At 39.7% G+C, this 64938-nt stretch overlaps 1 protein-coding gene across 1 annotated transcript; it reads left to right on the top strand.

Annotated features, from left to right (window-relative positions):
* Positions 1–26317: 26317 nt before the first annotated feature.
* Positions 26318–53751, top strand: ALG8 (ALG8 alpha-1,3-glucosyltransferase). The gene is made up of 13 exons (XM_040489469.1): positions 26318–26466; positions 30146–30224; positions 35778–35971; positions 38936–39045; positions 40757–40824; positions 43086–43212; positions 43470–43573; positions 44271–44391; positions 47487–47626; positions 49207–49346; positions 50658–50755; positions 51072–51144; positions 53118–53751. The coding sequence occupies exons 1-13, from the start codon at positions 26372–26374 to the stop codon at positions 53347–53349; spliced, it is 1581 nt and encodes a 526-aa protein (XP_040345403.1). The 5' UTR covers positions 26318–26371; the 3' UTR covers positions 53350–53751.
* Positions 53752–64938: the final 11187 nt, after the last annotated feature.

The raw sequence follows: 64938 nt of genomic DNA, 5'->3' as shown, positions 1-64938 counted from the left end.
CCTGTCTTTTTCTCCCTCTGACCCTCTTCCCCACTCTCTCTCTCTCTAAAACAAAAACAAAAAACGTTGGAATTAAATATGCCAGTTGCCTCTGGGTAGTATAATTTTTTCCATGTTTCTGTACTTCTAATTTTTTTTTTATTTAAAAAAATTTTTTTTCAACGTTTATTTATTTTTGGGACAGAGAGAGACAGAGCATGAACGGGGGAGGGGCAGAGAGAGAGAGAGACACAGAATCGGAAACAGGCTCCAGGCTCTGAGCCATCAGCCCAGAGCCCGACGCGGGGCTTGAACTCCTGGACCTCGAGATTGTAACCTGGCTGAAGTCGGACACTTAACCGACTGCGCCACCCAGGCGCCCCTGTACTTTTAAATTTTTTACAATGAACATGTAGGATTTTTATAACCAGAAACTAATAAATGAATACTTTTTAAAACAAGGCTCTACATTTTACTTTTATTTTTAATTTTTTTTAAGTTTATTTATTTATTTTGAGAGAGAGAGAGAGAGAGAGAGCGAACAAGCAAGCGGGGGAGGGGCAGAGAGAGAGGGAGAAAGAGAATCCCAAGCAGGCTCACTGCTGTCAGCACAGAGCCTGACATGGGCGTCAAACTCACAAACAATGAGATCATAACCTGAGCAGAAATCAAGGGTCAGACGCTTAACCAACTGAGCCACCCAGGAGCCCCTCCACTTTTTTTTTTTTTTTGAGGACCCTCCTCAGAATGGCACTGGTGGCAGAACTGCAAAGGAGATTACATGCACAACCTCTATAATCTCCTGTGTGGATGCCCAAGTCCCAGTAGAAAAAGAACAGAACACTAATACAGATAGGGACATTTTAGCAGAGAAACCTTAGAACCTGAAACTTTCAGATTCTCCTTAATTCTCTGTTCCAGCAGAAGCAACCCATTCCCTCTTGCCAAAAGAAAGCAGTCTCTCCTCGTCTGGAGATGTTACAAAAGCTGAACAAAGGCAGGTACGTGATAAGATGACACTTGCTCTATTCTGTATCTGACTCATCACCCTCTCAGCTACCAGGCTAATAACCAGAATTGGGTATTGGCCTGGGCTGGAAAAGAAGGATCTCTGTCCTGAGAGGAGATGAGTTCTATACCAAAGGTATTTCAGGCCCTGGCTGATGCATGCTGGAAGGAAGCAAGGGAACATGTGTGGAGATGGATCTTGAAGATATTAGACTTAGGGGGATGGAACACAAGGTTGGATAGGGGAGAAAAGACCTCTCAGGGCTGTTGGATATGGAGTGTAAGCAGACACTGATTATACCAGGAGCCCCAACCACTAGGAGCTTCTGGTTAGAGTGAGGAATATGGAAGTCAAGTAATAAAAGGACTTCTAGCCCTAGCCCATTTCACAATGGTGAAATACATTCATAGACCTACCCTGTAGTTAGTCCCCCAATTTTTGAGAGTACAGATTAGTAGAGATATATTTAGCAGATATAAGAATCTTTGCATTAATTTTTTAACCTGAGGAGTAAGAGCCTTTATAGTAGAAAGGGCCAGCTGGAAACCCTTGATATTACCCAACCAGCCCACTGCTGCATCCAGCCAAGAGGGTAAATGAGAAACACTGCATTTAGCAGGAATTGCAGAGATTACTACCATCATAAAGGCTTAGAAGATACGAGACTATTCATCCCATTATATCCTTATTCATGTCACCTCTCTGGCCTCTGCAAAAACCAAATAGGTCCTGACAGATGATGGTGAACTATCATAAGCCTACAACTTGTAACCTTAATCGTAGCTGCCATGATGAATGTGGTATTCTAACCGTAATGTATCCCCTAGCCCTTGAAAGGTCACTATTGATCTGACAAACATGTTCTTCTCAATACCTATTGCTAAAGAGGATCAAAACCAGTTTATCTGGGGCTCCTGACGGGTTCAGTTGGAAGAACATGTGACTCTTGATCTCAGGGTCATGGGTTTGAGCCCCATGTTGGGCGTAGAGATTACATAAACAAACAAACAAACTTTAAAAAAGGATAGAAGTCCACATTCACTGTGTTGCCCCAAGTCTATGTCAACTCTCTTGCTCTGTCACAGAGTAGCCTATAGACCCCTTGATCATCTTCTCATTCCATAAAACATCCACAATAGTCCCCTAGAATAGTCCCCTACTAGTGGTCCTGGTAGATGGGACAAGAAAGGTACCTTAGATGCCCCAATGAGACTAAGTATTCCAGAGATTGGGGGATAAATCCCCCATGAAGATTCAGGGGCTTGCCATGTTAGAAAAGTTTTTAGTGGTTCAATGGCCTAGGGTATGTAGAATATCCCATCTAAGGTAAAGGATGAGTTTTTTCACTAGCATTCTTATCACTGAGAAAGAGCCATGGTGCTTGGTAGATTTTGGAGGTGGCATATCTTGGGCTACAAGTGCTGCTCTGATCCATTTATCTGCTGACTTGGAAGTCTGCCAGTTCTGTTTGAGCTGAGAGCAAGGGAGGGTTCTGTAGCAGATTCAGTCTGTAGTGTAAGTTACCTTGACACTCGGGCATATGACCCAGAAGATCTATGGGGCATAAGGGTGCTGTACAGCACCTTTTAAAAACTCTATAAGGAGGAGTGCCTGGGTGGCTCAGTTGGTTAAGCGTCTGACTTCAGCTCAGGTCATGATCTCATGGTCCATGGGTTTGAGCCCCGCATCCGACCCTGTGCTGGCAGCTTAGAACCTGGAGCCTGCTTTGGATTCTGTGTCTCCCTCTCTCTCTGCACCTCCCCTGCTCACACTCTGCGTGTGTGTGTCTCTCTCTCTCAAAAACAAATAAACATTTAAAAAAAAAATTTTTTTTAAACTCCATAAGGAGAGTTACAGGCTTAGAGTTTTTGGGGTAAGACTATGCCTTCTGTGGCAGAGAACCATTCATCATTTAAAAACAGATTCCTACAAGGTCCTAGTAGAGAGTAATTGCTTGACCATGGGATATCATGTTTGGTAGGCTGAATAATGGACTCCCCAAAGATATCTATGTCTTAATCCCTGGAACTTGTGAATGCTACCTTACATGGCAAAAAAGGAGTTTGCAGACATAAGTTTGAATCCTGAGTTGGGAGAGATTATTCTAGATTATTCATGTGGGCCCTAAATGCAATCACACATATCCTTATGAGAGGAAAGCAGAAGCAGATTTGACATGCAGAGAGAAAAGATGCAAAGTGACCATAAAGGCAGAGACTGAAGTAATGCATCCACAATCCAAAAAATGCTAGTAGGCACCAGAAGCTGGAAGAGGCAGGGAATAGATTCTCCCCTTAAGCCGCCAGAAGGAGCATAGTCCTGCTGAGACCTTGACTTCAACCCACTAACCTCTCTTCCTTACCTCACACTATGGATCTTATGAGGAAGGAGATCAGCCCACATAACATACTGACAGAGAAGGAAAAAGCTCAAACCTACTTCAGAGATGGGTTGGTGCAATTTGTTGGTACTCGTCAAAAATGGACAGCTGCTGCATGGGTCAGGGGTGACTATAAGAGTTAGTGATTAAGAGAAAATCCTCCCAATGGACAGAGCTACAATCAATACTCTTGATTAACCACTTTGAGAGGACAGAAAAGTGGCCTGAGGTACATTTCTACATGTTCTCCTGATGGTTAGAGACTTGAGTGAAACAATATTGGAAGACTGGACTAAGGAAATCTGGGCAAGAAAAAGGTGGATAGACCTGTGGGAATCAGTATGTATGTCTCTGTATCCCAAGTTAATGCCCACAAGTGAGCATCTACCATAAAGAAGGTGCTCAAAAAACAGAAGAGAGGATGATCCTGCCTATGGTTGTCAGTCAGCCTCTCTCTCAGCTACCTCAGTGTTAGCATAATGGGCCCATTTGTTGAGTGGTTACAATGGCAAACAGGATGGGCTCAACAGGATGGACTCCCTCTTGCTAAAGCTGATATAGTTATGGTTTTTGCTAAATGTCTAAAAAGTCAGTAGCAAAAAACAGACATGATACTATATATAGAAAGCCTTTGGGGTGCCTGGGTGGCTCAGTCGGTTAGCATACAACTTCTGTTCAGGTCATGATCTCATGGTTCATGGGTTTGAGACCCAAGTTGGGCTCTGCACTGACAGCTCAGAGCCTGGAGTCTGCTTCGGATTCTGTGACTCCCTCTCTCTGCCCCTCCCCTACTTGTGCTCGCTCTCTCTCTCTCTCTCTCTCTCTCTCTCAAAAATAAATAAACTTAAAAAAAGAAAGAAAGCCCTAAAGACTCCACTAAAAAACTGCTAGAACTGATAAATGAATTCATTAAAAATCACAGGATATAAGGGGCGCCTGGGTGGCGCAGTCGGTTGGGCGTCCGACTTCAGCCAGGTCACGATCTCGCGGTCCGTGAGTTCGAGCCCCGCGTCAGGCTCTGGGCTGATGGCTCGGGGCCTGGAGCCTGTTTCCGATTCTGTGTCTCCCTCTCTCTCTGCCCCTCCCCCGTTCATGCTCTGTCTCTCTCTGTCCCAAAAATAAATAAAAACGTTGAAAAAAAAATTAAAAAAAAAATCACAGGATATAAAATCAGTGTACAGAAATTTGTTGCATTCCTATACACTATTGTTATAAGAAAACAATCCCATTTATAATTGCATCAAAAACAATAAAACATCTAGAAATAAACTTACTAAAGAGGTGAAAGACCAGGACTCTGAAACTGTAAAACACCAATAAAAGAAATTCAAGATAATGCAAAGAAATCGAAAGACATTCCATCTTCATGGATTGGAAGAATGAATACCATTAAAGTGTCTATACTACCCAGAACAATCTACAGATTTAATGCAATTCCTATCAAAATACCAACAGCATTTTTCACAAAACTAGAACAGTCCAAAAACTTGTATGGAACCACAAAAGACCTCAAATAGCCAAAGAAATCTTGAGAAAAAAAACAAAACTGGAGGAATCACAATTCCAGATTTCAAGTTACATCACAAAGCAGTAGTAATTAAAACAGTACAGAACTAGCCTAAAAATAGACACACAGATCAATCGAATAGAATAGGAAACCCAGAAATAACCCCACAGTTATATGGTCAATTAATCTTCAACAAAGGAGAATGAATATACAATGGCAAAAGGAGTCTCTTCAACAAATGATGTTGGGAAAACTGGACAGCCACATGCAAAAGAAGGAAACTGGACTACTTTCTTCACCATACACAAAAATAAACTCAAAATGGATTAAAGACCTAAATGTGAGACCTGAAACCATAAAAATCCTTGAAGAGAGCTCAAGCAGTAATCTCTCTGACATTGGCTATAGCAACATTTTTCTAGGTATGTCTCCTTGAGACAAAGGATATAAAAGCAAGAATAAACTACTGGGACTACAACAAAATTTAAAACTTCTACACAGAGAAGGAAACAATCAAAACTAAAAGGCAACCAACCTACAGAATGGGAGATCTTTGCAAATGACATATCCAATAAAGGGTTAGTATCGAAGATATATAAAGAACTTATGCAACTTAGCGCATGTGAGTAGCTCAGTTGGCTAAGCGTCCAACTCTTGATTTGATCTCATGCTTGTGGGATTGGGCCTTGCATCTGGTTCTGTGCTGACAGGATACACCCTGCTTGGGATTTTTCTCTCCTGCTCGCTCTGCCCCTCCCCTGCTCACAATCTTTCTCTCAAAATAAATAAAAACTTTTTTAAAAAAAAAAGGAACTTCTACAGGGGCGCCTGGGTGGTTCAGTCAGTTGAGAGTCTGACTTTGGCTCAAGTCATGATCTCACAGTTCGTGGGTTCGAGCCCCATGTCAGGCTCTGTGCTGACAGCTCAGAGCCTGGAACCTGCTTCAGATTCTGTGTCTCCCTCTCTCTCTCTGCCCCTGCCCCGCTCACACTCTGTCTCTCTCTGTGTCAAAAATAAATAAACATTAAAAAAAATTTTTTTAAAGAACTTATACAACTCAATGCCCAAAAAACAAATAACTCAATTAAAAAATGGGCAGAACACATAAACAGACATTTCTCTGAAGAAGACATCCAGATGGCCAGCAGACACATGAAAAGATATTCATCATCACTTACCATCAGGGAAATGCAAATCAAAACTACAATGAGATATCACCTCATACGTGTCAGAATAGCTAAAATCAAGAACACAAGAAACAATAAATGCTGGCGAGGATATGGAGAAAACGCAACACTCCTGCGCTGTTGGTGGGGCTGCAAACTGGGGCAGCCACTGTGGAAAACTGTATGGAGTTTCCTCAAAAAGTTAAAAACAGAACTACCCTATGATCCAGCAATCACATTACCAGTGTTTACCCAAAAAATACAAAAACACTAATTCAAAGGGATACATGCAGCCCTGTGTTTATTGGAGCATTATTTAGGCAATAGCCAAACTATGCAGTCAAACGCTCTGCCCCTAAGCTATACCCCTGGCAATAGCCAAACTATGGAAGCAGCCCAAGTGTCCATCAATTGATAAATAAAGAAGATGTGATGTATGTATGTATATATATACATATATATATATATATACAATGGAATGTTATCCAGCCATTAAAAAATAATGAAATCTTGCCTTTTGCAATGACATGGATAAAGCTAGTGAGTATTATGTTAAATGAAATAAGTCAGAGAAAGACAAATACCATATAATTTCACCCATATGTGTAATTTAAGAAACAAAACAATTAAAGGAAAAAAGAGAGAGAGAGATGAACCAAGAAACAGATTCTTAACTATAGAGAACAAACTGGTAGTTACCAGAGGAGAGGGGAATGGGTAAACAGGTGATGGGGATTAAGGAGTGCACTTGTTATGATGAGCACGGGATGACATATGGAATTGTTGAATCATTTATTGTACACCTGAAACACTGTAACATACTGTACACCTGAAACATATAACACTATATGTTAACTAACTGGAATTAAAATAAAAACCTAAAAACAAATTAATTTAATTTAACTAAAAAAAAGAAGAAGAACTGATACAACTCAATACCCAAAAAACAAATAACCCAATTAAATAATGGGCAGAAGACAAGAACAGACATTTCTCCAGAGAAGACATACAGATGGCCAGCAGACACATGAAAAGATATTCATCATCACTTACCATCAGGGAAATGCAAATCAAAACTATAATGAGACGTCACCTCACACCTGCTAGAATGGCTAAAGCCAACAACATAAGAAACAATAAGTGTTGACCAGGATGTGGAGCAAGAGGAACCCTCATGCACTGTTGGTGGGAATGTAAACTAGTGCACCGACTATGGAAAACAATAAGGAGATTCCTCAAAAAGTTAAAAATAGAACTACCCTACAATCCAGCAATCACACTACCAGTATTTACCCCAAAAATACAAAAACACTAATTCAAAGGAATACACACACCCCTGTTTATTGCAGCATTATTTACAATAGCCAAATTATGGAAGCAGCCCAAGTGTCCATTCATAGATGAATGGATAAAGAAGATGTGGTATAGAGGTGCCTGGGTGGCTCAGTCAGTTAAGCATCTGGCTTAAGCTCAGGTCATGATCTTGTGGTTCATGGGTTGGAGCTCCACATCAGTCTCTGAGGGGCTCTGTGCTGACAGCTCAGAGCCTAGAGCCTGCTTCGTGGATTCTGTGTCTCCCTCTCTCTCTGCCCCTCCCCCACTCATTCTTTTTCTCTCTCTCTCTTTCTCTCTCTCAAAAATAAATAAAACATTAAAAAAATTTTTTAAAAGATGTGGTATATATATTTACAATAGAATATTATTCAGCCATAAAAAATGAAATCTTGTCATTTGCAATGAGATGGATGGAGCTGGAAGTATAATGCCAAGCAAAATAAATCTGTCAGAGAAGGACAAACACCATATGATCTCATTCATATGTGGAACTTAAGAAAGAAAACAAATAAGCAAAGGAAAAAAACAAAGAGAGAGGCAAACCAAGAAACAGATTCTTAACTATAGAGAGAGAACAAACTAATTGTTACCAGAGGGGAAACGGGGATGGGGGAAACAGAAGATGGGGATTAAAGAGTACACTTATTATGGATAGAGCTAGAGAGTATTATGCTAAGTGAAATAAGTCAGTGAGAGAAAGACAAATACCATATGATTTTACTCATATGTGGAATCTGAGAAATGACACAATGAACATAGGGGAGAGAAAAGAGAGAGAGAAACCAGAAAACAGACTCTTAATTGTAGAGAATAAACTGATGGTTACCAGAGGGGAGGTGGTTGGGGGGATTGGTTAAATAGGTGATGGGGATTAAGGAGGGCACTTGTTGTGATGAGAACTGGGTTTATATGTAAGTGATGAATCACTAAATCCTACACCAGAAACCAATATTACACGTATGTTACCTAAATGGAATTTGATAAAAACTTGGAAGAAGAAAAAAGACGAAAAAAAATTTAAAAAAGAACTCCAGTCAATAAAATATATTTGATATGATTCTGCTTAAATAAATAAATTAAGAAAGTAAGTAAGTAAGTGGCGGGGGGGGGGGTGGGTTGGGGGGGGGAAGGCCAATTGATCCAGGTTGTGGCTCTAGCACTGCAGGAAACTGGGTAGAAGAGAATATGGGTCTGTATTGCCTCTAACAACTGCAAGCGCACCTAGTTATTTCAAAATAAAACATTTCATTAAAAAAAAAAAAAGCCAGTAGCAATGACCAATACTGAGCTCTCAGCATAACACCAATCCTTAAGGAAACCAGTCAGCCTCTTTGTGGCAAGTTAATTACATTGAACCTCTTCAGTCCTGGGAAGAGCAGTGAAATTATGCCCACCCTGGATATGATTTTGCCTCCCTTGCCTGTACTAGAACTACCATCTGAAAGCTTCCAAGATTCCTGAGCCCACACAACATTGACTCAGAGCAAGGGACCCACTTTTAGCAAAGGAGATACTGACTATAGAGGTCCACTGATCATACTGTATACTTCATCAGCTAGAAAAACTGTTACCAGAATTGTGGAATTTTCTTTTTTTTTTAAGATTTTCTTTCTTTTTTAATGTTTATTTATTTTTGAGAGAGAGAGAGAGAGCACATGCAGGGGAGGGGCAGAGAGGGAGAGGGAGATAGAGAATCTGAAGCAGGCTCTGTGCTGTCAGCACAAAGCCAGTCATGGGGTTCAACATGGGGCTTGAACCCACGAACCGTGAGATCATGACCTGAGCCAAAGCTGAATGCTCTACTGACTGAGCCATCAGGTGCCTCTGTGGAATTTTGTGTTAAAGCTCAGTTAAGAGGCTCTACCGACTGAGCCAGCCAGGCACCCCACCTGAGCAAGTTTCTTAACCTGTCCAATGCTGTCCTCATAATGTTTACATAAATGAGATGTCTTTGTATTGCATTTAGCTTGATGTTTGGCATAGATAAATGCATGCTAATAATTGAATAATTGTCATTAATTATGTCCTAGTTCACATGGAGCTGGGCACCATCCAAAATTCTAAGGTTCTGTGGGTTATACCTTTTTTGTCTTCTTTTAAGTTACCCCCAAACCCCTAAAGCAAAGATGACAGAAACAGGGGTCCTGGCAGCAGCAAGATACATTATAGGAAAAAAACCCACTGGATACCCTTCAGCACTCAAAAATATAAGTTGCTGGCACAGTGGCTTAGTGACATCAGTGAACTAGAAATAAATGAAAACTGATCATTTAGCTCTCACAAACTCTTGCCTCTGAGGACTCATGACAGGTAGCTCAAGTTGTAAGGCCCCAAACAATGGAGAAGCAGTGATGACAAAAGCCTTACCAAGAACATGACATGGGGTCCTTAATTCCTTCAGAAATCCTACAGAAAGTTTCAGGAAATTCCAGAGACAATAAACCTGGTTAAGGAAGTGGGTGTGTGCACATGCATGCAGGATGTATTCGTGCACATGCGCGCACACACACACACACACACACACACACACACACACACCTGCTTGAGGGCTGGGAATAAAGAGGAAAGGACTGATGGGATTTAATACGTAAAGCTGGTGAGGGATAAAAAGCACCTCCTTCAACATCAGCTTGCTAGGGCATTAGAGGAGGGTGAGAAATGTGCAGGTGGAGAAACCTGGCATCGCTGAATAAGAACCACGGGCTAGAACAATACTAGGTTGGCCTTCTGCTTTGAAATCACTTTGTGTGCAGTAGCAAGTATCGCAGCCAATGAGGTTTATCCAAGAAGAGCTTATCACTAATGAAAACTTTTCCCAGTTCCCCACCCACCCCCCCAGTCCCTCCGCCTTGATGACTTGAAAGCACTTCTTAGCCAGGCAGGTGGGTTTTAATAATAAGCTACCCAGCAGGCTAGCCAGGTTCCCAGTGTGAAGCTTCAGATATCAGGTGGGGATTAGAATGAAGTGTGGTTGGTGGAACACAAAGGAATAATTAGAAGTCACCTTCTCATCTTACAGCCAAGGTGCAGAGAGGAAAAGACACCTGTCCAGGGATACACAGCAAGTTAGAGGCAACACTGGAACTACATTTACAGTTTAGACCCTGGATCAGCCTCTTTCTTTTTGCATTGTAAAGATCCCTGGGAACCACCAGATCAAATTAACATCAACCCCTTCATTCTTTTGTTGTTTTTTTCAGTCAATTATTCTTATCAATTGTCAAATTCATTTACTCAATAACTGTTACTAAGGCCCCTGTGCAGGGAGCTGGGCTAACCAAAATGAATGAAACAAGACCTGACTCAGACTCATGGGTAAAACACTCATAAACATACAGTTAGGTAAAGGAATGGGGAAATAATTATCTCTGCTGCTAGCTCCAGAAATCCTCTTTGGAAAGGACTTGGCTTTGTTTGGGAAAACACTTTGTGAAGCTCTTGGGTAGAAGGAGAGGCCCTGAGGAAAAAGTGCCCTAGAACTGCTCTGCATGAGAAAGGCTCTGGAAGCCCTTTGTTGCTTCTGAGAGTAAGGGAAGATCAGAGAAATGGGGGGACTGGTACTGCCCAAGGAAAGGGAAGAGGAGGAAACACCCTGTGGCCAAGTAGCCAAAGAGGACTGAAGAGGGCCAAGGTGACTCCCAGCGACTTTAAAAGATTTTCTGTGTTACCCCAAGCTCTTCAGGAAAGCCCTCTGCATTCATAAGTACTGTCGTGTGAGCAAATTTTGCCCGGAAACCACTGAAGGAGCAAAATTTCCCATCTGGATTTCAAGGTGAAAATACAGGCTGCAGGTGAGGAAGTAGGAAGTCCAGGAGGAAAGGGGATGTGAAAATGTAAGTCTGAGAATCTGCAGAAGGATGAGGGAGGGCTTCAGCTTCCACAAAGCTGTCAAATTGGGAGGAAATGGTTAGGCAAAGTCAATTTTACCTAGATTTTAAGAATCTCGGAGGCCCTAGCTGCCATTGGGGTTACAATTACAACAGCTACCAGTAAATTCTGTAAAAGAAGCCTGCCTAAAGTGCTTTAGAAAAATTTCAGACTATTTGAGATGGGTCATGAAGGAGTTGTGAGAACTTGTCACACTGGAAGAAGAGGGCATCTTGGAAAACGGAGTGACCCATGCAGAGATTCAGATGTATGAAGAGCACAGTGCGACCAGAGAAGTTCCATGTGGCTAGGATAGGTTTAGTGGAGGACGCGGGATGAAGTGAAGCTGAAGAAGCCAGCAGGGGCCACCACAGGAAGGCCTGAATGACAGCTTCAACTTTTACCTGTAGATAGGAAGACCCACACTGTAGAAGATGACTCTGGAGGTGGTGCAGCACCAGGCTTGTGATTTGGTTATTCTCTCCTTTGTGTACCTTTATGCCTTGCACATACCTCTAATTGCTGCAACCATCACACTCTACCAGCAATTGACCATGTGTTGTGTGCTTTGGAAGATCTTGAGCTCCAGGTAGGCCGGAAACATTCAGGTGGCAGAATAATTAGACAGTCCTGAATGCAAATCCTACCTCCTCAACTTATTGAGTGTTCTTGGGCAAGTTATTTAACTGCCCTGAGCCTCAGTTTCCTCATCTGCAAAGTGGAGACAATCATAGTACTTATCTCAAAGGATGGTAGTGAAGATAAAAAGAACAGAATTGCTCAGCATGATGCCAGCATACATTAGTCCTTAGGCAAAGCAACTCTTGTTCTGATTCACCCTTGAAATGCATAGCCTAGCATACAGCCTGCACATTTTCGGCAGAAACGTACATGAGGGGGACAACTTTTGATAAGGAGGACAAACCAGACATGTCAATGAAGGGCCCTCCTACAAGAGTCTGGGTTGTTGGTTTTGTTTTGTTTTGTTTTGTTTTTTTTCATCTAGATATAATCATTTTCCCAATATCATAAGAACGTGGCTGAGGCATCTATGCTAGTTTTAAAACAGGTCAATAAATTCTTTGATATTCCTTCAAGAGGTGGAGTCTAACTGCCCTCTGCTAGAGTGTGGGCTGGATTTAGTAGATAGCTTCTAACAAATAGAATAAAGCAGAAGTGACAATGTACAGCTTCAGTGACTGGGTTACAAAAGGCATTGTGACTCGCTCCTTACTGGTTCTTGGATCACTTGCTCTAGTAGCAGCTAGTCGCCGTGTCCTGAGGACATTCACACAGCCTAAGGAAAGGTCCATGTGGGGAGGAACTAAGGCCTGCTGACCGTGGAAGTGTATCCTCCAGCTCCAGTCAAGTCTTCAGTCGACCTCAGCCTCTAATTGCATCCCGACTACAACCTCATGAAAGACCCTAAGCCAGAACCACCCAACAGAGCCACTCTTGAATTCCTGACCACATAAGCAATGAGATAATAAATGTTTCTTGTGTTAAGCCATCAAGTTTTGAGGTAACTGGTTATGTATCAATAGAGAACTAATACAATATCTAAATGCAATGCTTGGAATTTGATTCTTTCTTTCTGATTTTAATTATAGCCTTCAAGTGACATGTACAATCATCCTGAGGCATAAAAATATATAATTTATTAAATTAATCATCATCTTTGTTTTCGGTTCCAAAAAACATAAGAATTAAAAACAGGGGCTCCTGGGTGGCTCAGTCGGTTAAGCGGCCGACTTCGGCTCAGGTCATGATCTCGCGGTCCGTGAGTTCAAGCCCCACGTCGGGCTCTGTGCTGACAGCTCAGAGCCTGGAGCCTGTTTCGGATTCTGTGTCTCCCTCTCTCTGACCCTCCCCCGTTCATGCTCTGTCTCTCTCTGTCTCAAAAATAAATAAACATTAAAAAAAAAAGAATTAAAAACAAAAACAAGAGGTCAGTTGGGAAGACGGTCGAGTAGGAGGGCCTTAAGCTCACCTCGACCTACAGATACAACTAGGTAACACCCTTATCATCGTAAATAACCCAGAAAATGAACAAAAGCCTGGAAGAACAAACTCCACAACTAAAGGCAGGTAAGAGGCCACAATGAAAAAGGTAGGAAGGGCAAAGACACAATCTGGGAGTGAAAAGACTATGGCTATCAGCAGTGGGGAGGGAGCCTCACACTTCTCACACCTCAGAGCCCAAGAACAGGAAGGAGGAATCTCAGTAATATTTGCCTTTGAAAATGAGAGGGGACTGAATTTCATGAATTCTTAAAACCAGTATGACTCAAAGCCTGGAATTTTAAAAATCAGCTCTGGGAGAGCCCAGAAGGCATTAGAAAGCAGAGTCCCCTCCCTTAAAGAGACAGCACTACAAACAGCAGATAGGATACAGAACCAGCAGTTTGAAAAATGCCAGGGGCAGATGGGAAGGAGAGTGATTTGCTCATCTCAAAGCACAGCCCAGAGGGACAGGGGTCACTGGGAAACCCCTCCAGAAACAAAGGAGCTGGCAGGTGCCATTCCCCACCCCACCCCCATCCCCCAGCATAAACTGCCACCTGCAGGAACCAGAGGAGAGATGCCCACACTCCTTACTAAACCCTGCCCCCCCCACCCCCACACTTCACAGGATCTGCCTTTCTCAGGCAAGCTAGCCTAAGTCTTGGTGCTGTGGGCCTCTCCCCCAGAAGACCAGTGTAAATCCTGCCAACACCACATCTCCTGACCCACGCGTTTTGCAGGACCTCAGTTCTGGTGGCAGCAGGAACACATCTCCTTTTGCAAGCAGACCACTGCACACTTTGCTGCCCACAATAGGCAAAGAGAGCCTCTGCAGACAACTGGAGTGAAAGAAAAAGAGACTAAGACTTAACAGCAGATCGCATGCAAAACACAGAGGAAACACTCCCTGAAGTGTCAGGTGCTAGGGTACAGGGGACATTGCACTGCAGGGCACTACAGGACCTCTTCTTCATAAGGCTGTTATCTTTAACAGCAAGAGAAGTAGTTGACTTTCCTAACACACTGAAACAGACACAGAAACTCAGACAAAATGGGGAGACAGAGAAATGTGTGCCAAATTAAAGAACAGGACCAAACCACAGTAAGGGACCTAAGCGAGATAGATATAATATGCCTAATAGAGAACTTAAAGAAATGTTCATAAAGATACTCACTGGACTTGAGAAAAGAGGGGGGAGGGACATCAGTGAGACCCTTAATACAGAAATAAAAAAGAATCAGAGCTCAAGAAGACAATAAATGAAATCAAAAATATAGTTGATGGGAAAAATAGCAGGTTATGAAGCAGAGGAACAAATTGACCTGGAAGACAGAGTAATGGAAAGTAATCAAGCTCAGCAAAGGAGAGAAAAGGAAATTATGCAAATAGAGAATAGTCTGATGGAACTCAGGGACTCCATCAAGTTTAATAACAAATATCTGCATTTTGTAGGTCAAGGCAGTGACATGATATAGTAAAAGTGCTAAAAGAGAAAAATCTGCAGTCAAAAATACTCCGTTCAATAAGGCTATCATTCAGAATAGAAGGAGAAATAAAGAGTTTCTCAGACAAACAAAACTGAAGGAGTTGATGACCACTAAACCAGCCCTACAAGAAATGTTAAAGAGGACTTTTTGAGTGGAAAGGAAAGAACATGAAAAGAGAGTATGAAAAGTGAATCGCTTCTCGGCCTTTTGGCTAAGACAAGAGGAGGGTATGAAAAGTGAAAAACACAAAAGCAGTAAAAAGTATTTCTGTAAAAATCAGTCAAGGGATTCATACAATAAAATGATATAAAATATGACACCACATACCTAAACATGGGAAAGAAAGGAGTAAAGAATGGGTTTAAACGTAAGCGACCATCAACCTAACATAGATGGCCATATACACAAGATGTTACATACAAATCTCATGGTAACCACAAATCAAAAACCAGTAATAGATATGCAAATAATAAAGAGAAAGAAATCCAAATATGCCACTAAAGAAAGCCAACAAACCATGAAAGAGAGGAAGGGAAGAAAGGATCAGAGAAAATCTATAGAAACAACCACAAAACAAGTAACAAAATGGCAATAAATACATATCTATCAATAATTACTTTGAAGGTAAATGGACTAAATGCTCCAATAAAAAGACATTAGGGTGACAGGGTGGATTAAAAAAACAAGATGCATTTATATGCTGCATACAAGAGACTCATTTCAGACCAAAAGACACCTGCAGATTAAAAGTGAGGATGTGAAGAAACATTTATCATACAAATGGATGCTCAAAGAAAGCTGGAGCACCAATACTTATATCAGATAAAATAAACCTTAAATATTTTTAAAGTTTATTTATTTATTTATTTATTTATTTATTTATTTATTTTTACTTTCACAAATATTTTATTGCCCTCACATTCTTACTGCTATTACTGCTGGGATTCATTTCAAATTTTTATTTTATTTCATTTATTTATTTACTTATTTATTTTTTTAATTTAATTTTTTTAATTTACATCCAAGTTAGTTAGCATATAGTGCAACAATGATTACAGGAGTAGATTCCTTAATGCCCCTTACCCATTTAGCCCATCCTCCCTCCCACAACCCCTCCAGTAACCCTCTGTTCTCCATATTTAAGAGTCTCTTACGTTTTGTCCCCTTCCTTGTTTTTATATTGTTTTTGCTTCCCTTCCCTTGTCTTAAAGTTCTCATATGAGTGAAGTCATATGATACTTGTCTTTCTCTGACTAATTTCGCTTAGCATTAATACCCTCCACTTTCATCCACATAGTTGTGAATGGCAAGATTTCATTCTTTTTGATTGCCAAGTAATACTCCAGTGTGAGTGTGTGTGTGTGTGTGTGTGTGTGTGTGTGTGTGTGTGTGTACCACATCTTTATCCATTCATCCGTTGATGGACATTTGGGCTCTTTCCATACTTTGGCTATTGTTGATAGTGCTGCTGTAAACATTGGGGTGCATGTGGCCCTTCGAAACAGCATACCTGTATCCCTTGGATAAATACCTGGTACTGCAATTACTGGGTCATAGGGTAGTTCTATTTTTAATTCTTTGAGGAACCTCCATACTGTTTTCCAGAGTGGCTGCACCAGTTTGCAGTCCCACCAGCAGTGCAAAAGAGTTCCTCTTTCTCTGCATCCTCACCATCTGCTGTTGCCTGAGTTGTTAATGTTAGCCATTCTGACAGGTGTGAGGTGGTATCTCATTGTGGTTTTGATTTGTATTTCCCTGATGATGAGTGATGTGGAACATTTTCTCATGTGTTGGTTGGCCATCTGGATGTCTTCTTTGGAGAAGTGTCTATTCATGTCTTTTGCCCATTTCTTCACTGGCTTATTTGTTTTTTGGGTGTTGAGTTTGATAAGTGCTTTATAGATTTTGGATACTAACCCTTTATCAGATATCATTTGCAAATATCTTCTCCCATTCCATTGGTTGCCTTTTAGTTTTGCTGACTGTTTCCTTCACTGTGCAGAAGTTTTTTTATCTTGATGAGGTCCCAATAGGTCATTTTTACTTTTGTTTCCCTTGCCTCTGGAGATGTGTTGAGTAAGAAGTTTCTGTGGCCAAGATCAGAGGTTTTTGCCTGCTTTCTCCTCGAGGATTCTGATGGCTTCCTGTCTTACATTTAGGTCTTTCATCCATTTTGAGTTTATTTTTGTGTATGGTGTAAGAAAATGGTCCAGGTTCATTTTTCTGCATGTTGCTGTCCAGTTTTCCCAGCACCACTTGCTGAAGAGACTGTCTTTATTCCACTGGATATTCTTTCCTGCTTTGTCAAAGATTAGTTGGCCATAAGTTTATTTATTTTGAAAGAGAGAGAGAGAGGGGCGCCTGGGTGAATCAGTCAGTTGGGCGGCCGACTTCGGCTCAGGTCATGATCTCGCGGTCCGTGAGTTCAAGCCCCGCGTCAGGCTCTGTGCTGACAGCTCAGAGCCTGGAGCCTGTTTCGGATTCTGTGTCTCCCTCTCTCTGTCCCTCCCCCGTTCATGCTCTGTCTCTCTCTGTCTCAAAAATAAATAAACATTAAAAATTAAAAAAAAAAAAAAAAGAGAGAGAGAGAGAGAAAGAGAAAGAGCATGCAGCAAGCAGGGGAGGGGCAGAGAGAGAGAATCCCAAGCAGACTCTATACCCAGCACCAAGCCCCATGAGGGGCTCAATCTCAAATAAACAACCTAAACTTATACCTAAAGGAGCTAGAAAGAGAACAAACAAAACCCAAACCAGCAAATGGAAAGAAATAATAAAAATCAGATCAGAAATAGATGACATACAAACAAACAAAAAAACCACACAATTGAACAGATCAATGAAACAAGGAGCTAATTCTTTTAATCGATCAACAAAATTGATAAACCTCTAGCAAGACATTTTATTTTATTTTTTCTTTTAATTTTTTTTAATGTTTACTTATTTTTGAAAGAGAGAGTGAGACAGAGCATGAGCAGGGGAGGGCCAGAGAGAGGGGAGAGAAAGAATTGGAAGCAGGTTCCAGGCTCGGAGCTGTCAGCACAGAGCTGGACGAGGGGCTAGAACCACAAACCGTGAGATCATGACCTGAGCCAAAGTCAGACACTTAACCGACTGAGCCATCCAGGCACCCTACTAGCAAGACTAATTTTAAAAAGAGAGAGATAGGACCCAAATAAACAAAATTACTAATGAAAGAGGAAAAATAACAATCAACATCACAGAAATACAAGTAATTATAACAAGATATTATGAAAACCTATATGCCAACAAATTGGACAACTTAGAAGAACTGAATAAACTCATAGAAATATATTGTCTACCAAAACCAAAGCAGGAAGAAATATAAAATTGAGCAGACCAATGACCAGGAATGAAATTGAATCAGTAATAAAAAAAAAAACTCCCAAAAAACAAAAGCCCAGGACTAGAGAGCTTCACAGGTGGATTCTACCAAACATTTAAAGAAGACTTAATACCAAAAAAAAGGGGAGTTAATACCCATTCTTCTTAAACTATTCAAAAAAATACAAGATGAAGGAAAACTTCCAAATTCATTCTATGAGGCCAGTATCACCCCGATACCAAAGCCAGATAAAGACACCACAAAAAAAGAGAACTGCATACCAATAATTCTAATGAATATAGATGAAAAATCCTCAACAAAATCTTAGCAAATTGAATCTAACAATATATTAAAAAAACCAAACACCATGTTCAAATTGGATTTATTCCCAGAATGTAAGGTTAGTTTCATATTTGCAAAACAATAATGTGATATGTCACATCAATAAGAGAAAGGATAAAAACTATATGATCATTTCAATGGATGCAGAAATAGCATTTCAAAGTGTATCCATTCATGATAACCCCCCTCCCCCGGCAAAGTAGGTCTAGAGGGAACATATCTCAACATAATAAAGACCTCATATGAAAAACCTACAGCCAACATCATATTCAATGGTGGAAAACTGAGGGTTTTCCCCCTCTAAGGTAGGAACACAACAAAGGTGTCCACTTTCACCACTTTTTTCACATTTTTTAAGTTTATCTATTTATTTTGAGAGGGAGGGAGGAGGCAGAGAGAAAGAAAAAGAATCCCAAGCAGGTCCTGTGATCAGCACAGAGCCCAACAGGGGACTTGATCCCACTACTGTGACATCATGATCTAAGCCGAAATAAAGAATCAGATGCACAACCAATTGAGCCACCCAGGTGCCCCCACTTCCACCACTTTTATTTAACATAGCACTGGAAGTCATAGCCACAGCAATTAGACAACATAAAGAAATAAAAGGGCATCCAAACTGGTAAGGAAGAAGTAAAACTCTCACTGTTTGCAGATGACATGATGCTATATATAGAAAACCCTAAAAATTCCACCAAAAAACTGCTAGAACTGATAAATGAATTTATTAAAGTCACAGGATACAAAATCAATGTACAGAAATCTGTTGCATTCCTATACACTATTATTATAAGAAAAGAATCCCATTTATTGACAGCACCAAAAACAATAGAACATCTAGGAATAAACTTACTAAAGAGATGAAAGACCAGGACTCTGAAAACTAAAAAACACTGATGAAAGAAATTCAACATGACGCAAAAAAATAGAAAGACATTTCACGCTCATGTTGGAAGAACAGGTATTATTAAAGTGTCTATACTACCCAGAGCAATCTACAGATTTAATGCAATCTCTATCAAACTACCAACAGCATTTTGCACAGAGCTAGAACAATCATAAAATTTGTATGGAACCACAAAAGACCTGAAGTAGCCAAACCAATCTCAAGAAAGAAAAACAAAACTGGAGGAATCACAATTACAGATTTCAAGTTATATTACAAAGCAGGAGTAATTAAAATAGTATGGAACTGGCATAAAAATAGACACATAGATCAATAGAATAGGAAACCCAGAAATAACCCCATAATTATATGGTCAATTAATCTTCAACAAAGGAGGAATGAATATACAATGGCAAAAAGAGTCTCTTCAACAAAAGGTGCTGGGAAAACTGGGCAGCCACAAGCAAACAAAGGAAAATGGATCACTTTCTTCATCATACACAAACATAAACTCAAAATGGATTAAAGATCTAATGTGAGACCATAAAATCTGAAACTATAAAAAACCTTCAAGAGAGCATAGGCAGCAATCTCTCTAACATCAGCTATCACAACATTTTTCTAGATGTGTCTCCTGAGGCAAGGGAAATAAAAGCAAAACTAAACTATTGACTACATCAAGATAAAAAGCTTCTGCAGAATAAAGGAATCAACAAAACTAAAAGGCAACCTAAAGAACGGGAGAAGATATTTGCAAACAACATATCCAATAAAGGGTTAGTATCCAAGATATATAAAGAACTGATACAACTCGGGGCACCTGGGTGGCTCAGTTGGTTGAGTGTCCGACTTCAGCTCAGGTCACGATCTCGCGGTCCGTGAGTTCGAGCCCCGCGTCGGGCTCTGGGCTGATGGCTCAGAGCCTGGAGCCTGCTTCCGATTCTGTGTCTCCCTCTCTCTCTGCCCCTCCCCTGTTCATGCTCTGTCTCTCTCTGTCTCAAAAATAAATAAACGTTAAAAAAATTTTTAAATAAAAAAAAGAACTGATACAACTCAATACCCAAAAAACAAATAACCCAATTTAAAAAATGAACAATAGACATGAAAAGACATGTCTCCAAAGAAGACATCCAGATGGCCAGCAGACACATGAAGAGATGCTCAATACCACTCATCATCAGAGAAATGCAAATCAAAATTACAATGAGATATCACTTCTTCACACCTGTCAGAATGGCTAAAATCAACAGCCCAATAAACAATAAGTGTTGACCAGGATGTGGAGCAAAAGGAACCCTCATGCATTGTTGGTGGGATTTAAATTAGTGCACCTACTATGGAAAACAGTATGGAGGTTCCTCAAAAAGTTAAAAATAGAACTATCCTACAATCCAGCAATCACACTACCAGTATTTACCCAAAAAAATACAAGAACACTAATTCAAAGGGATACGTGCACCCCTATGTTTATTGCAGCATTATGTACAATAGCCAAACTATGCAAGCAGCCCAAGTGTCCATTGATAGATAAATAGATAGAGAAGATGTGGTATATATAAAATGGAATGTTATTCAGCCATAAAAAAGAATGAAATTTTGCCATTTGCAACAACATGGCTAGAGCTAGGGAATATAATTCTGAACAAAATAAAGAGAGAAAAACAAATACCATATGCTCTCACTCATATGTAGAATTTAAGAAACACATGAGCAGGGGCGCCTTGGTGGCTCAGTCAGTTAAGCAATAGACTTCGGCTCAGGTCATGATCTCATGGTTCGTGGTTTCAAGCCCCACATTGGTCTCTCTGCTGTCAATGCAGAGCCTGCTTCAGATCCCCTGTGTCCCTCTTTATGCCCCTCCTCTCCCCTGCTCACTGGCTCTCTCTTTTTATGTCGAAAGAAAAAGAAAGAAAGAAAGAAAGAAAGAAAGAAAGAAAGAAAGAAAGAAAGAAAGAAAGAAAGAAAGAAAGACAAATGAGCAAAGGGATAAAGAGAGAGAGAGAGAAACCAAGAAACAGACACTTAAACTCTTAACTATAGAGAACAAACTTAGGGTTACCAGGGGGAAATGGGTTTGGGGGTGGGGAATAAAGAGTACACTTACCAGCAGGCCTGGATGGCTCCATTGGTTGGGTGTCCCACTCTTGATTCAGCTAAGGTCATGATCCCAGGGCCATGAGATCGAGTCCTGCATTGGGCTCCGCACTGAGCATGGAACATTTTTAAGATTCTCTATCTCCCTCTGCCCCTCTCCTCCACTTGTATGCTCTCTCTTTCTAAAATAAAAAAACTTAAAAGAACATCTAAAAAAAGAGTACACTTATCATGATGAAAATAAATAAAATATTTTTAAAAATAAAAAAATGAAAATAAGTCTCTAGGCATTCAGAATCCACAGAGCTGCTACACAGTTTGTGGGATAACCAAAAATCTGAGCATCCTCTGAGAAAGAAGCTTGTTACAGTGGTCGGGAGAATTTTCAGACACCAGCAATGCACCCAGAACTGAGAGCAGAATGAATTAACTCCTCAGAAAGGAGAGGCCAGATCATGTGGTTTATCAAAACCTTCTTCACCAAGTTGTGTATTGTTCTACCTGCTCAGGTTTTCAAGCTGGAAGACGCTTAGAAACAGAGATTGGCCCTTTCCAGCAATTTCTAAGTCCCAGATCTATTCATTCTGGGTGGTGCACCAAAGAAAAAGGAAGGACTCAGGGGTAGGAGAGACTGAAGCTAGAATCCTGTCTCAGATACTCACACCATTCAACAAATAAATACTAAGTCCACAGATTGTACCAGCTGCTGCTGCTACTATGGTGAGTAAAAACAGACAAGCTCCTTGCCCCTATGGAGTGAATTCCTAGTAGGAGAATTTTTTTTAATTTAATTTTTTAATTTACATCCAAATTATTTAGTATATAGTGCAACAATGATTTCAGGAGTAGATGCCTTAGTGCCTTACCCATTTAGCCCATCCCCCCTCCCACAACCCCTCCAGCAACCCTCAGTTTGTTCTCCATATTTATGAGTCTCTTCTGTTTTGTCCCCCTCCCTGTTTTTATATTATTTTTGTTTCCCTTCCCTTATGTTCATCTGTTTTGTCTCTTAAAGTCCTCATAAAGTCATATGATTTTTGTCTTTCTCTGACTAATTTCACTGAGCATAATACCCTCCAGTTCCATCCACGTAGTTGCAAATGGCAAGATTTCATTCTTTTTGATTGCCAAGTAATACTCCATTGTGTATGTGTATGTGTGTGTATATATATATATATACATATATATGTACATATATATACGTGTGTGTGTATATATATGTGTGTATATATATATATATATACATATATATGTACATATATATACGTGTGTGTGTATATATATGTGTGTATATATATATATATATGTATATATATATATATATATATATACACCACATCTTCTTTATCCATTCATCCATTGATGGACATGGACATTTGGGCTCTTTCCAGACTTAGGCTATTGTTGATAGTGCTGCTATAAACATGGGGGTGCATGTGCCCCTTTGAAACAGCATACCTGTATTCCTTGGATAAATGCCTAGTAGTGCAATTGCTGGGTCGTAGGTTAGTTCTATTTTTAGTTTTTTGAGGAACCTCCATACTGTTTTCCAGAGTGGCTGCACCAGTTTGCATTCCCACTAGTAGGAGAATTAAGTAATCATGCAAATAAATGCAATTGCACTGGACAGGCCAGGGAAGGACAAGGCCAGGGAAGACTTCCCAGGGGGAAGTGGTGCTTGATCTGAGAGCTAATGAATTGATAGTTAAGTAGCCTAAAAGGATGTTAAAAATGATAGAGCAGGCCCAAAATGGAGTCACTTATGTGAAGCCCCACACTGCAAAACCAGGACTTATTAGTGTCAGCTCTCCCACAAATAGAATCTGAAACTAGTAAATCAGGAATTGCCTAATCAGCACTAGTTAGGTAATCTGCCTGCTAGACCCCTGCTATCCCCTAAAGGAAAGTAACCTAGCAATAGCCAACCTGCTTTTTTGCCTAGTACAACCTCTTGTTCCTGCATCTGCCTCTGAAAGTCTTTCATTTTGTACAGCTCTTCAGAGCTCTTCTCAATCTTCTAGAGTGGATGCTGCCTGATTCATGAATCACTGTATAAGATCTTGAAAGTTTACTGAGTTGAGGGGCACCTGGGTGGCTCAGTTAAGCATTCAACTTCAGCTCAGGTCATGATCTCATAGTTCTCAGGTTCAAGCCCCACATTGGGCTCTGTGCTGTCAGTGTGGTGCCTACTTCAGATCCTCTGTCTCCCTCTCTCTCTGCCCCTCCCCTGCTCTCTCTCTCTCTCTCTCTCACACACACACACACACACACACACACTCTCTCTCTCTCTGTCTCTCTCTGTCTCCAAAATAAATAAACACTAAAAAAAAATAAAATTTACTGACTTGAATTTTGTGGGTTTTTTAAAGTTTTTTAATGTTTATTTATTTTTGAGAGAGAGAGAGACAGAGACAGAGTGTGAGCAGGGGAGGGACAGAGAGAGAGAAAGACAGAGTCCGAAGCAGGCTCCAGGCTCTGAGCTGTCAGCACAGCACAGAGCCTGATGCAGGGCTCGAACTCACAACTGCAAGATCATGACCTGAGTTGAAGTCGGTTGCTTAACTGACTGAATCACCCAGGCACCCCGAATTTTGTTTTGTAATAGGGAGAAGGAAGAATATTCCAGATGAAGGAAGAGAATGCATAAAGGCACAATGACAGGAGAGAACGTGCATGTGCCGGAGCCTGAGAGCAGACCAGTGAGGTAGAGTGAAGAAGGTTTCAGAAGAGGGGATACATGTGAGACATATGAAGCTCAAAAGACAGGACTCGGCAATAGCAGTTAGGAATACTTTCGTGGAATGAACAGACAACCTGACCAACAGTGGCTTGAACACATGAGTGTGTGTGTGTACATGTATGTGTGTGCACGTTTCCTCAGATAAGAAGTTTCCTGAGACAAGAAAAAGATAGTAAAAATTCCAGAAGTAAGGGGGATTTGAATAGGAGTTCAGTGATGCCAGGGCCAACATGAAGCTCTTTTTCCTCACAGCTGAATCCAGCTCCATGCTTCATGATCAAATCCAAGGCAGGAAGAATTGGAAAAGGGGGCAAAATTCAAGACAACGGTCTCTTTTATCAGGAAAGGAAAAACTTTCTCAAACCACCCTCCTCCCCCAGCAGACCTAACTGTGTAATCAGGCCACTTTTAGCTGCGAGGGAAGCTGGAAGTTCAACTTTTTGGCTTTTCTAGCCTCTTTAGAAAAAAATGGAAAAGGTAGAAGAGGATTGGGAATGCATGTTGAGTTAGTCAATTCACAGTGAGTTTGCAAGTACAGGGTGGGGGAGTGAACAACTGGATGGTTGATATCATTCTGATTAGATAATATTGCAACATAGTGAGTTCAGTTTGGGGAATATTGAGCTTGAAGGTATATGGTAAACTGAATCCCTGGAACCTGTGAATATTACTGCCTATGACAAAAGGACTCTGCAGAAATGATTAAATTAAATTTTGAGAAAGGGAGATTATTTTGTATTATCCAGGTGGGCCCTAGATGTAATCACATGTGTCCTCACAAGAGGGAAGCACAGGGAGATCTGAGCCCAGAAAAACACTAGATGTGACAATAGAAGGAAGAGGTTACAGATGTGAGGAAGGGGCCACGGAATTCAGGCAACTTCAAAAACTAAAAGAAAATAGATTCTCCCCTCAGAGCCTCCAGAAGGAACCAATGACACCTTAACTTTAGCCTGTCGAGATTGATTTTAGACTTCTGACCTCGAGAACTGTAAGAGAATAAATTTGCGCTGTTTTAAGCTTATGCTTTAAGTTTGTGGTAGTTTGTTACAGCAAGAATAGGGAACTAATGCAAGTTGCCTTTAAAACATCTGAGAGAGGTCAGTTAGGCAGTTGGATATAAGGGTCTGGAGGTGAAAGAAGAGGGCCAGGCATGAGGTCTACATTTGAGTGTCATATTCAGGTGTGTAGCATTTGAAGATGTAGAAGGGCATAAGCTCCTATGAGGAGAGTGACACTGTCACCTACATGCTGTGCGTGTTTCAGCCAGATACTTAACTTCTCTGAAACCATTATTTATTGAGCCTTTATTCTGTCCTGGCACCATACAGAGCTATTTACGTGCACTCATTCAATACTCTCAGCCATTTTATGAGCTAGACACCATTTTTATCTATTTACAGAACAGGAAACTGAGGTTTAGAGAGACTAGTCATGTGTCCAAGATCAGATAGTACATGATGTAGTGAGACTAACTCCATTCCTCATGCCTTGGCCCTTATAGCCCATGCACCAGCAGCACTGGCACGATCTAGGAGTCTATTAGTCCTACTGAATCAGAATCTGAATCTTCACAAGATCCCCAAGCTATTTATACTTTGTGTGACAAGCACTAGACTCTAGCCTGCGTCCAGAATGGGTTCCACTCTGGCAGGTGCCGCACCAAGAACCTAACTCCGAGTTCTAGAAGCACAGACGTTTTACACCTCTGCATCTTTGCTCACACCATTCTCTACCTGGAGCTGACACTTCTGTTCAGGTGCCTGCATTAGGCACCTCCAGGATTCTCAGGTGCTTTCGACTACAGCAACTCTCGGGTTACAATGCTGTCTCCTCCACTACGTCTCCGATGCAAGATACAGTCCTCTCTCGCCTAGGTGCCCCAACGCCGGGTTTTGCCAGGCAAAATGCAGGAAACGCCAGAGCAGACACCCAGCAACTATTTAAAGATAAGTATGAAGCAGCTAACGAAACTTAACTTGTCGCCAACTTAACTTGTCGCCGTAAGAAATCCGCGCAGACACTGTCACGCCCTGCCGAGCCCTGGAGTGAGACGGGGCGGTGAAAGGACAGTTAGCGGGAGGTTTAAATGACACAGCACTAGAGTCCCACGGCCGGACTGGCTGAGCGCATGCGCGCAGCGGCCGAGGCACCGCCTCAGACGGCCTTTCCCGCATGCGCGGGAGCCCGGATGTGGATCCAGTTGGTTGAAAGCGCCGGGCGCTACAGTAATGGCCGCTCTCGGAATTGCGATGGGTGGTGGCAATTGGTTTTCGGCTTTGGCGCTCGGGGTGACTCTCCTCAAATGCCTTCTCATCCCCACATAGTAAGGGACCCGCACCACGGTTGGTCAAAGCGGGAGAGAGAAGCGAAGATGCCCGTGGGTGGGAGGAGGAAAGGGAACTTGAACGCTCATGTAGGCTCCGCTATGCTTTTGCTAAGCTTCCCGCTCCGCCGGTTGATTGTTACTTGACCTGAGAACTAGATCATAGCCCTGGATGGCTAGGTTCAGGCTTGGCGCTGACTGAGTTAAATGTTTTTAAGCCTTGGGTCTTCATCCTTAATATGCAGATTAAGAACACTCAGCTCCACCATTCGTTCAGCTGTATTTAACAGTTGTCTGCTGGGCTAGGCACTGGAGATCCAGTGGTGAGAAAGACATTTCCGATTCTTGCCCTCGATAGATTAGTGGGGGCAGACAAAAACGAATGTTTCAGATTGTGATAGGATGTATAAAAGAAATTGACTACAGGTCAAGGCTTTACCCCTCTTTTAGGAGGTGATGTTTGAGTTAAAATTTGAAGGATGAAAGAGAATAAGCCATGTAAAAATCAGTTCAAGCATAGGAGAGAATAAGTGTAAATGCCCTGTGGTAGGAAAAAAACTCAAGAGCATTCTGGGAACAGAAAGTGACCGTTGTTGCTGAAGAGCATGATGGGAGGAGGAGAATGGCACAGGATGAGGTGGACAGTGGCCAGATCACACAGGATTAAATTGCTATTTGAAAAATAGAGGGGCAAGGCTGAAAGCATGGAAACCAGTTAGGAAGTATCCACCAAGTAATACGTATACTGTGGGTACTCAATATTAGCTTCCACCATCTGTTCATCCTTCCTAACTCTTATCCCATCATTTATCATTTCATTCCTTTTCTCCCTTCCTTCCAGGTCTCCCCACCCCTTCCCAGTTTAGGTTTTGGTTTACTGGTATCATTTGGTTCAAGTTCTTGGTGATATCCTGCTGGGTATGGAAGAACTGTATGGATAGAGTGTGCATTTATAGTGATGTGTCTATGTAATTATATAAGCAATGAAATGTGTGTAGGTTTAGCAAAATGACTTACAGGGACTTAGAAAAAGGAGTTGGTCAGTTGAACTTTCTGTGCAACTGAAAATAAATAAGAAACATATCTCCATTTTAAAAGCAAATTGGAAAAAAAAATCTTTCTAAAATGAAGAAATTCCTTTCAAATCGGAGTGAAAGGGAATTCTTTTTTTTTTAAACTGTAGATCTGTGTATATAAAGTAATGTTTCTTGCTTTAGTTACTTCAGGGTGGTTACTTTCAATACTGCTCTTAGTCCAGGATTAAGAGCATATATAGTTGTAGTTAACGTTCTGCTTCTCAACTGCAAAACCCTGGGATGTGAGAGGGAAGGATTACAGCATTACGGTATTACAGGATAAATGTAAATATAGTGAACAAACTGTTAACTGCTTTTTGTATACCATGTACTGGGCTAGGTAGTACAGGGGAGGACAAAATGGATATGATCACTAATCCTATAAAGGGTATAGTTTAGTAGGATAACAGTTCCAGCAACAAATCAAAGTAAATATGTCATTACACAACTACACTGGTGTTAAGTGTTATGAAGAAAATTAGCCAGTAATCCTGTAGGAAAGTACTGTATGATCAAATGTTTAATCATATAAATAGAATGTATTGTGTGCAATTGTATCAAAATTCTTTTATTTCGTCATTCACTTCACTATGCTCTTGTTATGATGTGCTGAACAGGGAACACGGTTAGTGAAAGGAAGATAAACCTGGCTGTTACTACAAAACTTAGTTTACCAATGTTTAAAGAACACAACTTTTTTATCTGTCTCATAATTTGGACCTCTTGTGTACATACTGCTAATAACATGAAGACCTTTCTCTGCACTATATGCAAATGGTAACTAAACAAAGCCACTTTGAATCCTTAAAGGTTCTTTCCAGGTTTATGACAGTAATTGTATTTACATTTTATGGTGCCTAGTATTGACATAGTGTTATATCTCTGTAGTAAACAGATGAATCCATTAAAAAAAAAAAGTGTTATAAGGGAAAAGAATGGGATTCTATAAGGGGACTAACTAGGGAGACTTACTTAGATTGGGTGTCAAGGAAAGTCTCAGGAATTGACATGTAATTGGAGGCCTGAAGACCACGCCCAGTACATGTCTTTTGATAAACATAGGTAAATGTATTTCTGTTGACTACTGAATATACTTAGAAATTAAAATGCTAGCTCAGTTTTGAATTGTGATTTTGAGGAATCCATAGGAAATTAAGGGGACATTGTCAGCAGGAATTTGGAGATATCTATTTCTAGAACTCAGGAAAGAGATCAAGCTTGTACTGTGGTTTGGAAGTCATCATTATACCGTTAATAATGGAAGCAATAAGAATGAATAAGATTGTCCAGAGTAGAGTAAGTTGCATAAAAAGAGAACCAAGAACTGAACATAGGGGATCATCAGCGTTTTACCTGATGAATATTGGAATGGAAAGCCATGAAAGTTGGCTAGGAAACTCAGGAGATAGCTGACACTGGAAAGGTTGTATAAAACATTGGAAAGTGTTAACCGGGTTTTGTTGTGGAACTTGTTGACTTTGATGATGAGTGGTTAACTCCACAGGAATGTGTTGAGCCCGTCTGTATATCAGGTGCTGTTCAAGACATGGAAATACTGCAGTAGACAAATGGGAAAAGAAAATTATTCTGAAGAGGGGAGAAAGGCACAGAATATGCCACCCCAAAATATGTCTCTTTGCCATAAGGATTATTTGGGGCTGATTATTTGGAGAAACTGCAGATACAGGAGAAGCTCTGAAAACAGTAGAAGTTACCCTTTTAATAAGATTTGTAGGTTTTTCCTTTTTATAAGGAAAATTTATGTGTGAAAGGAGGCCTGTACCAGAAAGAGAGCTGTTACCAGAGATCACTTTTCCACCTGACTTATCTGCTGGCAGGGTGACCTTTGTGCACCAAACATCTTCTCACTTGAATTTCTTCTCCCCATTTGAAGCCCCAGGCTCCTATCCCTGTCCTTAGTTCAGGGTGGTATATAAGCCTTAATCATTTGGCCACCGTTTAAGCCTCATATCTTTCTCATCTCTTTTTGGGCTCCCATATATACATATATTATTAAAATTGGCTTTTTTTTTTTCTCCTGTTAAATTTGTCTTATGTCAGTTTAATTCTTAGACCAGCTACAGAACTTGGAAGGGTAGAAGAGAAAATGTTTCTTTCCCTGCAGGAGAGATTCTTGACTATATTTACACATAGTGAGGAATTAGGAGACATGGAAAAGGCAGGGCAGGGGCCTTTTCTCACCTTCTCCATCTGATGAACTGCTCATCCTTGAAGTTCTAGCTGGTGTGTGAAGCATTTTCCAGATAATGAATATTGTTAGAATTCTTTGTGAACAAGAATAAGTGACCTCTGAGCAATAGCCAGAGGACCTCCCTTAAGAAAGAGTATGGGATTTTGCCCAGCCCTTTAGATAACTCCAAGAACCTTTTCACTTACTTGTAGATCCCCAACTTTTCCAGAAGGAGGTCTGGCCTTCAGATAAGTGAGGTGTCTCAGGATTATGTAATGCCTGTTTGTGTTTTTAGAGGATCATGAACTGTGGCTGTATAGGAGTTTTAGTCCATTTAAAAGCATAATTTTAGAAATGTGAAATTGATAAATGTAACAAAATCTCATTTTACTCATCTGATTACTTTGAATAGCCATTCCACAGATTTTGAAGTACACCGAAACTGGCTTGCTATCACTCACAGTTTGCCAGTATCACAGTGGTATTATGAGGTAAGTTTAAATTTTCACTTTTTTGGTGGATTGTCTTTTACAGTGATGTGTGAAATCATATAAGTCTTACTGATATCAGAAGTTTTCCATGTGATTATAGCTCTAATTAATCTTTATAAAAATTGTACTTTTTCCTCAGTTCTGTCCTCTGGCACTATTAGGGAATCCCTGTACTTCAAAATGAGTTTCCCAAACAATAAATTAGAAATTATAATATTTGCCGCACCCCTTTTAAAAGAATTTGGGACTGGGAAAGAGGAATAATTAGATTCCAGGCCTGGCTCTGTCACAACATAGAAAATATATTTCATTTCTCTGAGCCTTAGTTTCTCATCTGGCACATAAAGATTAGGAATGAATTATTTCTAAGATCCTGCTAATCCCCACTATTTATGAAAAAAGAAATAATCAAATGTGATATACAGGTTTCTGATAATATACAAACCATTCTTTTCTATTATTTTTGAAAACTATGTATTTTTATTTCTGGTATGAATTACTAAGTTGCATATGATATTTCAGAAGTGTCTTGATCAAAATAGCACTCTGCTGCAAGGAGGTTTTTTTGTTTTTTGTTTTTTTTTTTTTATATATGAAATTTATTGTCAAATTGGTTTCCATACAACACCCAGTGCTCATCCCAAAAGGTGCCCTCCTCAATACCCATCACCCACCCTCTCCTCCCTCCCACCCCCCATCAACCCTTAGTTCGTTCTCAGTTCTCAACAGTCTCTTATGCTTTGGCTCTCTCCCACTCTAACCTCTTTTTTTTTTTTTTTCCTTCCCCTCCCCCATGGGTTCCTGTTAAGTTTCTCAGGATCCACATAAGAGTGAAACCATATGGTATCTGTCTTTCTCTGTATGGCTTATTTCACTTAGCATCACACTCTCCAGTTCCATCCACGTTGCTACAAAAGGCCATATTTCATTTTTTCTCATTGCCACGTAGTATTCCATAGTGTATATAAACCACAATTTCTTTATCCATTCATCAGTTGATGGACATTTAGGCTCTTTCCATAATTTGGCTATTGTTGAGAGTGCTGCTATGAACATTGGGGTACAAGTGCCCCTATGCATCAGTACTCCTGTGTCCCTTGGATAAATTCCTAGCAGTGCTATTGCTGGGTCATAGGGTAGGTCTATTTTTAATTTTCTGAGGAACCTCCACACTGCTTTCCAGAGCGGCTGCACCAATTTGCATTCCCACCAACAGTGCAAGAGGGTTCCCATTTCTCCACATCCGCAAGGAGGTTTTTTTAAGACAATCTGCAAAGTTTTCTCTTAATTCATTGTTGCTTTTTGGGTTTGTTTGTTTGTTTGTTTGTTGTCAGATCAGAATAGTCCTTTGTACCAAAAAAGCTTAAGAACAATTGATCTAAGGGACTGAGTTCTTCTCACATAATAACATTATAAGTATTTGATAGGAATGCTAAGGATCTTTAAGTAATTGCTTTAGTATAAGATAGTTCAGTTTGCATGTATACATATCCATTAGAAGACATTTTGTGTGGCCTAGCTGTCAAGAGTTTGGGGCTGTGATTCCAGACCACCTCTCTGTGACTTTCAGTTCTGCCAGCTAACACCCATGCTGAGTGACTGTGGGCAAACTGCTTGACCTCTCAAAGCCTCAACATCCCTAACTATTAAATGATAATAAGTATTAGAGTGAAATGAATATGATGCTTATAATACTTAGCACAGTGTTTGGAACAGAAGTGCTCAGTAAACATTAAGAGTTGTTAAGAATTAGCATTATTCATATCATGACCCTTAGACTGTAAATAAGAAGGCAGCCCCCTGTCTTCTCTTTCTCTCTGACCATTCCTTCCTTGCCTCCTTTGTTAACTTTTCCTCATCTGTACACCCTTTAAACAGCTGGTACTCTAGGGTTCTCTTTGTGGTACAGAATTTCAGTTCTGTAACTCTTTCTGAATGTTCTCTCATTTGTTCCTATAACCTTCACCACTGTCTGTTAACTTAGGATTCCTAGAACACTATTTAGGCCAAAGCTGTCTTCTTTATCAATTTATTTTAGATAAAAGAGTCTTATATAAAAGATACTCTTGTGGTACCTGGCTGGCTCAGTCAGTAGAGCATGTAGCTCTTGATTTCAGGGTTGTGAGTTCAAGCCCCACATTGGACATAGAGCTTACTAAAGGAAAAAAAAAAGTCTTCTTGTAATGGTATACTTCTTTGTTCTTCCTGCTCTGCTCAAAAATAACCACAAGAGCCAATAAGGAGCAAAACTCAGTTATGGGCTTGACTATATGAAACAAGAACCTCACAGTAGGGGATAAGGCTGGAGAGGCACATGAGGTCAGGTCTGGAAGGGTCTCTCTGACATGGTAAGGAGAGTGAAGATGTGAGCAGTGGACTACCTAACTGTGACTTCAAACCTACCTTTCTGCTCTGGCTTCAGCTTAAATTGATTGGTCGACTGGTTGGGAAAGACACCAAAGAGACCCACAATAAATACTTGTGGAATGAACACAGTTGTTTTGAATCTTCATATGAAGAAGTTGGATATTTCTTTTTTTTTTCTTTAAAGTTTATTGGTTTATTTTGAGAGATAGAGAGCATGTACATGCACACACGTGAGTGGGAGAGGGGCAGAGAGAAGGAAAGAGAATTCCAAGCAGGCTCCAGTGCCATCAGTGAAGAGCCCAACATGGGTCTCAAACTCGCAGACCCTAAGATCATGACCGGAGTTGAAATCAAGAGTCAGATGATTAACCAACTGAGCCACCCAGGCGCCGTGAAGTTAGATGTTTCTATATCTGAAGAAATAGCTCTTCTTGAGAGCAAGATAGAGTTGCTCATATTAAGCAGTGTGGTAAGCAGCCAAGGGCGTTGCACCTAAGACCAGATATCATGAAACCAGCACAGGCTGACAACTCCTAGAACTGATAACCAGCAGAACCAGAAGAAGCCTGCAAAGACCCAAGACTGATTAAGCTCCTTTAAAAAGGGAGGACTTTTGCAGCAAACTGTCAGACTCTCCAGACGTTGAATACAGTGAAAGGGTCAGTGGGTCTTTGCAGGCTTCTTCTGGTTCTGCTGGTTATCAGTTCTGGGAGCCGTCAGCATGTTCTGGTTTCATGATATATGGTCTTAGTTGCAACGCCCTTGGCTGCTTACCACACTACTTGACATGAGTCACTGCTTGACATGAGTGACTCCATCTTGCTCTCTACAGCTCTGTTGTACTAGCTTACTGAGCTAATGGATTTGGAGTCAGAAGCCCCAGATTTTAGTTCCACTTCTGCCAAATATTAGTTAAGTGATGGAACTGTTTACTTGGGAGGAAATGATAGCTAATAGCCTAACTGGCTTCCCAAAAACTGTTGAGGTAAGAGAATGGCCCAGATGGAAATCCTTGAGGTCCAGAGAACCTTCTCAGCTAGATTTGGAAAGTCTTTGTGTGGGGAATAGGAGCAGCATGTAGAAAGCCTCTGAGTGGTATGGAATTGGGAATAGCAAAGAAACGACAGGGACATTTTATTTTGGAAAAATGGCCATCTCCCAGGCAGCGCCTGTCCCTCCCAGTTTTTTTCAATGCTTTTCCTAGTCCCCATTTTATTTAAAGTAATAAATGTTCCAAATAAGGTAAAATAGGACAAAACCTTTTACGCTTCTGTAGAGTAAATGGCTCTTAACTCTGACATAGAAACTATAGCTGGGAACTGCAGATGTTAAAGTTCAAGTTGATGTTGACTTTCCTGGAATTATATGGAGCAGTAATTTCTAAATTTGTTTCTTAAATATCTATACCCTAGCAAGAAAACATTTAAAAAAATTTTTTAAGTTTATTTATTTTGAGAGACCGAGCACATACAGGGAGGGGCAGAGGGAGAGGGAGAGAGAGAGAATCCCAAGTAGCTTCTGCATTATGCAGAGCCCGATGCAGGTCTCCAACTCACAAACCGTGAGATCATGACCTCAGCTGAAATCAAGAGCTGGACGCTTAACCTACTGAGCCACCCAGATACCCCGCAAGAAAACATTTTGATCATTTACTACTCCATGTGAGTTTATTTATAAATTACAAAAGTACTGCCTTATTAATATACTATTAAAAGTAGACATTAAACAGGATGAAATTAAAAAATAGAATTTCTAACTTTTCTTTCTCCAATTTAATAGCTCATCTTGTTTACACTCCCCATTGGGAACTTGGGATTAGGGAAGGAACTTTTCATAGAGAATTTAATGGGTGGGTTCATAGCCTGAGTGCTTAAGACATACAGCCTCTGGGTTTGCCTCAGATCTGAGGCTTTCTACATGTTGGTACCTGCAGGGGGAGGAAACAAGCTACTTATCTGGACCCAAAGTTGTCATTTAGCCTTACCATGAACAAAGAGCTAACAAGTAGTTTGTCAGAGTCTCTCTCACCTCATTTTATGCCACAGAGCGACCCTAAATAGTAGTCCCTATGAGCACCCAGTTAGTACCCAGTGAACCTTCAGTGCAATTCCAGAAGGAGAGGAATTTCCCATTGAAAAGAGCAACAAATACAGAGTAGGGAGATTATTATTACCATCTGAGCTCTTAGAGGTGCAAGGTCTGAGTTTAGTTTTAGGGACATCCTATGGTGATAGCAATAATTTTTTAAATGATAAATAATATTTACAGACACTTTGTTTCTGGTTCAATACTATGTAAATAGTATTTGAAATGCATATGTAAAATTTAATGCAGTAATGAGGTAGGTACATCCCTGTTGTTTGGGTGAGGAAATGGAGACTTAGAGTAATCTAACAAAACATAATATCCTGAAGTTATATATTTCATATACTATTTCATATGATCTGTATTTTCATTTACTCATTAGTGATTGCTTATTTATTTAACTAATGATTTTTTCATACTTAATATATCAGGCACTTACTAAAGGTTCAGAATACAGAAATGGCAAGGAGTGACTTTTGCTCTCTTAATCTCAGTATCTGATAACCTATAAGAACAAAAGATAAAAAGCTTTTGTGTTATCTTTGTCATTCATAACTGTGTTTCATATGTATTATATCAATTAACCCTCACAATACCTCATTTTACGAATAGAGAAGTTGAGTCTCTGAGACAGAACTTGAACCCAAGCTAGTGAATCATTTGTTATACCATAGCTCCCTTTATATATTTAGATGAGTAGCACCATGTCAGAACCAAGGTTATTGCAAGTTTCATTAATTTTCTTTGAAATATAGTTAATTCTATTTAAGGAAAATTGAAGACCATTATTAAATAACTTAGGAACCAGGTTTTGGTGGTCTGCTCAGTCTTACATAGAAATTACTCTATAATTTAATCATTTATTTAAAGTTTTGGTTTTTTTTTTAATCTCTGTACTCATTGTGGGACTTGAACTCACAATCCCAAAATCAAGAGTCGCACGCTCTTCCAACTGAGCCAGCCAGGCACCGCAGGTCATATTTTGAATGCAATTTTATTTCATGTGCTTTTTTAAAGACTAGAGAGTGAGGATTTTCAGTCTTTACACCCACTTTGTTTGTTCAGTTATTTAGGATATGTTCTATTTTTTTATTTTTACAGGCTACTTCAGAATGGACCTTGGATTATCCGCCTTTTTTTGCATGGTTTGAGTATGCCCTGTCACATGTTGCCAAATATTTTGATCAAGAGATGCTGAATGTCCGTAATCTGAACTATTCCAGCTCGAGAACCTTACTTTTCCAGAGATTTTCTGTCATCTTTACAGATGCACTCTTTGTGTATGCTGTCCACGAGTAAGTCTCAGAATGTCATTTTGTGTGGAAGGTGTTGAGGACATAATACAATATTAAGTAGTATTAACTGGTTCTTCATTTGAGAGAAACAAAGTTCACATGATAGCAAATTCTAGAATAGTTCTGAACTCTGTTACTGTGTTTTAAACTGTACAGTGAGTAATTACAGTAGGTAGTCTACCTATATCTTGTGGAAGACAATGGGGAATGAGGTGGGATTACAAGGCAGAGGCAGAATGATAGATTGTGAGTGTTCTGAGGAGTAGTCCCACGTAGAGTTCCATGACCATTTCTCCTGCTCAGAATGGCTCCATATGCTTTTCTTTCCTTTCTTGTAACCGGCCCCCAGAGGTTTCTGTGACCTACCTACCCTATTCTTTAGGATACACACACATACATACAGCACACACACTCGTGTACACATATTCATTGTGCTGACCACCAATGGAGTGTCCATTCTAGTAAACTCAGGAAACCTTACTGAGTGCTTTTTTAGTTGTTTCTGGACTCTTTCCTTCATGAAGACTCTTCACTAACTTAAAAAAAAATTTTTTTAATGTTTATTCATTTTAGAGAAACAGAGCACAGGCAGGGGGGAGGGGCAGAGAGAGAGGGAGACAGAATCTGAAGCAGACTCCAGGCTCTGAACTCTCAGTACATGAGCTATGAGATCATGACCAGAGCCGAAGTCTGACACTTAACCAACTGAGCCACCCAGGCGCCTTAGACTCTTCACTAATTTTAAGTTATGTTTATATTTTATATTTTTATGCTTTGCATCTTTTACTTATAAATTAATTTTAGTTGAATAGACATATATACAATGTCTTGCACAGTGACTTATAAGTAGTAAGTTCTCAGTTAATCTTGGTTCCTATTCTGTCCCAATACTTTATTAAGCCTGCTGGTATGATGTGACAGACCACCAACTGTGTCCCTTCATGACCCTTGTCACAAATGGATCATTTGTATTTGTGAGGCCCTCTACACTGAACCCCTGCCCCATCTAGGCAAGAGTCCCTTGGCAATGTTTTAACCCCTGCTCATTCTCAAGGAGTAGTTCCCACTTGACACCTTAACATTCAATCTGTTTATGACCTAGCAAGAGTTGGAAGGGAAGGTGAGTTGTGATGTACACCTTTAAACTCAAAATGGTTGAATTGAAGTTCCTAGAGAAGGCATATAAGCAGAAGGAAGAGGGAATAGAATTCATTTCTACCTACAGTGTAGAAGGAGCAGTTAAATAAGATATAAATTGTTGAGATCTATGTCCCAGTTCCCAGAACCAGTAACAAAGTATAGACAGTAACTTACTTAATTTTCTCAATTACCCTGTAAGGTTACTGTCTCTGTTGAGGAAATGGGCTCCATGCAGGAAAAGCAGAACACCTTTTGCTAACCCCTCTTTAATTGCATCTTTATTGTCTGTTTCTTTTTTGGGGCTTAGATTTCTGTTTTTGCGATTTGCCGATACTCAGACGTATTTTTTAAAATCCTTTTTCTGGGATTATACATCGTCAAAATTTTGGAAAACAGAAAACCACACATGTACACAAAGTAGAAGTGACCTATACTCCTCCACTTACAGCTATCACCATCACCATTTTGCTATATATTATTTCATTCTCTCTTCTATGTCTGAATATAATTTTTATAAAATAAAAATAGGATCATAATTTTTTTCATTTGCTATTGTCATTTAATAATAGATCTTGACCTTTAAATGATACACATTTTTAATAAATGTTTTTAAAATTATTTGGACAATCGGGGCGCCTGGGTGGCGCAGTCGGTTAAGCGTCCGACTTCAGCCAGGTCACGATCTCGCGGTCCGTGAGTTCGAGCCCTGCGTCAGGCTCTGGGCTGATGGCTCAGAGCCTGGAGCCTGTTTCCGATTCTGTGTCTCCCTCTCTCTCTGCCCCTCCCCCGTTCATGCTCTGTCTCTTTCTGTCCCAAAAATGAATAAACGTTGAAAAAAAAATTTATTAAAAAAATAAATAAATAAAATAAATAAAATTATTTGGACAATCAGGAGCTATGAGTTCGTGGCTCTATTTTTTTTTTTTTTTAGGGGATGTTAGATCTGATAGGATTTATTTATTTATTTTTAATGTTCACTTTTGAGAGAGAGAAACAGAGCATGAGGGGGGAGGGTCAGAGAGATAGGGAGACATAGAATCTGAAGCAGTCTCCAGGCTCTGAGCTGTCAGCACAGAGCCCAACATGGGGCTCAAACTCACGAACCGTGAGATCATGACCTGAGCCAAAGTTGGAGCTTAATCAACTGAGCCACTGAGGCACCCCATTCTATTTTTTTTCAAATGTTCATTTATTTTTGAGAGAGAGAGAGTAAGTAGGGGAGCAGTAGAGAGAGAGGGAGGGATTAAATCCCAAGTAGGCTCTGTGCTGTCAGGGCATAGCCCAATGCAGGGCTCGAACCCACGAACCATGACTTGAGCCAAAATCAAGAGTCGGATGCTTAACCAACTGAGCCATCCAGGTGCTCCTCGTGGCTCTATTTTTAATTTGGCTGCTATGATATATAATTTAGAGTACCATATTATTCTGGTCTGCATTTTTTTATTATAGTTGATATACAATGTTACACTGTTATATTAGTTTCAGGTATGGTCTGCATTTTTTACACTTCAGGACTAAATAGTGTGTGCCCTCTCAACTTTCAAAATCCTTCCCTTTGGGTTTATGGTGGCTGTTTGTTTTTTTTTCATTTTACTAAATGAAGACTGTTTCAAATCAGCAGAGCTGAGAAAGAGACACGGAACTGACCCTGAGGTCTTTGTTTCTGCTGTCACCTTTTTAAGCAGTCAGGAACAGCATGGACAGTTTATCAGGAATAGCTAATAAAATATGTCTGAGTGTATCAGAGTGTACTCTGTAGTGGTATAGTGATGTTCTAATGAAGATAAAAGCTCTTTCTGCTTCCTTCCTGGTGTTCCACTGTAGGTGCTGTAAATGCATTGATGGGAAAAAAGCAGGTAAAGAACTTACAGAGAAGCCAAAGTTTATTCTATCAGTGTTACTGCTGTGGAACTTCGGGTTGTTAATCGTGGACCGTATCCTTGACGTTTTCTGCACTATTCCCTTACTTACTCTGATATATACTAAGTATGAGATTAATGATTTCTTCGGTGGTAATTCTGAAATGTGAGCTGCTTTTGAAAATGGGTGGGGGGTGGGTCCGTGGGTTCCCAAAACTGTGGTTTCTATGGGTTCTCCCAACTGTACCAGACACTGATTTTTAGAGCACTTTGTTTCTGAAAAGCTAGTGGTGATATTCAAGAACCAGTTAAACCATTAGTAAAGCAATATACTGGGATTTGTTAACTGTCTTTAGATCCATCAGATACATATATCTTACATAGTTTTAGAACACATTATTCTAAATACCTTTTCTAGGAAAGGGCCTGTCTCAGTGTTACATATGGGACCAGGCAGACCTTCATGCTCTTCTACCACCTTAGATTACCACATATTAACAGGCAAAGTTCTTAAATCCAGAAGATACGAATGAAACTAAAATCTTAACGACAGGAGCCTAATATTTTACAGTTTTCGTAAAGGTAGCCATGTGTGAGGAAAACACCCGCACTTTGGTTCAAGTCTGACCTGGACTCAGCTCTTAGCTATGGCATCGAAGTAGCTTTAGGCTGTGTGTAGATTAATGGCTCTGAGCTCTGATGTCCTCACAGGTTCGTCGTGAGGCTTACTAGGATTGTGTATATATACTATAAACGAGGGGGTGCTGCATGCCAGTGGCCTTCAGTAGCTGTTAGGTCCCTTCCTTTCTCATCCCTAATTTAAAAAACAAAACCAGAAAATTCCCTGTCCTGTAGCTGCTGGGTCTTTAAGATAGAAAAAACATGGGTAAGTTTCCTGGTTTTCTTCTTAAACATAATTTTTTTATCCCCTATATAATACTTGGCACTGTATACATTTATTTTATTTTATCTTTTATTTTTTAAAATTTACACCCAAATTAGTTAGCATATAGTGCAACAATGATTTCAGGAGTAGATTCCTTAGTGCCCCTTACCCATTTAGCCCATCCCCCCTCCCACAACCCCTCCCGTAACCCTCAGTTTGTTCTCCATATTTATGAGTCTCTTCTGTTTTGTCCCCCTCCCTGTTTTTATATTATTTTGCTTCCCTTTCCTTATGTTTATCTGCTTTGTCTCTTAAAGTCCTCATATGAGTGAAGTCATACGATTTTTGTCTTTCTCTAATTTCACTTAACATAATACCCTCCAGTTCCATCCATGTAGTTGCAAATAGCAAGATTTCATTCTTTTTGAAAAGAGTAACACTCCATTGTATATATATACCACATCTTCTTTATCCATTCATCCATCGATGGACATTTGGGCTCTTTCCATACTTTGGCTATTGTTGATAGCGCTGCCATAAACATGGGGGTGCATGTGTCCCTTCGAAACAGCACACCTGTATCCCGTGGATAAATGCCTAGTAGTGCAATTGCTGGGTCGTAGGGTAATTCTATTTTTAGTTTTTTGAGGAACCTCCATACTGCTTTCCAGAGTGGCTGCACCAGCTTGCATTCCCAGGCACTATATACATTTTAATTAGAGTTTGTCTAAGGTTTGACTCTGTTTATAGAAAACACATTTATGAGAAGTTCAAACTGGAGGAATATTTTTGTCTTTAGTTTACCTATTAGGAAAGCATTTGCATTTTTATATTCAATCTGCTGGCACAATTCAACTTAAATTTGGTATCCTCTGTTGTCTTTCCTTAATCTAAGTCCAGATATTCATTTCCAGTACAATGGTTTTTTATTTGGATTAATGCTACTCTCCATTGCACGATTATTTCAGGTAAATACAAAATAGGCTGATTAGATTTTTGCCCTTAAGTCTGACTTTGAGCTTTGAAAGGCAACAATAAGTTGGTGATGGGTAGACTTATTTGATGAACTGTTTTGAATTGTCAAGCACTATAGATAATTTTATTGCATACTTCTCATAAATCCCATCTTCTCTTTTGACAATAATTTTCTTCCTTTTGCGCATAGACTCTAGAAACTTGTTAGAGGGTGGCAGACCTGAAATAAACTTGTGTTGCTGTATTTGGCTGGAATCATTTATCTAGGAATGAAGTCTCCAGTTTTTACAATATAATAACTGATGGTGGGGTTTCGTTGTCAGAAGTATATAGCATAGTGTAATGGAAAGTATGGGATTTGGAATCAGAAGATTTGAGTTGAAATCCTGACTGACCCTAATGAACTGTATGACTCAGACAGGGCTCACACAAATGCATTGGCTACTTTGGGTTAGGTACATTATATATAATATCTTATTGAGTAAACCTCACAACTATTCTATGAAATTATTGTCATTATTTTCCTCCTCTTTATAGAGGAAGAAATCAGAAGTTCATATTTTGGGGTCACCTCTCTGTATGCTGGATAAGAATCCTTAGCACTGGCGTTTAGGAATTTATAGGGAATTTTGGTTCACAGTCAGGTTTGGGAACCATTACCCGAAAGTAAGTCATTTAACCCCCTCAGCCACAGTTTTTGCATCCATAAAATGAAATGTACCTCTTATTACATTCTTATTTGTAAAATGGGGGCCCCCTACCTCACAGGGACTTTGGAAAGATCAAATTTGATAATCTGCTTTAAAATTCTTTGTCAACTATAAATGTCTGGATAAGTTTTTGTCTTTTAACCATAAAAAGCCATGTAGCACTTAGAGCATAATTGGCATTCAGTGAATGATTGTTAAATAAAGTTTAGCTAGACCTTCTCTGAATCTTAAGTTGAAAAAGCGGTGATCAGAGATCTGGAAACAACCCATTATTTTTCCTGATCATTCCTCACTCATCTATTCTAGAGCACACCCTGATGAGACAGTGAGAGAAGGAACCTGGCCTTTCATGGCCCCTTTGGCAGCTTCCTTGCTGAACCACAGGAACATTTTCTCATTTGATCCCCAAATTCCTGTGAGGTAGGTAGAATTCAGATTTATTTAGTTATAGTCAATTTGGGGATTTTGTTGTTGTTGTTGTTTATTTGTTTTAAATCAGAATACCTTTAGCTCTTGTAGGTAGTTTGTTAGGATCAAGTACTGTATTCGGTGCCTTCAGCCTGATAGTACTATATGTTACCTGATCTCTAACACCAGATTTAGGTGGCTCTTTGGTAGCATAACATCATATGTATTCTTTCATACTCTCATCCCCAGGTCCAGGAGATGAGGGTGATTGAATTCTCTGGGCTTCAGATCTTTAAGGAGCATTGGGGTGTGTTTTTATGATAATGTGTCCTGTACCTTAGCATCAAGCTTAGTATTAAATAAATATTTGTTGCAGTAATGAACTAGGCTCAGTATAAAAACTAACTAGAATCATTTGCCTGTTTTCTCCTTATATTGCATGTAGAATATTTGCCTGAAATTTAAAACCTTTTTATTATAGCAAATTTAAATCATATACAAATGTAGAGAAAATAAGAATAGCACAGTGATCTACACACAAACACACACAAGATTATTTTGAAACATATCCCAGATGATTTCATTCATTAAGCATGTCAGAATATAGATTTTAAAATATGTATTTTTTAAATTGTGTTGAAATACACATAAAATTAACTATCAACCATTTTTTTAGTGTACAGGCTAGTATTGTTTTAAGTATATTCACATTGTTATGCAACCAGTCTCCAGGGTTTTTTTATTTTTTAATAAACTTAATTTTTAAAAATAGTCCTAGGTTTATAGAAAAGTTAACAAAGATAGTACAGAGAGTCCCTGTGCCCCTCACCCATTTTCCCCTCATGTCACCGTCTTACATAACTATGACACTTTCATAGTTCATTCTTTCAACAAGACTAAAAAACACTATTGTACACCTAAAACCAGCATAACACTGTATGGTTAACTATCTGGAATTAAAATTAAAACTTAAAAAACAAAAAGAGACTAAAAAATCAACATTGGTGCTGCACTCAGATTTCACCAGTTTTTCCACTAATGTTATTTTTCTGTTCCAGGATCCAACCAGGATACTACATTACTACATTTAGTTTACCCTGAATTTTAAAGTGATATTTCCCTTTTAAATCTCCTAGAAAAGGCATATGGAAGGAGCATTTCTCTTTGCTGTTCTTCTGCACTTCAAGCACATCTACCTCTATGTAGCCCCGGCTTATGGTGTATACCTGCTACGGTCTTACTGTTTCACTGCAAATAAACCAGGCAAGTTTTAGTGACAATAACAAAACCTTTATTTTCTTTTTCCTTGATTTGGTAGCTTGCTTCATGAGAGGATTTTATGAGGCACAACAGATATCTCTCGTTTATTGATCCTATAAACCCTTGACCATTCTGACTTTTCTGTGCTCTTGTCACATCATGAAGGTTGGTGTGCTATCAGGGGATACTTCTGGTTTTAGCACATTGTATAAGTTATGGTTTTCCATGCTCCTGGTAACGGTAATGTTCCTTTTCTGTAGATGGATCCATCCGATGGAACAGTTTCAGCTTTGTCCGTGTTATTTCTCTAGGACTGATTGTTTTTTTAGTTTCTGCTCTTTCACTGGGTCCCTTCCTAGCCTTGGTAAGTCTTTTATTTTTTAAATTAAGTAATACATGTTTTTTGTTGTTGCTGCTGTTGTTTAGAAAAAAATAATAAAACAAAGAATGTATAAAAGAAGCAAATCTACTTTTTTCTGATTCTTCCCCAGTATGACTCCCCAAAGACAGAATGGTGTTCTTTCAGACATTTTGGTTCATATTCAAATACGTATCTGTGTATTTACATGTTTAACTATATGTCTTTCACACACATAGACACACACACTTACACACAGAATTGATGATCATTGTTCGCAGATTTCCTTATTTGCTCATTTGCTTACTTGTGATAATTTATTTGTAACTCCAAAATCAATACTAATGGTGTTGCATAGTCATTCACTGACAACATTCAAAGTGCCTAGAATATTATAGATGTTCGATGAATATTTTTCATTTTCCCCTTTTTCCCTCACCCTGGGGTCTCCTCCTTTGCAGCTCGTAAATTCTTCCCTTATTATAATTATCTCATAACAGTACTGGACTGGTATTCAGCATATCTTGTCCCACTCAACAGATGAGTAGGTTAGACAAGAGGAGGTTCTGTGAACTGCTCAGGATCACACAACTACTTGAGGGAACAAGGACTAGAACTTTCTACACGCTATGTCACAGATGGTTCTTTAGTTCTCTTTTTGCATTTGGAAAAGATCGGTCACTGTTTAATCTCTTTTGTACAGAACCAACTGCCTCAAGTCTTGTCCCGACTCTTCCCTTTCAAGAGGGGCCTCTGCCATGCATATTGGGCTCCAAACTTCTGGGCTTTGTACAATGCTTTGGACAAAGTGCTCTCCATCATCGGTATAGTAGCCAGCCTTCTTACTTAGACGATGGATTTGGACAAGTCATACTGAAAAATGGAAAATCCTGCTTTGTGTTTTGAATGTGGCTGAACTGTTTGTTGTCCGGCCTTGTGTTTCAGCTTTCAGTAGAAACAGGGGAGCAGTTCTAGGGACTAAGGTTTCAGTGTAGTAGACAGGCTGTGTTCCTTATAAAAACCATTTGTAGCAATGAGGTTGATCCTTTGCTTTGGAAAAAAAAATACAATATTTAGACATTTTTAAAAAGTAATTTTTGCCTTGAGTAAAATGTTATTCAGCAGTTAACTCTGCTTTTAAACTTAAATGTGTGCATAAGGAAAGAAGACTGTGTAAGCTGTGACTCTAGGTGTTCTATCAGTAAGGAAAATGATAGTCATGCATGAGATGAGAAGAAATGGGAAACCTAGGCTAGGCTTTTAAGTTTGGGTTGTGATAAAATAATAATAATAATAATAATGTATATCTTAAGATGGTTCTACTGAAAATAATTCACTCTAGAATAACTCACAGTAGTTTGTGAATATAGCCTAGCTTGATGGGAAATGGGGAGGATCAAGAGAAAGGTCAGTAAGCTTTGTCTGAAAAAAAAATGGGCCAGATAGTAAATAGTTTAGGCTTGGCAGACCACATAAGGTGTTTTTGTTTGTTTTACCACCTTGAAAAATATGAAAACTCTTCTAGCTTCGGGCTATGCAAAAATTAGTCACAGGCTGGGGATTTGGCCCTCAAGGTAGAATTTGCCAATTCCTGATCTAGAGTCTGATGATTTGGTTGGAGGCCCACCTGCATAAATGAGTGGCTCTGTGGCATTCTTCCAGTCACTTGATTCTTCTAGTGAGTATAATAAGAGGATAATGTAAGTAACTGTACCAACGCACTATGTTGTAAGAAACATGCAATAATAAAAAAATGCTATGTTGTTAGTAGCAGGGGCATTGTAGCCAGACAGATCTGAGTTTAATTCTACCACCTATCACTTGTGTGACTTTGGACAAGTTATACATCTCTCTGTGCCTCAGGGGTCTGAAAGTAATAGCTACAAAGCTCTTGGCACAAGTAGCTGCTGTCACTGTTTTGGTGCATACTTAAAGGAAATCATAATTTGGTATTATCCCTCACCCACTGTGAATCCAGCCTTGATGTCCAAGGACTCTTACAAGGAATTTCTTAACATTTATATTCAAAAACCTTAAATAACCAGCATGGTATGAGGTATAAGGGCCACTTTCCTTGTCCGAGTGAGGAAACTAGGCTGTACATTATCTTATATATCTGCCTCTTCAAAGATGTCTTGGTCATGAATAGACACTTTTCTAAAGAAGACATCCAGATAGCCAACATGCACATGAAAAGATGCTCAACGTCACCCCTCATCAGGGAAATACAAATCAAAACCACACTCAGATATCACCTCACGCCAGTCAGAGTGGCTGAAATGAACAAATCAGGAGACTATAGATGCTGGCAAGAATGTGGAGAAACGGGAACCCTCTTGCACCGTTGGTGGGAATGCAAACTGGTGCAGCCGCTCTGGACAACAGTGTGGCGGTTCCTCAGAAAATTAAAAATAGATCTACCCTATGACCCAGCAATAGCACTGCTAGGAATTTACCCAAGGGATACAGGAGTGCTGATGCATAGGGGTACTTGTACCCCAGTGTTTATAGCAGCACTTTCAACAATAGCCAAATTATGGAAAGAGCCTAAATGTCCATCAACTGATGAATGGATAAAGAAGATGTGGTTAATATATACAATGGAATACTACTTGGTAATGAGAAAGAATGAAATCTGGCCATTTGTAGCAACGTGGATGGAACTGGAGAGTATTATGCTAAGTGAAATAAGTCAGGCAGAGAAAGACAGATATATGTTTTCACTCATGTGGATCCTAAGAAACTTAATGGAAGTCCATGGGGGAGGGAAGGGGGGGGAGTTACAGAGAGAGAAGGAAGCAAACCATAACAGACTCTTAAATCCTGGGAACAAACTGAGGGTTGATGGGGGGTGGGGGAGAGAGGAAAGTGGGTGATGGGCATTGAGGAGGGCACCTGTTGGGATGAGCACTGGGTGTTGTATGGAAACCAATTTGACAACAAATTATATTTAATATATTAAAAAAAAGATGTCTTGGTCAGTGGCGGTAGCTTTAAGAGAGACTCATCAGACTGAAGGGAAAAGGAAAGAGGTTAATGAATACAAAATAATTTGGTAGTGTACACCTCCCCACATTTCACTGATTTTCAGTAGACCTTGTCTACTACAAGGCTGTGCTCAGACTGTCCTTGGCTGTCCTATTAGCTTGTTTGGGATGGGATTTGCATCATCATCCTCAGACTTGGTCATCTAATAAGTATTCCTTGAACACATACGTGCTGGGGATAAAAATGGATTAATCATCATTTCTGCTTTTAAGAAATCCAATACAGTGGAGGAAATGAGTGCATAAACAGATACAGGGCAGTAGGGTGAACACTAGATAGAGACATGTACAGGGTCCATATGTGTGTACCTAGCCCACAAGAAAATCAGCTCTACTTTTTTATTTAAAAGATTTCTCCCTCAGATGAGGAAGTGAATTAGGAGTTAACTTAGAGAAGTGATTAGGCCATTCTAAGCTAAGGGGACAAGTGTGGAGAGTGCTGTGTCAATTCATTGTGGCCAAGCCACATTTAATCAAGCAGAGGATATGAGATTGGAGAGGAAGGGGCCAGATCATGGAAGACAGTTTATGCCATGCTTGGGAATATGGACTTTATAGGCAATGAAGGATTCCAAGCTGGGATGTGACATGGTCAGACTTGCATTTTAGAAGCCTGCTTCATTTTAGAGGTGAGAGAGAGCAGATTGATATTCATACTGTCTGCACGAATTCCCTGTTCCAGTGCAAAAAGCTGCTTTGCATCATATGATCTCAAGACCAGAGGCATTGTAGATAAAATAATAGTACAGAGTTGAGTTTTAATACAGCTCGACCTTGAAGCAACAATAAGATTTAGTAGATTTTTTTTTTCTGGAGGAGTTGGTTGACCAAATATTGATAAAAATAATACAAAATATCTACTTATTCTCTAGGTTTGGAATTGAAACTTCTTGATCCCAACAAAATTCCCAAGGCCTCAATGACAAGTGGTTTGGTTCAGCAGTTCCAACACACAGTCCTTCCCTCAGTGACTCCCTTGGCCACCCTCATCTGCACTCTGATTGCCATATTGGTAAGAATTCACCCACGGTACTCGTTTCTTGAGTTTTCTCTGCTTTTCTTTTGTGTGGCTGGTTAATTTCATCTTTTAGGTTTTTCCAACTATAGGACAAATACCATAGCTGTCATCCTGCTGCACACTGAGGTATTTCAGAGCAATTCTTAGAGTAATTTTGAACACCTTAAGGAAAGATTACTAGTACGACCTCTGAGAGAGAGATCTTGCTGTGGCTGTTAGATCATTTGTTCATGATCTGAGGGGAAAAAAAGAAAAGCCTAGAGAGGAAGGGCCAAGGACTGCACTGTGGAGAAGGAAAACATGTGTAGTGGGAACATCCAGGTTTCTGTTGTTGTTTTCATCCGTGGCTAACTGGTCAAAAATCCAAAGTTGCCTGGACTGCGTGGATATTTTGTCTTGATGACGACAATGAGTTAAGAGAGTCAACAGTGGCTCTTTGAGTGTCAAACATTGAATCTAACATGACTCAGATGGTGTTAGAGGCTTCGTTCATAGCTGTTTATGTTTGTGATCATGATGCTCTCAATTTCATGATATGATTTTAATGGCATTCAGTATAAATAACTCAATTCTACTTTAATTATACTCAGTTTTAATTTTGGTTTCTAAAAGATCAAACCTATTAAGATACCTGACCCCGCTTAATTAAGTGGCAGTGCTGATGGGTAATTAAGCTCTGCTGGCCTGCTTGTTCCCATGTTCTAACTGCCTAAAACTTTCTAAAACGTCAGCCTCATAAGCTGCGTATGGAAGGTCCTAGTTTTATTGTAAATTACAATCCAGCCCACAAAGCTAGGTATGTATTTATTAATATGGTAAAATCTAGTTTATTATTAGCCTCAAAATGTTTTTGAACTTTTGTAGTTTGACCTGATATCAGTCATTCATTATTAATTCTGATGAACAGAATTAATTTTTTTTAAGTTTATTTATTTATTTTGAGAGAGAACGTGAGCAGGGGAGAGACAGAGAGAGAAGGAGACAGAGAATCCTAAGCAGGCTCCATGCACAGAGCCCCCCCAACACAGGGCTCAGAGTCATGAAACTGCAAGATCATGACCAGAGCCAAAGTAAAGAGTCAGACGTTCAACTGACTGAACCACCCAGGTGCCCTGAACAGAATTAATATTAATGAGTTAAATATGTATTTCCAAAAGCCTTGTTTTCTGAGTAGGTTTTTAGTTTTTGTTGTTGTTGTTTTGTTTTGTTTTGTTTTTGAGAGGGAGTGTGCATGAGCCAGGGAGGGTCAGAGGGAGAGAGAGAATCCCAAGTAGTCTCTGGGCTGTGAGCACACAGCCCGACTCAGGGCTTGATTTCACAACCATGAGATCATGACCTGAGCTGAAATCAGGAGTCAGACACTTAACTGACTGGGCCATCCAGGCGCCCCCTGTGTAGTTTTTTATAACTTCTGGTGGAGTGTTCACATGGTGATGAATTAACCCAGTGTAAGGGAGAATAGTCTAAGATGTACTGGTTTGCAGAGATGATATAAATTGTATTCGCCTGAACAATGTTTCTGTAAAGCCTATTTTGAGTGATACTGAAGTTTTATCTTTGCCTGTTGTTTCTAGCCCTCTGTTTTCTGTCTTTGGTTTAAACCCCAAGGGCCCAGAGGCTTTCTGCGATGTCTAATTCTTTGTGCCTTGAGCTCCTTCCTATTTGGGTGGCACGTCCATGAAAAAGCCATACTCCTTGCAGTTCTCCCGATGAGGTAAGCACATAACTCAGTCAGCCGGCATTTCTGGCAGATTTCGTAATGAGCCTGTTGTTTTCCATTTGACCTGTTCAGTGGGATAGGCAAAGGCAAAGATGTACAGGAATAGATTTATACTAGGACAGGACAGGGATGCTTAACTTGGGATCGCTGGGCCTGGGAATATGCACACACAGTTACTGCTGTTTTTTGTTAAGGGTACTACAGCAATTAAGAACCATGATACAAGGTGTTAGATCTGGATATTGAATGGCAGCACGGTATAGAAAAGCATAGGCTTTGGTGTCACCTCATTGGCGAAAATAAGATTTCATGGTTTCTTGTTAAGTGTTGTTAGAGTAATGATTGAGTCCATTATGGAGTAAAATTTAATATTTGTACAGAACTTCACATTTTGCAGAATGTGAGGTGGTTTTTGGTGGGGAGAAGAGGGGTTTGGTTGGGTTTTTTTCTTTTTGCATTTTTTTTTTCTTTTGAGCCTCACAGTAACCTTTAAGGTAATTAGGATAAATGGATATCATCCCGTCTTAACATCTACAGAAACTGGGCTCAGAGAGTCTAAATGACTTATCCAAAGCCACACAGCTAGCAAGTAGCACAGTTAGGACTTAAACCTGAATGTTACGATGCTGGTTCCTATGATCTTTTCACTGTACCATGCTAAAAAATTAAAAATTAAAAAAAATTAAATGCAGTAGTGTCCATTTTGCATATAATTAAATCCTGATAGATAGATGATATTAGAATTAGCCTTTTTTTTCCCTTGAGATTTTTCTTAAATCTTGAGAGAAATTAAGCTCTGAAGGAAGCTTAAGCAAATTTGTCACGTCAGTATATGGCTTGTCTGGATTCATTCAGCAACGTAGAGTTTCCAAATTAAGAAATAGAACAAAACTTCTAATGTCTTTAATTAGAACTCATACTAAGCACCATCAGGTATGGGGCACTGCCCAAGAGAAGAACTCCAGGTCTGGAAATTAAACTCCCAAGTCCTTTCTCCCTGGCTACCACCACTAGGCAGCTCCTAGTCCCACCATGTCCCTTTCTGTGAGGAAGGCAGTTACTCAGGGAAGCAAGACTCTTTTTCAATACTCCCCAATTCAGTGTGGTACATTCTTCCATCAGTTGCTTAAATTTTCCCACGAAATGAATATTCTCAATTACATTGGACTTGTAGCAAAGATCAGTATGTTAGCTTATGCATAAGCCAGTGCTAGAAATAATAGATGCCGTTTATTCAAGCTGTCTGCTGCAAGTGTAAGTTTCAGTTGTTGTTTTAAGGAATTATATAAGAATTTTTATTTTTAGCCTTCTTTCTGTGGGAAAAGCAGGAGATGCTTCAATTTTTCTGATTCTGACCACAACGGGACATTATTCCCTCTTCCCTCTGCTCTTCACTGCACCAGGTAAACAGCTTTTTATTTCAGAGAGAGAGATTTGATTGCCATGCCTTTTTCATCAGGGCCTAGAGATCAATATATCTCATTTAAATGACCTTAAAATCTCTTGGAAGGAGAGAGCTCCTCCATGCTCTTAAATAAAACCTCTAATTTGTTCCTAATCCTCAGTATCTTTAGATGTCACAAAGATACATCATTAAGCTCAAAAAGCATTGCTAGCACTATATAGCTGTGCCAGTGTGCTTATTATATTGCCTTGAGTATCATATATCTTTCTATGATCAACCGAATTATCATCTGTATTTTTTTTTTCTTTTAACAGAACTTCCCACTAAAATCTTACTCATGTTACTATTTACCACCTATAGTATTTCCTCACTGAAGACTCTATTCAGGTAATCCAAAAGAGTACATTTAAAATTATGTTTGCTGTTGTGAAATGTTTATTCCTAAATGGTCCGTTAAGCCTTTAAAAAATATTTTTTTTCAATGTTTATTTTTGAGAGAGAGAGTGCACGAGCAGGGGAGGCACAGAGAGAGAGGAGGACAGAGGATGTGAAGCAGGCTCCACACTAACAGCTGAGAGCCCAATGCGGGGTTCAAACTTACAAACCATGAGATCATGACCTGAGCCCAAAAAGCTGCCAGAATTTTTTTAGGGACAAATTACCCATAATCACATCACTCTGACATGACAACATAGTTCATGTCTTTAACTGAAGGACTATTTGAGGAGGGACTACCTAACTTAAATTAAAACCTTATATGAAAACTTAATATTAGAATGTAAAATATGCATTATGAGTAAAGCCACATAAATATAGATGCATAAAGCTAATATACATGTAGGGGCGCCTGGGTGGCTCAGTCAGTTAAGCGTCTGACTCTTGGTTTTGGCTCAGGTCATGATCTCATGGTTCAGGGATTTGAGCCCCACATTGGGCTCCACACTGACATGCGGAATCTGCTTGGGATTCTCTATCTCCCTCTCTCTCTGCCCCTCCCCTGCTTGCTCTCTCTGTCTCTCAAAATAAATAAATAAACTTCAAAAAATATTTAAAAAAAAATTTTTTAATGTTTATTTTTGAGAGAGAGAGACAGAGAGAAAGAGTGAGTGCCAGTGGGGGAGGGGCAGAGAGAGAGAGAGAGAGAGAGGGAGACACAGAAACCGAAGCAGACTTCAGGCCCTGAGCTGTCAGCACAGAGCCTGACGTGGGACTCAAACCCATGAGCTGTGAGATCACTACCTGAGCCAAAGTCAGACTCTCAACCCAATGAGCCACCCAGGCGCCCCTACTTCAAAAAATATTTTTAAATAAATATATGTAAAAATTCTTGTTATAGAATTATGGGTAGAATTTTTTCTCTTCTAAACTTAATATGATGTTATCCATATAATTTTTTTAAAGCTCCTTAATGATTCATATCTGATTATGTCCATAAGCCTCATATACTTAATTATATTACAACTCAGTTCTCACCATATGACCCAGCAATTCCACTGTTAGTATATACCCAAAAGAACTGAAAAGAGGAACTCAAACAGATACTTGTACACAGTGTCCATTGCAGCTTTATTCACTGTGCCAAAAGGTGGGAACAGCCCAAGTGCCCATCAGCAAATGAATGACTAAACAAAAGGTGGTGTATACATACAGTGGAGTACTGATCACTCAGAAAGAGGAAGGAAGTTCTGATGTGTGCTACAACATGGATGAACCTTGAAAACATGGGCTAAGTGAACTAAGCCAGACACAGAAGGACAAATACTATATAAACGCTGTAGAACAGGCAAATTCATAGAGACAAAAAGTAAATTAGAGGTTACAGAGTAGAGGTTCGGGAGGAGGAATGGGGAGTGATGATTGCTTGATGTTTCCAGAGATTCTGTTGGGGTGATGAAAATGTTTTGAAAGTGGATAGTGATGTTGGTAGCAGAACACTATCAATGCACTTACTGGGACTGAATGGCATACTTAAAAATGGTTAAATAGCAAGTTGTACGTTATTTTACCAAAACAAAAGCGTCTTGAAAACCATCAATTACCTATTGTGTAGCATTTTTTTACATCAGCGTCACAGCATCCAGCTCCCTTTCCTCCCCCAGATGCAGAGCTGGTTCTCTCAGCAGCTTCACTGAGGCGACAGCATGGGTAGATGATGATTGGGTAAATCTGGATTGTTGAGCCAGTGCAGTGGTATATCATTCTCCATTTTTTCTAAATGTGAAATTGAATGCACTCTTTTGACAATGGCTTTGGCTATCATTCACATCAGGACGGTGCAGGTGGGAAGCTTCAGCTGAGAGATGTTTGCTAAACCAGGATGACTTGTTTAAAATGAGACTTTTCTCTCCTTTTGTCTTCAGAAAAGAAAAACCTCTTTTTAATTGGTTGGAAACTTTCTACCTCCTTGGCTTGGGGCCTCTGGAAGTCTTCTGTGAATTTGTATTCCCTTTCACCTCCTGGAAGCTGAAGTATCCCTTTATCCCTTTGTTACTGACCTCAGTGTATTGTGCAGCCGGCATCACATATGCTTGGTTCAAACTGTATGTTTCAGTGTTGTCTGACCCTCTTTCCAGCAAGACAAAGAAACAATGAATAAAGGAACTGCTTGGATGTCTTCCAAGCAATTATTTCATGGGAAATTAATCAGAACTTGAAGAAAGTTGCTGGTGGCATGAACCATTCATTTCAGTGGTTCTGTTTGGAAGACCATTCTTCTAAACTTGGCCTTGCCCAGCCTAGCGACGTGATTGTCACCATGGTGAGAAACCACTTATCCTCCCTAAGCAATGAAGCACATTTGAAACAAATCTCGCCTTGCCCTGTTCAAGTCATCTGAGATGATTCAGACTGCTGTGCTTGCTCACAGCAAGCAGGGAGTCTACCAACAACATGATTATTTGTAGCCTGTGATGACCATTGTCAGGCTATAAGGCATAATTAGAATCATGTGCTAAGGGAAATAGAAATAAAATGCTGTTTTGTATTTCTGAACAAGAATGTTCTGGATCATTATCCGCTCCTATATTTTCCTACTGGCGTGTGCACACAAACAGGTGATGTTCTGTCCCCATTCTATACACCTTGTTCCAAGAGGTGGTTTTTGTTGTTGGTTTTTTTTTTTTTTTTTTGAAATTATACAATAACAATACTCACAAAGCCAGGGGGTGAATACTTAATGAACTGGTTTGGCCTGTCAGCATATCAACGCTTGCGTTGAGTTAAGGACATCTTGTACAGTTCATTTATTCTAACAGCAAGCTCTGCAGTTTTGATAAGGCTGCCACTTCTTAAACTTTCGTCATATGAACAAACTTAAGTGGTTTTTGCAGCCTGGCCATGTCCTCTCCCTTCTAGAAGAGTCCTTCACACACACTTTTTATCCACAACCCCAGTTTGCCGAATATCTGCTGCACATTCAAATTCAGCCAACGTTTATCTAGCCAACACCAGGACCTTTCACACATTTTATTTACCCCTTATCCTCTAAGAAGATCAGAGTCCAAGTCAATGGCATCCTGCGATGCTAATCCAGCTATCCCATCCCTTGAATCCACTCAACTTTCTGGAGACGTCTTTTGAGTCCATTGCAGAGATAAAGATGGAGATTTTGCCAAAGGGGGAGAGAAGCATAGCCCCTCCAGCCTGTTTTCCTCACCACAGTCCCCTTGGCACTTCATGTTCCAGCTGTCCTAACAACTGCAAATTGCCAGTGTGCCATGCTGTTTTGTGCCTCTGCTCCCTTTCATCCATTCTACTTCCTGTCTCTCTGCTGACTTTCCTACCCTGTCATGTGATTGTACGTACTTCATCAAAATTAAACTTAACTGCTACCCTATGTATGAATATGCAGGTAGTATGGTGTAGTGATTAAGGATAGGAGCCCCAGAGTCACACAGCCTGATCTTAAATCCTGCCTCCATCATTTTTTTATCTGCAGCCAGGTTATGTAGCCATCCTTTGCCTCAATCTCCTTGTCTCTAAAATGATTACAAAAAATTTAGAATGCTGCCTGACACATGAATGTGCAATAAATATCACTTGATATTTTTAAGAATCCTTTCCTCTGCCTCAACCTTCTCTCCCCATGCCCCAGAACTGAGTACCCTCACCATGTGTGAGCTCCCATGCTGGGGAGTCTACATCTAATATTAATTCGTTTATCTTTTTTCCCCAGGAGGTACTAGCAGTTTGAGAGCAGAGACCACACTTGTCTTAATAGCCCCAGGTTTTGGCACAGTTGAATGAATGAAGCACACCGCACAGGCCATAAATCTAAGTGTTTACTAATACCAGCATTAATGCAAGAGACTCAGTGTAGTTCACATCTTGGCCAATTGATGTGCAAGCAAAAAAAAAAAAAAAGAAAGAAATTAGAAATTGAATTTGGATGCATATCAACAAGGCCAAATTTAATCGTACTTTGTAGATTGTTCTGTGATGCCAGAACTGGAAGAGCCTATGTGGTGCAGAGATTTCCAGAATGTTCCGAAGAGCATGGGATGTTCCTGAGAGTTGCCTCAGAGGCTCTGGGCCCTGTCCCATCCTCCACCAAAGCAAATATGCTTTAATCTATTTCATATATTGGGCTTTGCATAAATTTTTGTTTGACAAAGAGTTCAAAGTCCAAATACAGTTTCTTTAAATCAACTCAACCTCAAGGGGCACCTGGTAGCTCAGTTGGTGGAGCCTCCAACTCTTGATTTTGGCTCAGGTCATGGTCTCCCGGTTCATGGGATTGATTGAGCCCCAGGGCAGTGTCCTCACTGACCGCGCAGAGCCTGCTTGGGATTTTCTCTCTCCTCTCTGCCCCTTCCCCTGCTTGTGCTCTCTCAAAAGAAACAAACATTTAAAAAATAAAATAAAGCAACCTCTTACGTTACCAGGAGGGAAACTGCTCCAGAGACAGGAATATCTTGTTGGTGCCACACAGACTCGAACCCGCACTCCTGCCTATGGCCCAGGACTCTCCCAAGTACCATACTTCGTATTCATATATTTAAACTTTGCAAGATGTGGCTGGCTTTCAATAACAAATTTCTAGGTTTCAGCAGTTCCTAAGTAAACCAAAGTGCTGTTCAAAATGTTTTGAAATCTAGAATTAAGTAAAGTCAAGAACAAGCTCAGGTCACCGTCAAAATTTAAATAGGGTATATAAATAACTCTTTTTTTTCCCTGCTGTTTAATTTATATGCAGTGTGCCAAGCTTTAAGAAGACAAAAGAAAACAAAGATGGGAGGGACTTGGTACTCTTGCTCCCAGTATCTTTACCCAAGCAGGGGGGTAGAGCCAGAACCAGCAGGGAGCTACCAGGAAGATGCACTGCCTTTCCAGCCTGAAACTGCTGTGGTGTCCTTGTTAATCACCACCTGAAGCTACTCTTTCTGAAGGAAGCACTTCAGTGTCAGCGAACTGCCCCCTACATACAGTCTATGTGGCTGTTATGCAGCTAATGGAGCAGGAAAGCATTCCAATAAAATATGGCCTTTGAAAAACTACTCTTGAGTAGTTTGATGAAATTACATTTCCATCGTGATTGTGGTAAAAAGCAAATCCTTTGACCCCTCTATCTCATTTCTGGTGCTCCAAAGAAACAGACTACTGTGCTGATGGCAGCTGAGATTAGAGCAAACCTATAAACCTCAAAAACTTGAGTCAGTACAGCCGTTAGTATCTCACAATGAAGTCCCATATTCAGCATGCCCGTTTAATAGAAAGATCGATAAATGTACCAATTTTTCTGTTTTGGTCCCAGGAGTCAGAAATAAAAACAATAGGGGCACCTGGGTGGCTCAGTCAGTTAAGTGTCTGACTTTGGCTCAGGTCATGATCTCATGGTTCGTGAGTTTGAGCCCCACATTAGGCTCCATTCTAACAGTGTGGAGCCTGTTTGAGATTCTCTCTCTCTCCCTCTCTCTCTGCCCCTCCCCCACTCGTGCTCACTCTCTCAAAATAAATAAACTATAAAAAATATTTAAAACAAAAAACAATATGCCTATTTCCTATGAAAAGGACAGGACCTGAAATATACCTATGGCAGAACTCTAGAATCACAGAACTCTAGAATCCTAGAAAGGCTCTCAGATGATTACTTGGCACATTTTTAACAGTTTTCTTGACAATAAATAGTCAGTGTGGAAGTGTTCACCACGTCATAAAACAACCCCTCCCATATTCCTTAGGGCATTTAATGCTGAATTAATATTTTTCTTCCTCTGACTTTTACTAGTTAGTCTCTGGAGGAGTACATAATGAGGTCCTATTCCCATTTATGACAGCCTTTCAAGTGATATACAAAAGGAAAATCCCATATTGTGTCTTCTTTTGTTGAGTGCCAAGTACCCTTCTAGGCATTACCTCTTTTACCCTTCCTAAAACTTTGGAAATCAAATTCATTTATTATTCCTTTTAAAAAAAATTCACAGGAGCACCTGGGTGGCTTAGTCAGTTAAGTGTTCAACTCTTAATTTCGGCTCAGATCATGATCTCATGGTTGGTGAGATTGAGTCCTGCATTGGGCTCTAGGTGGACAGTGAGGAGCCTGCTTGGGATTCTCTCTCCCTCTCTCTCTGCTTCTCCCCCATGCATGTGAATGCTTGTGTTCTCTCTCGCGCTCGCTCTCTCTCTGTCTCTCAAAATAAAAATAAACTTTAAAAAATTACAAAAAACATATTCACTGAATTCCTACTGAGTATTTTGTACTATGCTAGGTGCTAGAGATCAAAAGGTAAACAGAGACACATTCCTGCCTTCAAGGAGTTTATATTCTAGTGACTGGAGAGTCCTGAAAGCCAGAAAGAGTGGCATGAGCTGAAGTTGGAGAAGTAGGCAAGGCCCAAGTCATGCAGGGTCTTTTAGGCCATTGTAAAGAAATTAATTTTATTTTGAGTACAATGAGAACAAAAGGGTTTAAAAATTTCTGAATTGATTTTCATGTACATGGAGCAAAATTCAAAAAGTCCCCAGCCACCCAGTTCCCCTACCAACAGGGCAACCATTGCCATCAATATCTTATATCATTGCAGAGACACCAGACATATCTGTATGTTTATAAACACACAAACGATACCATTCCACACACTGTTATGACCTTGCTTTTTCTTCCTTAATGTATTTTGGAATTCATTCCATTATAGGTATATATAAAATTCCATCATGCTTTTTTAACAGCTGCATAATATCTGTATCTGTTATCTATTGCTGTGCAACAAACTCTGTGGCTGAAAAAGTGCATCTCTTATCTCAAAATTGTAGGTCAGGAATCCAGGCTCAAGCTTATCTGGTTCTCTGCTTTGGGGTCTCTCACAGGCTCCAGTGACACCTTGGAGCTATGGTCTCATCTCAGGGTTTGACTGGGGACAGATCTGTTTTCATGCTCACACAGTTGTTGGCAGAATGCAGTTCTTTGTGGGTTGTAGAACTGATGACCTCAGTTTCTTGCCGACTGTTGGGTAGAGGCTACCCTCAGTTCCTTGCGGTGTAAGCCTCCCCATAAGGTAACTCACAACAGAGCAGCAGACTTCATCAAAGTCAGCAAGGGAGAGAGTCTGCTAGCAAGACAGATGTATGTTATGTGATGTAATCATGGAAGTGACCTCTTGCCACCTTTGCCCCATTCTGTATATTAGAAGGAAGTCCACATGTCCCACCTACACTAAAGGGGAGGGGATTACACTGGGCTTGAGTACCAGCAGGAAGAGATAATTGGGGGCCATTTTCAAGTCTGTCCATTAAGGTATCCATTGTATAGATGGACCATAATTTATTTAACAAGTTTCCTCTCAATGGACCTTTGTTTCCAGTATACTTTATTCTGCACATGCGCTAGGATTGCACGTTATAGGATTAAATTTCTAGAAGTGGTTTCTGGGTTGAAAGCTATGTGCATTTAAAAATTGGTCGAATATTAGTGGCATCTGGGTGGCTCAGTAGGTTAAGCGTCCGACTTCGGCTCAGGTCATGATCTCAGTGAGTTCGAGCCCCACATCGGGCTCCATGCTGACAGCTTGGAGCCTGTAGCCTGCTTTGGATTCTGTGTCTCCCTCTCTCTGCTCCTCCCCTGCTTGCACTCTGTCTCTCTCTCTCTCAAAAAAATAAACATTTAAAAAAATTTTAAGGAAAAAGATTATTAAAAAAAAAAAGATTAGATTGACAAATTTTACTATATCAGAAATTTTTTTATTTAAAAAAATTTTTTTAAGTTTATTAATTTTTGAGAGAGTCAAAGTGTGAGCAAGGCGGGGGGCAGGGTGGGGCCCGCAGACAGAGACACACACACAGAATCCAAAGCAGCCTCCAGGGTCTGAGCTGTCAGCACAGAGCCCGATTCAGGGCTCAAACTCACAAACTGCGAGATCATGACCCAAGCTGAATTTGGATGCTTAATCGACTAAGCCACCCAGGCACCCCTACTATATCAGATTTTTAACTTCTGTGACTTCTAGCCTTATAAACAAAGTTACAAGACAAACAACAGATTAAGGAAGAGTATTTTATAACATATATAGGAAAGGATTCATATTACCTCACACAAGAAGTTTCTACAAATCATTTTTAAAAAGACAACTCCAGGGGACATCTGGGTGACTCAGTCCATTAAATGTCCCACTCTTCATTTCAGCTCAGGTCATGATCTCACAGTTCGTGAAATCGAGCCCTGCATCAGGCTCTATACTGACAGCATGGAGTCTGCTTGAGATTCTCTCGCCCTCTGCCCCTCCCCCACTTATTCTCTCTCTTTCTCAGTCTCTCTCTCTCTCTCTCCCATTCTCTCAAAAATAAACAAATAAACTTAAAAAAAAAAAAAAGAAGACAATCCTAGGGGTGCCTGGCTGGCTCAGTTGGTGGAGACTGTGGCTCTTGATCTCAGGTTGTGAGTTCAAGCCCCATGTTGTATGCAGAGAGTCCTTAAAAATAAAATCTTAATAAAAAAGAAAGACAACTCTAAAGAAAATAAGCAAATTATATGAACAAGCAATGAAACAGAAGGAAACTCAAATGGAAAATAACTATTTTCATTGGATAATAGGGAAATGCAAATTAAAACAACATTGAGCTCCCATTTTTCAACATCAGATTGGCAAAAATTAGTGTCACAATAGAAAACATTGCTACTTTCACACATATTGTGGATGGAAATGGAAATTGGATCAGTCTTTTCATACAGGAACTTGGTGGTATCTAGTAAAATTGAAAATTCATATATTCTGAAACTCTTTTACATGGACTTATATAATATCTATACAGAGATAATATATACAGAATGTGTAGACCTTTAAAACCACACACAAAAAATTGTTTTATATTATTTATGAATTCATTTATTAACATTAATATGGATACTAATATACATATGGAATTTAGGATCATGGTTGCCTCTAGGAAGGAAGGAAAAAGACTGGGATGTAAGGTTGAGGTCAAGAGGAATTTTAGCTTTGTACTGTATTATTTACATATCTTTGAAGGAGAATATATACAAATGTGTGCATCTGTGTATATACATCAGGAAACAATAAATCTGAAGTAAATACAACAAAATGTTACGATGGTGAATATATGAGTATTTATTATATTGTTCCTTATACTTGAAGATTTTTAAAACTTTTTTTCAATGTGAAGAAGACTTATTTTTCGACATACTTAATTTGAGATGTAAGATATCCTGGCAGAGATTTCAAGTAGGAGAATAGATGTATCATTTGAGCCCAGAAGAGAGTTTGGGCTAGAGTAAAAAATGCTAGAATCATCAATATATACATGATAATTAAGGCTAAGGAAGTAGATATGTCACCTAAGGAAAGAGAAGAGATAGTAAAGAGAAGAGGACCCAGGACAAGTCTTGAGGAAATCTAACCTTTGCAAGCTGAGAAGAAATAGAGGATGGAAACTGAGAAAATGAAACCAGTGAAGCAAGAGAAAAATTAGGAGTGTATGGTGTCCTGGAAGCTAAAGGAAGAGAGCGTTAATTGAAAGTATGAAGAGGACAACTGTGTCTAATGCTGCTGAGATGTTGAGTAAAATCAATGAGTGTGATAATATGGAGGTCACTGGTATTCTCGTTAGGGTAATTTAATTGAAGGTGAGAGCAGAAGGACATTGTCATGGGTGACCAAGATTTCTTAGACAAGACACACAAAGCACAATCACAAAGAAAGAAAATGGATAAATGTCCCTACATAAAAACAGTAAATTTCATTAGTGTTGAGAGTATCTGTGGAATTACTACAAATCAGCCAGTAAAAAAGACGATCCAATCCAAAAGAAAAGTGAATAAAAGATAAACAATCAACTAATTCACAGAAGAGGAAACTGGAATGGTCAATATTTTGAATGGTCAAAATATTCGTTTTCAATAAATATGAAAAGAGATTCAACTTTACTAATAATCAAGGAATGGCAAAACAATAACGAAATAACATTTCTACCAGTAGATTGGCAAAATCGAAGTTTGACAATGGCAACAGGCAGGGGTTGCCAAGGAAACCAACAGAATCAAGTGGAAAGCTATTAGAACTAGTAAGCGTTTAGCAAAATGCTAGACATAAGAATGACATCTTAATCAACGTTTAGAAAAAGTAATCAAATATAAGCTATCATTCCCAGTGGTTATGGAAACTACACATACCTAGAGACAAACTAACAAAAATGTGTAATAGTTTTATGGAAAAAATTATAATGTTTTAATGAGGGGTATAAAAAGAAAATTTGAATAAATGGAGACATATATACAATGTCCATGCATGAGAAGGCTCAGCATTTTAAATATATCAATTCTCCTCACATTAGTTTATAAATTCATTACAGTTCTAATCAGTACCCCCAGTGAGATTTTCCAGGGAATTTGACAAGGTGATTTTAAAAATGAGGACAAATAGAAGTGTACAAATAGTAAAAATAACCACTAACATTTAGTGTGAGCTAGCTTTTGAAAAAATATGTGGGTAACATGCCCCACCAGAAATAAAAGAATATTACAAAGTTGTAGTTATTAATGATCCAGCAATCACACTATCAGGTATTTATCCAAAGGATACAACAATATAGATTCGAAGGGGCACATGCACCCCAATGTTTATAGCAGCATTATCAACCATAATTAAACTATGTCGAGAGCCCAATGTCCATCGGCTGATGAATGAATAAAGACAATATGGTATATATACAATGGAATATTACTCAGCCATCAAAAGGAATGAAATCTTGCCATTTGCAACAACGTGGATGGAGCTAGAATGTATTATGTGAAATGAAATGAGTCAATCAGAGAAAGACAAATACCATTTGATTTTACCCATATGTGGAATTTAAGAAACAAAACAGATGAACATATGGGAGGGAGGTAGAGAAGAGAAGGAAACAACCCACAAGAGACTCTTAATGATAGAGAACAAACTTGGGTTGACAAAGGGAAGTGGGTGGGAGATGGGCTAGATGAATGATGGGTACTAAGGAGGACACTTGTGATGAGCACTGAGTGTTGTATGTAAGTGATGAATCACTGAATTCTACTCTGAAACAATATTGCATTGTATGTTAACTAAAATTTAAATATAAATAAGTAAATAATAAACAAAGTTGTAGCTATTAGTGTGACAAAGGTACAGTAATTAGCAAAGAAATCTGTAGAATAAGATAAAGTTCAGAAATAGACTATGACTGTTAACCAACCCTTTTGTGGTAATCATTTCACAATATACATGTCTATCAAATCATCACATCTTATACCTTTAATTTATGTTATATCACAATAATGTCATAACAAAGCTGGAGATTTTTAATTTTAAAAAACAAATAAATAGACTATAGCATTTCTGATAGCATGATGCATAATAGAGTTGGAGTTGATTTTTGGTGGGTGAGTATGATGAACTACTTAATAAATGGTGTTGGGCCAGTTCTCATGTGTAACATTCCACATACCCAACACGAAAATAAAATCCAAATGGATTAAAGACTTACACATAAGAAATTAAAACCTGGGAAAAATATATAGGGTCATATCTTTATGATCACAGAATAAAGATTTCTTTTTTTTTAATGTTTATTTATTTGGGGGGTGAGAGGGGCAGAAAAAGAGGGAGAGAGAGGATCCCAAGCAGGTTCCACACTCAGTGCAGAGCCGGACGCAGGGCCTGAACTCACAAATGATCATGACCTAAGCCAAAATCAAGAGTTAGATACTTAACCCACTGACCCACCCAGGTGCACCATGGAATAAAGATTTTTAAACAATATGAAAAACATAGACCATACAAAAAAGATCGATATATTTGACTAAGTCAATTCTTTCACTTCTGTATTACTTAAAAAATATCCTCCATAAATAATGCTCAAAGGCAAACAAAAGATTTGGAAAAGATATCTATATACCTTTTATAACAAGGGTACCTATATAACAAGGGATTAGCATCAGAATATGTAAAGAATTCGGGGTGCCTGGGTGACTCGGTTAGGCGTCCAACTTCAGCTCAGGTCATGATCTCACAGTTTGTTGAGTTCAAGCCGCATGTAAGGCTCTGTGCTGACAGCTCAGAGCCTGGAGCCTGCTTCGGATTCTGTGTCTCCCTCTCTCTCTGCCCCTCCCCCACTCATGCTCTGCCTTCCTCCGTCTCTCAAAAATGAATAAATGTTAAAAAAAAAAGAATATGTAAAGAATTCTACAAATCAATCAATAAATAAAAGACAATTCAAAGGAACAAAATGGACCAAGGATAAAACCCAGCAATTTGCTGAAGAAAAGACCCAGATGACCAATAAATCTATGAAAGACTTCTCATAACCTTTCTAATTATCATGTATATTTACATTAAAATGAGATGTTTTTCTTTTTAAAATGTATATTTTAAAAAAGGAAAAAATGCATTGTTGACCCCACATTGCAAAACGATCTTTTTTTTTAAGCTTATTTATTTATTTTGAGAGAAGAGTGAGAAAAAGTAGGGGAGGAACAGAGAGAGAGGGAGAAAGAGAATCCCAAGCAGACTCTGCACTGTCAGAGCAGAGCACGATGTGGGGCTCAAACTCAAGACAAACGCTTAACCAGCTGAATCACCCGGATGCCCCAAGTGTGTGACTCTCCATCTCAGGTTTGTAAGTTCCAGCCCCACACTGAGGGTAGAGATTACTTAAAAATCATAAAACAGGGGCGCCTGGGTGGCTCAGTCGGTTGAGCGTCCGACTTCAGCTCAGGTCACGATCTCGCGGTCCGTGAGTTCAAGCCCCGCATCAGGTTCTGGGCTGATGGCTCAGAGCCTGGAGCCTGCTTCCGATTCTGTGTCTCCCTCTCTCTCTGCCCCTCCCCCGTTCATACTCTGTCTCTCTCTGTCTCAAAAAAAATAAATAAATGTTTTTAAAAAATCATAAAACAAACAGGGGTGCCTGAGTGGCTCAGTCGGTTAAGCATCCGACTTTGGCTCAGGTCATGATCTCACAGTTCATGAGATCAAGCTCTGCATCAGGCTCTGTGTTGACAGCTTGGAGCCTGGAGCCTGCTTGGGATTCTGTGTCTCCCTCTCTCTCTGCCCCTCCTGCAGTCTCTCTCTCAAAAATAAATAAACATTTTAAAAAAGAATGAAAATTGAAACTAGACCACTTTCTCACACCATTCACAAAAATAAACTCAAAATGGATAAAGGACCTGAATGTGAGACAGGAAACCATCAAAACCCTAGAGGAGAAAGCAGGAAAAGACCTCTCTGACCTCAGCCGTAGCAATTTCTTACTTGATACATCCCCAAAGGCAAGGGAATTAAAAGCAAAAATGAACTACTGGGACCTTATGAAGATAAAAAGCTTCTGCACAGCAAAGGAAACGACCAACAAAACTAAAAGGCAACCAACGGAATGGGAAAAGATATTTGCAAATGACAAAGGGCTAGTATCCAAAATCTATAAAGAGCTCACCAAACTCCACACCTGAAAAACAAATAACCCAGTGAAGAAATGGGCAGAAAACATGAATAGACACTTCTCTAAAGAAGACATCCGGATGGCCAACAGGCACATGAAAAGATGCTCAACATTACTCCTCATCAGGGAAATACAAATCAAAACCACACTCAGATATCACTTCAGGCCAGTCAGAGTGGCCAAAATGAACAAATCAGGAGACTATAGATGCTGGAGAGGATGTGGAGAAACGGGAACCCTCTTGCACTGTTGGTGGGAATGCAAATTGGTGCAGCC

The sequence above is a fragment of the Herpailurus yagouaroundi genome, unplaced genomic scaffold (genome assembly GCF_014898765.1).
Source record: "Herpailurus yagouaroundi ecotype Mexico unplaced genomic scaffold, PumYag 180, whole genome shotgun sequence".
NCBI classification, from domain to species: Eukaryota; Metazoa; Chordata; class Mammalia; order Carnivora; family Felidae; genus Herpailurus; species Herpailurus yagouaroundi.
This window is presented reverse-complemented; position numbering and strand designations above follow the sequence as displayed.

Bases quoted from the DNA above. Each gene is read 5' to 3' on its own strand.
- ALG8 (XM_040489469.1), top strand. From the start codon at position 26,372: ATGGCCGCTCTCGGAATTGCGATGGGTGGTGGCAATTGGTTTTCGGCT. The intron at 40,825-43,085 runs GTAAATACAAAA...TAAATCTCCTAG, and splicing joins CCATTGCACGATTATTTCAG to AAAAGGCATATGGAAGGAGC. The intron at 49,347-50,657 runs GTAAGCACATAA...TTTTATTTTTAG, and splicing joins CTTGCAGTTCTCCCGATGAG to CCTTCTTTCTGTGGGAAAAG.